We start from the raw sequence: 71585 nt of genomic DNA, 5'->3' as shown, positions 1-71585 counted from the left end.
GGTTTATTTCTTACTCAAGAAGTCGCTGGCAGCTATAGCGTCAGGTCTGCTTCATCGCATTTAACCGCGTGGAAGTCAATACGATGGTTGAAACCAGAGCAGGCGCGTACTTTATTACGGCTGATTGGTTTTTACATGCCAAGACAACACTGTTGGTCACCGGTATAATTTCGTCCCCTTAAATTTCTTTAAAGGGTCATTCCACGCCAGACGCGCCATAGTTCGTGCTCTACCCTCACCGATTTCTTCCAGAAAATTTATGGCTCTTTATTGCACCGTCGAAAGTGAATATTTTTGCGGAAAAAAATTCGGTCACATGACAGCCCTTTGAATTTTCCAGATAAAGGCAAAACCGTAGGTAACATTAAAAAATTAACAAAATAGTTATTTTTCTTTCACAGCTCAAAATTTTCCCGAACGATGTATAAACATTGTACCTCAGTATCAGCTAGCAATAAACTGATAGAAGAAAATTTTTAGGTACGTTTTGTTCATTATTTTAGCACAAAAATTACCATTTTTAGATTTTTTTTTCAAAAAGTAGGCGACATTTGTGCGCAACATAAACCGCTTCTTCGGCTGTAAGGTTGATGCAATATTCTTTTATAATGTTCCAACTCGAATAGACCAAATCTCAGAAAAAAATCTGAATTTGCAACAAAGCGCGTTTTGCCGCATACTCAGCCCGAAAATCTATGCTGAGGTGCCACTGAGGTGGCGCTGAGGTGCCACTGAGGCGAAATGAGGCGCAAATTGCACCTAATTTCACAGTAATATCATTTCAGTTTCGATCAGCGATTGTTATTGCGGTGGTCCTTGTTTTAGGCAGGAAAAAAATTTTGATTTGAACGCCACCTGACTGCACAATACGGCAATGGCACTGCTCGAAATCCTAATCTGCCGCGCACTCACGGTGTGCCGTGTCGTCGTTCGGGCGTTCCTTTTCCCACGCTCTGATCGCAGCAGGCACCTGCGCTCCTCACGTGCTGTTTACACGAGCAGTGGTATGCGCGCCTGGCATCAAGTGACTCGGCATCTGGCGCAGCGCGTCTGGCCTCCGCTCCGCTCTGCTTTCGCTTGCTCTCTCCCTCCTCGATCGTCCGGAGCCGACATGTTTCGTCGGGCTCCCATAATACGCAACAGCAGTTGTTCGCCTATAGCAGAGCAGACGCAGTCCAGCTCTTATCCCAAATATAAAATAAGGCAGTTTGCTGCTGAGGCATGTTGTACTATAGCTAAGTTGCAACTAATAAAATTCCCTCAATGTCACTAGTTCGGTCGTAGTGAAGTAATAAAGTCGCCCCAGCAAATATGAAGAATATCATGCGCCGAACAAGCGGTCGTTGGATGATCGTCCGGAAATTTATTGCGAGTCTTTCATTTCATGAAATAATAAATTTAAAGCCCACTTTTTGAAACAACATACGAGTCGACAGCTAAAGATGTGCACGAAAGTAGCGAAACGGCCGGTTAATGCTGACACTCTCAAATCACACGGACCAATCTTCTTCGATGGTCAAAGTACGCAGCGTATGACAGCCACATTGCTGCCATTATCAGAGGGCCGCTTCAGGGGCACAACTCGCGCTTGGCCCGCGCAGTTTTGGCTCCAATACGCTTACTCCTCTTTACTGCGCCAAGTTTACTCAGTTGATGCGATAAACCGATGCGCCGTGAGTCACGCCTGATTTTTATTTTTTTCCGCTGGCCCACACGTTTGCACGTTTGATTGCCGAAACAGAGCCCGCGAACTTTTCCTCTCTGTTCAGCAATTGCTGCGTGCACTTGCCATGGGATGTGGCGCCCAGAAAAGTAAACTTCTAGCCGTAAGTTACAGAGGCAGAAAGACGCAACCAGGTTTGTTATATAAACGCGCAAACACGCCACCTCTATATCCAAAGTGGCGGAGCTACCACTACTTCTGGGAGCAGCCTATAGGTAGAATCTTGCTTGTTTTCAAACGTCACAACCTCGCGCTTTTTTGTTAATGTTGGCGACCTCCTGTGAGCCAGTCCTCCGTTACTCGCGACGACGGTGCAAAACGACTCAACAGAGATGAAGACGAAATCGCCGCCTGGCACGTAAAAACGGCAGGCGTGATTGCGGAGCCATGGACTTGGACGCGCACTTTGGAAGAAATTTAAAATAATTAACATCGTCATTGGAGACTTGTACAATGGGTGAATGACAAAACTAGAAGCGTATTTTATTTTTATTTTTTGCCTGTAGCACTTCTGGTAAGCAAGACGTACTGAGCTACTGCCATGCGGCTTGCGCAGAAAATAAGGCAGAGACATTCCCATTGTCGCATAAGTTTTAACTGCTAAAACTTCCTCTGCTTCGCGTTTTTTCGTGCTCATAAATTTCAATGACATCGTGATACTTTAGATATGAATACATATTTTTAATCACGTCTACTGTGGAAAGCGAGAACAATATGATCGCCTTCCCCGCGCACTATTTATCTCGGAACAACCACGCCTTGCGCTCTCTATTTGTTCATAAGCAGTGGATGCAAGGCACGTAATTGATAAGGTCACTCTGGTACAATCTTTTCGTGTGACTATATTAGGTTCTTACCATCCACCCGTCCGAGTGCATGCCTCCAGTCACAGCGAATGCATGAGCCAATAACGAAATACAAAAAGAATTACAAAAAGAATCAATATATCATCCCCTTCCCCTTTCTCTCTACGGAAATAACAAATCCTCATACACGCACGCCGCAATAAGGCCTTCCATTACACGGACATTCATGCATAAAACACCTCGCGCTTCCCTTGGTTGCGTGCGCGCAGCGATGGCTGTTTACAAACAGCGCCTCGTATTTACATAGGTCCACGCAAGTCGTCTTTAGAAATAGTAGCTGACGACAACTGCTCTGTCGTATGGTGCTGTAAGCGCTCCACTGCACATTGTGCAAACTTCCTGTCCCCATACTCTCTGCATTGCTGACAAGCAGTGACATCATGCGGACATCCACGTATAGCAGGGCTCCTAAGATATATTTTTGCAGCAATACCCTGACAACAACGTACCAGTGTACCGGCGAACCACTCACGCAACGGAGGAAACAGCCTATTCACCGCCGCCGCGAAGGAGAAATTGAAGTTGGCTTGCGTCAATAGAATGCCAGCTCCTGAACACAAAAAGACCACTCTTACTGAAAACAAAGCTCTCGTAAGGTAGGAAAGGGCAATAACTAACATACAGCTATCGCCGAATCGCCTCCACAGGCGTATCTCGCAAGCACAAGGTACAAACGCGATGGCAAAATAGCCGAAACACAGCACGGATCTCTGAGGCTGACAAACGTGCATGAAGGTTACACGTTTGGATACTGAAGTATACAGGGTGTCCAGGCCAACTTTAGCCAAGAGTTAAAAAAGAAGATATTTTAGATAGGTCAGGGAAACCACTTACATACACCTCGCTCACGCCTTTCACGTATGGAATGCAAAACATTTCCACTTCTGGCGTGTGTTTCTTCCATGCACATGCACATGTGTTCGCCCCGGCTAAACCATTCTTATTTTCTGAGAATTGAAAATTGTCCACCCACCCCTTCCACCAATGCAGACACCTTTGCTGCGTCTTCGAAGCTGATTTCCCGGACTTGGCCGAATCACCTTTGACTAGGGAACAGTAGCACCGTTAGTGCGTGCCTTTCAGTGTCACTTTGTACAGCGCCCAGAAAAAAGCCTAACTAAGCCTGTTCTAGCACAGAAATCCTTCAGTGGTTTTGAAAGCCGCAGTCGTGATAACGTTTGCCGTAAATGAGAGTTTTTTTTTTAGTTTTAAATGTCTTTCATTGTGCCGCAGCCAAATTTGCGTTGGTTTTTGTCTTTTGCTAACCGATAGTATGTCTGTGTATTTTCAAACAACTATATTGACGGGATCATAGCATGCAGCGTGCCCTTGCCATCCGCACTTTCGTACGCGCTGTTTTTGTGAAGATGTTTAGGATCACCAAATAATTCTACACATGCTGGAAATATATCTTCCAGTCCTACAGCATCGCCATCGTGGAGAGACATGCTGCAGCGAAGACTACACCACACACATGCAGCACCAACTTCCTTTTATTACAAGAGTGCCGTATAGACATTAGGCTTTTCCATAAAAATCATGGGAGTCATGGACGATTAACAGAAAATCAACAGCTCAGCAGATACAAATCAACATAAAGACAAACTTTCGGTTAAAGTTATGCACACATGAGAAGACCCGTAACCGTCACAGCTAAGTACACTTAGCCTGTGAATATGCAGCATTAAGAAGACAAAAAGAAATAGTTACGAACAATAAACGACTCAAACAAAGCATGCTCCTAGCAAACGCCCGGGAAGATGCCCGGCGCGCCAAAGAAAAGCGCGGTGATAAAGTAGAAGCTTCAAGGCACAGCCGTGCCATAAAACTAAGAGAAACGCGCAATAACAAATACCAAGCCCAAATAATGCATAAAATAGAACCGAAGCGGAAAATGTAAGAACCAAAAAACGTTACTGGTTACATGTCTTTCTGGTCGGTGCTTACGGTTTAGTATACGCGTACATTCCTACTAAATCTGAAAGCGAAAAACGCTTTCTTTTATTGGTTTCCTTCCCAGTACCCACCTGTGATCAAAACGGTTACTATGAACTATTTCAATATATTTAAATGGCTTGCTTGCTGATGCTAACTGGAGATGTAATTCTTCCCCAAGGGCCTACCACCCGCTCCGAGTCTTCACTCTTACAGATGAAATCATTTCAACTGCAACAGGTAATTTTAGTCGGCTCTTGATCAAATAAAATTCACGTCGTGATAACATAGTTTTCCTTGACTCTCTGAGTCGAAACATTCCTGCAAGAAACTCAAATATACTGAAAGCTCTAATAATTTGTTTTTCCCTTTTTCCGCTGAACACATTCAGGTTGTCAGGGCTCAGATGCAACCACGTCCTAATGAACTACGCTCAGTAATAGGTAAATTATAGAACTTTAAAATAAGAAAAATGTCACCGCTACGTCAGCAGTTCATTTCGATAGCATCATACGTGACGACAACTCATCCGCGAATCGTTCAGCTCGAAAAGAAACTAACTTCGCTTGCTTCGTTTTCAGCCTCGTCAAAACTAGATTTACAAGCCTCGTTACACCTAGCCTCGTTACAACTAGGAATACAGCATATATATCTATCGTTCATAAGGATCAGGGAATTAAGGTACGTTGTTAGGAGAGCGTGAGGGGCGATGGCCGCTCAAACCATCCGCTTCGTCCTTTTCACCACCGCTAGCAGCATGCTCTATCAATGCAGCTCTAATCATTCATGCTATTGATACGTTCTCACCTCAAGTCGTAGCCATGCCCGGTACGCGAATTTCTACAAATGCTTTCTTTGAGCTGTCCTTCGGGCTGTCTAAAATTATTCCATCGACAGCTATAAGTGCGCAAGCACTAATCCGGAGGTTGAGAGCCTAGAAAAATCATCTCTTGCCTATGTATGTCCACTCCGTCCCGAGCATAGAAAAAAAGAGGCAGAAAAGGCAATCACAAATATCCACGAATGGGAGTCGAACCCGCGGAGACGCGAACAAAGGCCACTGCGCGAGACTACTTGGATATCGATCGGCGCATTTTATTTCCATTATGGTGCTTACTGCCCGAGGTTATGTATGCATATAAAGGGGCTATGTACATATTATTTACTAAGCACTCAGCTGGTGGCTGCACAGCAGTAACTTGACAAAAGGCAACACAACTAAAAGCCGGCAAAGATAGACACCGCCTCAAAGAGGAAACCAGTCCGGTGGAAAGTCGCTTCTCTCATAAAAGTCCTAAGTTGTACCCAGTGATGGTACACAAATGAGACTATCGCCGCCCGCGAACACGCCTCGTAATAAACTGCCCCGCACTCTGTACGTTGCAGAGCGTCGTCTTCGTCAACTTCCATCTGCTCCGTACCGCGGCACTGCCCGCTCATCGTTGTCTTCTACATGCATCACAAATCTGTGCTTTCGCAATGATTGGGATGTAAACAATCACTGTAGATTTTTCTTGTCAGCGTAGCGTGGACATCGCCAGGCGTTTCGAATTATCGCTTAGCATAAAATAATTTCCAAACGTTTGCTATCTTTTGCTGACTTTTGAAACGATCTTCATGTCAACATTAAGTTTGGCGGCTTTCTTCATTTTCCGAGTACTTTTTCGATGAATTTCGTTAATCCAACGCTATGTACAATGCTGAGCCAGGTTTATTTTATCGTTTTCTCTGTCGAGCGCAACCGCTTCTATGCCTGTGTTCTGTATTCACATTTTTACAGCTAACCAACCTACAAGATTTCACACACTGCCTCAGACAGAAACAGTAATTTAACTTCGTCTAAACCTAAGCTAATTAAATAGCACTTCGTGCTTGCGAGGCATGCGTCACCGCTTTTTACTTAACCTGGCCAAATGGCGCTTGCTTTAGACTTTTTAAGGGAATCGCTTTGGGATCGGTGGAGTGGCTGGCAATATGCACGGCAGACACCGCTAATGTGGTGGTCTGTCCTGGAAATCCCACTTAGACTTGACGCTGTACAAAATGTCTCGCCTCGATCGACCTCACATGTCATGCTATGTGTAAGGTCGCATGCGACGTGCCACCACACGGGTGATGTGCCGTGTCTGCACGCAGTCACGCCTGATTGGACTGGGCGACACTCTTTCAATGCTAGAGTTCCCATTGAAATAGCTCTAGCTATGCAACAAGTACCTTTTCAAATAAATTTTACCTTTAAATCTGACGTTTTGGAAGTAGTTTCATCGCTCTGTGGCTATAACAACAGACAGCACATGGCGCAGCAGTTGTGATGACCCCCATAATGCGCAGGTCCACACGGGACGGAGAGGCAAAGAGACACCGTATGGCTCAGTTTAAACAAACAGGTATATTCAATAATTACCCATGATTAAGGTTATACATCAGAGGCTGGGGCGTCCGAGCTTACGTGCCGACGACTTCATGGGGGCGATGGAGTGGCTCCGGAGTTGGGCTCGAGCGGTTGCTGGCAGAAGCTGCACGCCGTCGGGCTTCGGCGCTGAAGGCCCTCTTGGCGAACGATGTCGTCCTGAGCGTTCTTCTTCCGTTTTCTTCGAGGATGGTTCACAAACCCTTCCTCTAGTGTCGTTCGGCTTGGAAGATGAACAGGAGGCGAGCTTGTAGATGATGACAGCAGAGCATAATTTTACAACATACATATACAGAGAGTTAAACTGGAAAAAGCAGAACTGAATTTACAAAAGAACAAACTTTGCACTACTTTACTCATCGACCGGGCAGGTTAGTGCCTAAGTAGCATCACATTACATGCTAAGCATGGAGCCCCAGCTCAGACTGGACTGCATCCGTTTACATGTGCTTTTAAGCACTTGATTAACAAAGGACTAAGGGCGGTCATTTCCAGTGGCCCGCCCAAAGCATCAATTCTCCAATCCAAAATAACATGCGAGATGGGGACCACCCCTTGGGTTGGGCTTAGCCTCGACCCCAGAGTCTGTTAACAATACAAACTAAATAAACAACAAAAACGCCACCACTCTCTCTCAAGTGAGAGTATACACAGGCTCTCTCTTCGGAGCTAATTCACTAGCGCCTGTCTTTCCACATTCTTGGCGAGTACTGCCTGTCCGCCATGACAGGTGTCCGTCACGGCCCTTCTGGGAATGCGCTTTTGTTCACGAGGCACGGCGGGAAGCTGTGGGTGCCTTCCCGGCGATAGCCCACGTCGAAAGGGGAAGGAGGGAAAGAATGTTGTCTTCGCGGTAGCGCATAGCGTCGGCTGTGGTACGGCGCGCTCTGGCCCGCTGACAGCTCCCTTGTCCTGGAATGTGCCCAGAAATTGGGGAGGATAAAGCCTGTTTCCCCGCGGCGGCGGCGGCGGGTCCGGTTGTTCTGGTCGTCACTCAAAGAGCATGGCTGGGTAATTGATGATGCCGCTGTCACGGGTCTCCGTCTACGCCGCGCCGTCGAACGTGGATCCTCGTAGCACACACGGAATGTCACACAGTCAATGGATAGATAAGAGGCCAGAGGGAGTGAATACCGGAGGTGATACGGGTGATAGATAGTTGGGAGGGGAGGGAGAAAGAAATAGGGCATATTGGTTGCGAGGCTTGTTTTTTCACTTTTGTCAGAGGCGCGGGGTGGTCAATTATAGTTAGGGGTCGTGTGGAGAAACCCTTTGCCAGGACTGACACATTAGCGGTTGTAAGTTTTTTTTTTGTGACAGCCTGGAGGCAAGAGTGCGTCCATGACCTTTCCGGGCCGTTTTCGCAGAGGCGCCGACTTATGTCGTGCAGCTCGTGCTTCGCACCATAGGGAACAGAAACATAGCGCATCCAAAAAGCAACCATGGACTGCGCTCCACGATTCGAGGAAAAGTAAAAGGAGAAAAAACAAGAAAGGCAGGCAAAGGCAAAGCAGGAGGCCCCTCCCCACTGTCCTTTTCTTCCTCCCTCTTACCACCCTGCTACCGGCTGCCCGTGTAGCTCTTGAAAAAGAATTTCTCCGTACCTATGCACCTGCTCAAATCATCCTTGGCCCTTTCCGTTACCGCCTCTCCACGTTCTTCATCCGTTTGATGCTGCGTGTTGTGCGTCTTGTTCCCGTAGCCTTTTTGGGAGGAACAGTGCTGAAAATTGTGCCCTAAGGGTAGGGTGGAATTCAAGCAAGTTTTGGTTAAGACGATTCCCAATTCTTGCATATTTGTTTTAAAATCAGCGACAACAGCAATGACACATCGCTTTGAGCATGCGGCTCGAGGACGGTGTGTGATTCGTTCCGCAGTGTCGCCGTGTACCCACTGATTTCCAATGGGTAGAAGTTTTCTCGAAGCCTGGCGCTTGGTTTCTTTGAGTTGAAGTGCTCGGAAAATGGTCTTCCACCTAACATTGTGTTGAAGAAAACACTTCAACCCATTGCGCTTGGTGCGAGGTTGCCAGTGCGCCATTAAAACTCATCATCAGCAAAAGAAAACATTTCTAGGCAATGGATACCCAAGATTCTTCACTCGATGTATCATCTAAAACTGAAAAGGATGCAACGAAAACAACTCGATATGCTTATGCTAAGGACACGCTGGTGGCAAAAACGCGTATGCAGTTAGTACGTAAAGGGTGTCTGCGAAACCTTGGCCAGTGTTCTCAGAAAGGAAGGGATGCAAACTACACACAAGCCGGACATCATTATCGGAGGCCTCCTGTGCCACTTCAAAGACAGTCATCCCACCCCAAAAAAGGCCTAGAGGCGCCAACTCGAATGGCCCTTCCTGGGCGTACGCGCTCAGCGTCCGCGCTCTTAGCGTAAGCCGAAACCGGTCTGCGCATGCGCACTGCAGGAGACGCCAGCAAGCCTAGGTGAGGCGTCCGTGCTAGATGTCGGCATCAGCGCGCGGGCGCTCGTGTACGCGTTGGAAGGGGGTCCGGTTTATAACAATGGAAGTATCGCCGGGCTCTCGGTGGCTCTTTTCTTCATGGCTTGAAGCTATTTCAGGTTCCCCGAACTTTTCTTCGCGGTTTAAGTTGTTCTTTCATCGCCCCCCAACCCCTCCTCTCCACGGCTTGAAATTCTCTCCGTCCGCTCGACAGGGGAAGGGAGCCAGCACCAGGAACATGGAGATGCATGGCACATTTAAAAGTCGCTGGATCGTTCCGTGGAAACGGCTCCCTCTTCTGACTCCCGCGGTTTGTGCGCTTAAAAAGCCGCGCTAAAGCCCCAACTCGATGGACGCATCCTACGCGTACCGGCTGAGCGCCTACGCGCACGGGCGTACGCTGGATCCAGTCTGCGCATGCGCAAAGCGAGACGCGCGCGCAGGCGCGCGCGTTGCTAGATATCTGTTCATGTCAGATATTTTCGGCCCTGGCGGCGCGCTGGCGCACGCGCCGGAAGTGGCTCGCTGGTTTGTGGCCAATGAGAGGGCACAGTTCCCGCTATATCCGGAATGAGCCTCCGTGGCGCGCCGACTGATTTTTTTTTTGTCAACGAGCTGCGACAGCCCCCTGCGCAAACATGTCGTACCTAATAAGCAATGAAAAATTAATCGCTGCTGTTGAGAGGTGCCGCTCGCTGTGGCTTGCCAGCCACAAACACCACAAAAATAAGCTCGTTACGGCAGCGTCCTGGAAGGAGGTGGCGGCGGAAATAATGCCGGGAACACCATGCGAAGGTAAGCAGGCACATTGCTCATGACGAGCACTTCATGATTGTAATGTTCTTAAGATTCCTCATGTTTCAATCACGCAGAGAACGTCCACCACATTCAGAAGCGGTGGAAATCTCTCCGCGATAAGCACTGAAATACGTGCCAGTTTGAATGAAAAGCTACTATTAAAACTGCAGTTCAGTTTATATATTACATAACTTCCCTTGCTACTTTCAAAATCTAAAGATTTCAAGTGGCAGTCTAACTGTTTTGGCCAGTTCCAATCTATGAGGTCTAGCAACAACGTGCTAGTGCGCGCACGAGCGCGAGTCAGCGACAGGCTATGGAGGTGCACACCACTTGCGACGCCCGTCGCGACGCGGCGCTGGGCGCACAGGCGCTCTGCGCGTACGCGTAGGATGTGCCCATCGAGTTGGGGCTTAACTCCCCGGGAGTCACACATCCAAGAAGTAGTAGTTTGCCAACAGCTTCAGAGGCAACAACAGCTGACGAGAATACAAAAAGGAAGCTAAAAATGTTGCCGGCCCAGCGATTGCTATCTAATCCCTCAAGCACTGGAACTGCAACCGGTGGAATTAAAAGCAAAGAGAGAGGATAGCGAAAAGTAGATAGGAGAGCGGCAGAAAAAAAAAACGAGGGTAGGTTGGAACTTATGCAAAAAAAAAAATATGTTCGCGCCACTCGTGCGAAAGTGCTTATGGGTATTGTTGCACATATTCGCAACACGGTAAATTCACTGCATATTCAGGGCCGCGAGCATGTAGCGTCCTGTCGCTAATGAATCGCGCTAGAGGCGCATTGCACAAACGGGTTGGGTGGAGCGCCGAGTCACCGTACTGGAGAAAACCAGTAATCTTTTAAACATCGTGTTATCCGACAATAACTTCTGTTCATTTCTTAGCAGATTTAAATTATAATCAAGAACATTTAACTAGAGTTTGACTCTTGATTGCTGCTCTGGGTAACGGCGTAGTTACTGGCTTGCCGAACTGATGGCACACTCTTCAGAATAGTTCCCAGCATGCCACTCTATGAAGTCTTCGTTAGCGGTTCATCCTTCACGTACATCTTTGACAGAATTGCCGAAACTAGCATCGATTACAGCAATGGTAAACCCCTTCTCGACGGCGAACGATCGAATCGTGAGAAGCACTTTACCAACCTAGACAAAAATGTGAACTACCACACTACTAATTGTTACATTGGACAAATAACCTACTGGCATAAAACGCAGCATCAGGTTTGCCGCCTCTTAGGTGCAACACATGCAACATTCACTTCAACGCATCCTTGCTGCACTTGCACCACATCGACAAAAGATTGGAAGAGCTTTCTGCTATTGAGGCTAATAACATGAGTGTTGAAATGTAGACATTAAGACACGATTTTACAATTTTGAATGCACAGTGCAAGAACCATATACAAGTATCGGTGAGTGAGCTCTAAGTATGAGCGTCCGGGAATTACAAATTTCACTGCTTGAACGAAAGTACCTAGAAGCTTCATTGCTTTGCACTGTTATTGCGTACGCAATTCCACTATCACCTATGCCGGTGTGGTCACTGTACGCGCTTAATGAAAAATGTACCTGTCAAGCAAAAGAGTCTTCTTATAATTTCCTCTATATACCTCATAGAAGGCACACGCTTTCTTGTAGCATTTTATGTAGCAGCCCATGGCCATAGCCTCCCTCCGATGGGGGCACTTTTGATAAAACTGCGCATTCGTACGGCAGGCTCAACCTCCCAAAGCAACCTACTAAAGCAGGGACACTGTAGCAGGGCACGGCCGGAATCGAGCCGCCTCCGCTACTCGAGCCCGGCCGCGAGCAGGGACGTGTGCCTTTCCAACGCACCGAGAGAGGGCGCCACACGTTTCATGAAAAAGCTGATGATGCATGATCAATAGTGAAATAGCGCAGGAAGACTTTTACGCCATTGAAATGAAAAATACCTTATACTTCCTTAAAGGTAGGACATTACCCTACGTGAACGTGCTAGAGCTTGTCGATATATTTTAAAATAGGGCTGTAGTGAGCGATAAATTGAAGTCAAGTGGGGTATTTTTCAGGACCTCGCCATAGGCTCCATGCTGTCATAGATCATTGCTCATGGCAAACGCAATATGTAAGCTACATCGATGAAACTCGACTAAATGAAACTTTAAGATGCATTTAACATCTAGGCGAGAGAGCTAATTTCTAACTGTTATGCGCGACGAAATATCAATTTTTATTTTTCGTCGCCATTGAGTTACGCGCCGCCGCGCCGCCGGCTGTCGCGAGATGGCGCGACCGGTTTTTCGAGGCGCATGGTCCTGGGATGATGACGACATCGCATAGTTCTTGTTATGGAGTAGTTCTACTCTTCCCATAGTGAATACGACGGAACCGACTCCATGCAGTCATGCCGCAACTCACTTGCTTGGACCGACGGCAGTCGAATTCTGAAGTGATATAAAAGCGTGTTCGCAAGCTATTTGAATCACAAATTCACAAGGCTTTTCAGACACTCATAGAGACGTTCGAAGACCTTTCGGCGCGCTTGAATTCAAGGCCCCTGCATATTTTCCGACGCCTATGGGAGGGCGCCCGGAAATCACCGCCGAGAACCCGCCTCGCTAATTTAGCTCCTTAAAAGCATTGATAAAAAAATAAACAGTCCTTCGGCAGTACCAGACGGCTTCACCGCTGCTTAGCGCTAGCTCCGGCGTCCCCGTACTAGCCGCAGCAGAATGGCCAGACAGCGTCGAATCAGCAGCACCTCCCTGCATGCTTAACTCAGCAGGCACAGGTACCGGTGCCGGTTGTAGCAAAACACGCTCGGATTCGCCCTGCCCGCAGTTTTCCAACAGCCCACACCGTGATTGCGCCGTAAGTTTCGTGTGAACTCGCACGCACACGGATGGCCTGTCACAATTAACATGGCAGCTACAGCACAAAACACAGAAAGTTGCTGCTCTCGCGTAGGTTTCAGCGCCATTTTCTCGCAGAATGACATCGAACCCGTCGACGGCAGCGAAAACGTCCCTCAATTCATGTTCAATATTTACGAGCTAACATGCGTCGTCTGCTGAAAGCCGTCTGCACGTGCACTTCCCTTTTTGCACCTGCTTGGAGGCTGGTGCCGCGGTTCATTGCACCAAAGCTGCTCCCGAATCAATCGCGGACGGCGGTGCAGAGGGCGCTGGGAATCGAGGCCTTTGGTGCAGTGCACCTTGAACCGGTGCAGGCGGTGCAGTGAACAACAGCTGAATCGAATGCAGCTAATGGCTTTGGCTCTAGGCTGCGCACCCCAATGTCACAGGTCGAATCGCGCCGCGTTTAGATTTGTGCGAAATACGAAAGCGTATTTCGCGATTTCGGTGCGCATTAATGAATCCTATTATGTTGAGCTTTGATAGTGTTAGCATGGGCGTGCGGCTAATGCGACCAATATGGTAACGCTTTGCCGTTCCTACCGGTGTCGCGCTTGCCTAGCCGCTTCTGCCACATGGTCATATTTACAGCAGATGGCGTATTTATCATACGGATATCTAAATATAATATCTGTTATTCCAGAGCCCTTCAAATACGGCACCGCGCACAATCTACGTACAGCCTTAGGACGTTAAACTCACAAACCACTGGCACGACTCATTTCTGATGCGCATCGACGGGGCACGTAACACTATTGCGCTGCCGCCCGTGGTCTACAGTCTGTAATTTGCAGAGCCACACTGCTACGCGTGTGTACGACAGGGACACAAGGTTATTTCACATGTGGAATCATGTCTGCCATCTTCGCCTTCGCAGTTGTATTCGCCGCCAGTTTACATGGTGTCGGCCGAGTAAGTGCACATATATTAAGTGCCTCACCTGTTGCCGCAGGTGATGGATCATGAGTACTATTTTTTAATCAATACTACAGCGCTTGATAATGCACCGGTACTTCGCATTCAACGATCCCTGCCACCTGGGTAATTTCTGTTGACAGCACACACGGCAGTAAACAAATGCGTCATTCCAGGGAAGCCCACAAGTCAAGCTTTCCCGCCTTTATGCAATTACGGGGTGCCGCGTGCCACCTCGATCACCGCGTAAACACTGCCCACCGATGAACATAAACGGCGCCCTCTGCAGTCTTGAGGCTGTGCTCACATCCGCCGCGCCCGCGGAGACGGGCTTCAAGAAGCACGCAAACACGGCCAGTCAGAGCGCCCTAGCTGGCGCCGCCGTGCCCGGCCGACGTTTAAGGGCACAGGGTAAGGTAAAATTAGAAAAAAAATCGTTTTTTTTTCTTTTGGAATTTTAGAAGTTCAATTCTTTCTACACATGTTCCGTGATCGCACTTTCCTCAGAAAGCCATATTTACTGCTGAAAAACGCTTTTTCCGAAACCAAGTAGTGAGCGGCCACGCTTCCTTTCAGGATTAACGTCAATTTTTTCAACCAAAAAGTCCACCACCTGATTTCAAAACTTGTCTAAAATCAGCTACATATAAAAAATTGTCTGGCAACTATTGTACAGCTCCTCTTTTTTAGCCAAGAATATATACCTGAGACGCTTTGCACGTTTTTTCCACGTTTCTGCAACCTTCATGCAGCTGCGTCCGAGTGCTATCCCTTTCGATCAGTATTGTAAATTGTGCCGGTGTTGGTTGCTGCTGATAAGTTGAGATGCCCAGGGCAAAGAAGAGCACGGCGCTGTTGTCGCGCGGAAATTATTAGCCACGGCACATCTGGCAACCCTGGCGAAGCAGAATCGTTCGTCGCCTGCTAGACGGACGATTATTATTATTATTATTGCTAGACGGATATTCCGTGCAGACGGCACTGCACGAAATTGGTTGCCACCGCATTTTCGGAGCGTAGTTCTCGTGCATTCTACTCAAGATGAGGCTAGACTGCGAGGCCCATATCCTTTGTGTACCGAAGCTGTGTCGCAATCATACCAGGAATTGCCTTAAAGGCCCTTTCTCGGTGATCACTCTCTACCTCAAGCCACAAGGAAAGAAGTCCAAGCCCGCCATAGTTTTGCACCTTGGCACCGCAGAAAATCCGAATGGGCCAAAATACAGGGTAAGGCAATGATTATGATGTGGGCGCATCCGTCTCGAATGAGTTCTTGCTTTAATTAGTCATTCTGTGGAAGAAAACTGCGTGAACGTAGAAAGTTATTCTCTCTTTACCTTGGCTGTAATCTTTCATTCGCGTGCATCGATGAACACTGCAAAGCGCTGGCAGACGACGGACGAAGGGAGGACGAGACATACAGTGCGCTGAACTAACAACTTTAGTATCAAAGGAAGGCGATCCGCACGTTTTTATACAGTAACCCACGATTAGCCAGTGATTACAGGGCGCATGCGCCATTCAAAGAAAAAAAAGCGAAAAAGCAGGGGCAGCGCGCAGGAACATTTTGAACCCACAACATGCAGGAAACAAAAGACATGGGTGTCCGACCCACTCCGGTTGGCCAAACATCAGGCACACCCCCATTCACACCGAAACCAAGACGTGGCAGCGAAGGGGAGAGGGGCGGGGGAAGGGACGAAATAAGTCTTGGCAAAAAAAGAAATATCTACCTGTTAGTTCAGCGCACTGTGTCTCGTCCTCCCTTCGTCCGTCGTCTGCCAGCGCTTCAGTCTTCACAATGTTAAACCAACTCGCCCAGCAACATACCCTGCCCTATACAGGTGACCGGCTCTTGCATATAAACCTCTATAAAGTGAGAGAAGAAGCTGCAAAGATATAAAGTTTATCTTGCTTTAGGCACAAAAGTGGTCATGCAGTTCTTCAAAATCGGTTCTTGCATCCAAAGAAAGTTAATCTCGCTTTTAGTGTGACTAAGTGCACAGAAGAAAAGAGATATGTGATGTTTGAATAGAGTTAAAATTTCTAAAATTATGTGCACGACAACTTTTGCCAAGGAGCAGTTGCAACTGCAAAGCGCAGTGAAAAATGGGTTTAATTGAGCAAGAATAATACCTGCGCTATTTCAAACATCGTATGGTTCATTGGTGTCTGGACCATCCACCCATAACCATGTTCAGCACACTTGTCCTGAGCATGCGCTTAGTTATAGGAATTTCTAGTTTTGGTGAAATCAAAACGTACACCTTAAAGTGTCTGTTCTGGCTTCATTTGCTGAATTTTCCAACTTCTAGTTGAGTAGTACAGCAAAACACAGGAAGCACTTGTCTGCTGCTCAAGACACTTAACTGTATTGGTAGGGAGTTGAGACGTGTTAAGGCGCGCTCACACTAGCGGGAAGCTTCCCGCGCCGGCACAGCGTCAACGTCGACGCTGCCTCACAGCTCCTCAGAATGACGCTTACACTGCGCGCGTTTTCTCGCTGCGGTTGTCTTGGAATGTGGAGAGAGGAGGCGCTGAGGGAGGACCCGAACGAGCAGAAAGTGAAGGGGATAGTCACGTGACACTAGAGAAGACTGGAAAGCGCACCCTGCTAGCTCCCCTCCCGTCGCCCTGGCAAAGCAGCCGCCGAGTGCCCGGCCGGCCGGCCGGACGCGCGCAGCCTCCGCCTCCGCCGACGGGGTCACTGAACTGGGACCGACGTCACGGTTCACGGTCGGCGCCCATTGCCTGTTCTGGTCACCGGCACGGGAAAAATAGGTACCGAACCCATCGCTCCGCGGGACGGCAGAGCAGGCTGTCCGCGGGAGAAAAACCGGCTTGCGCGGGAAGCGGCACGCGGAAAACGTCCAGCGTTGCGCGTTTTCCCGCTAATGTGAGCGCGCCTTTATGCTGTCTTCAGTGAAGCAGTTGTTGGCTGCACTCATTTAAGTGGTTCGCCCATTACACCACAAATGTGACTTTAGTAAAGGATTGAGCCATTCAGTCATTGTGTGGTAGACAGTCACATTATAAACAAGGAACACTGCACTGTTTTTCACAAATTTCAGTAGTTGTAAGTTGTGCTAGGCAGTGATAAATGTGATCAGTACTTGCAGCTCTACATTATAATTATTTAGAAATGGTAGTAGACTGCTTTGCTGCATAACAGTTGAGAGCTCTACTTCGTCCCACAAGTGATTTGCAGCACTCTGAAACGTAGACCGCTCTCATTTAATCTGGGTCAAGGAAGACAGCAAATAGCCCCTGAAATATTTCTGCAGTGTTGTGACTGATTTTGAAATAGTTATTGCAGTAACTGAAAATATATTTTATGATAGCGTTTTGAAAGTATGGGGAGCATTTCATTCACTGGTCAAATTATCACTGAAACTCTGCACAAACACAGCACTGAGGAGGCCTGCTGCAAAGTGGTGTGCTGCCATTTGTGAACATGGCGTTTGTAGCTGGTGGACATTGGTGCACTTTCCATCCCAGTGTGGAGCCACCAGTCGCGGGGACCATGGACGAACACGTTTTTGCAGTGCATACCGTTCTGATTGGCTCAGATCGCTGCAGCCTTCACAGCGCTGCAAACGGTTGTGATATAGGCAGAACTGATTCGAGGGGCTAGCACACAATGCTAATGTTTAGCATTATTTATAGGTGCACTGTGCTGCCTTGTCTTCAGATCTTGTACTCATCACTAACCTGGCAGGCATTTTTCTCCTCTTTAGCACAAGCAGGTTAAATTGCATACGCTTTGAATCACATTTTGTGTAGTGCATCATGCTGAGATAGCCAGTTAAATATGAGCTCAAAGACTTACTTTTTAGCTAGTTATTCGGTGAACTTATTAACACGCGATGTAGAACTTTCCAACTAGTGGTGTTAGATTCAAAGTTGTTATGAAGACATAGTGCGTAGATATAAAAGATATATGTTGTAGATGTAAAAAGATGCTTCTACTGTGGTATGATATGGCCACAACGAAAGGACAGCCTTTATGAAAAATATACAGGCCATTAGGTTTTCTTCATAGCCATTCAATGTGGCTAGTTTTGCATTGTTGCCACTCCAAATATCTCTGATTGGGCTAAATTATCATCATTACTCTGCTTAGGCTTAGACACTCCTGACATACCAAAAGAGCACCATTATAAGGCCTAGTAGCCACCTGCTGGCCTGTATGAGTGCACAAGATTGTGTTTTGAACACAGGAGGAAAGAAATTTTGTGAGCAAGAGGTGCGGTGGTGGCCATTGCAGCCGAAAGCTCCCATGTTCACCCGGCAGCCATAAAAAAGGGATCCATGTTGACCTGAGTTACAAGGGCTGCTGGTATCAGAGGGGCTGGGCACTCTCAAAATTTGCCACCTATAGTTATATTATCATGGTAGGCCTAGGAATGTGAAAATGGGTGTACTTGTTGGAGGACAGCATGCAGTAATGGCAATCACTGTCAGTTCTTGTCTTGAGGGAGGAGGAAAGTTTGGGAGCTTTTTTACTTTCTGCTTTATTTACCTTGAACTTTGATTTATTTGCAGGCTGACGGCAATATTGAAAAACTCTTCACAACATTTCTGTACAGAGGACATGCTACTATTCAGATGAGACGGCCAAAGCATGATGTGTTCATTACCGAGGTAGGTAGTAGTGAGAGGTATGACGATAACTTCCATCATACTGTACCTTCACCATCATTATCTCTACCAAGGTAGGTGTATTTCTGCAGGGCATTATGGCACTTTTGTGTTGGCTTTATAATTTGCAGGCTTTATATGAGTGCAGACTTCTCTGGACCACCACAAGTCAGTGCATCTTATGTGGACAAATCTCAGTCTGAAAGCCCAAAGGAGTTGTTAGTTATCCCATCAAATTGTGAATTTTGCTTGAGAAAACATAGTGACAAGGGTGCCTGGGAAAGAAAAGTTGTGTGTTAAAGTGCAAATTTTCATAATATTGGGAGTTATCAAGTTTTTCTGAATAATACTAGGATGCGGTGTTCATGAAGGAGCCCTGCGACATAAATCAAGCTTGAGTTCATCATTCTTTGTATGCAAAGTAAGGGACACTGTGATGCCTGAATGCCCAAAGATATCGCTGAAATCGTAATATTAATATTTAAAATTTTCTCCAGAAATGCTTGTTTCAAATCGGCGGTGTCAAAATGCAGTGGCCATTTTTGGCAGTGGAAATGAGGTGGCATCGAGTTTGAGTGCGGCTTTTTCGGTTGGTTGGGCATCCAGTTTGAACCAGTTGTTCCTTTATACTCATTAATTTGATAAAAATATTATGTCTCTGAGTTCCGTAAGTTTTTTGCATGACACAAAAACTGAAAAGAAGCAGGGAGAGGGAACAAAAACTAATAAGTACGAAGCTAGGTGCAACACTTTCCATTTCACTTAAAACTTTCATGGACACAAGTGCTGTAGTTCAAACCACACTGAGAAGGCAGCAAAATAAAAAAGAAAGCCAGTGTGTCCACGCACCTTGCCCAAAAATGTGAAGAGGAAAGCCAGATAAGAGATAGGAGGCAACGTTGTAGAAAGGGGGTGGAAGGAGCAGTGTTAGCCTTCCAATCCTACCAACAAAGAAACATCAGGGAGCTTCCTCTCTCGAGTTAGTCACCCCGGCCCTGTCTACAGCATGCAAGCTTCTACTGCCTGTGTGCTAGGTGCTGTTCTGATTGGTAGTGCCCAATCTCAGCACTGGGTGAGTAAAATAGGCTAGCGAAATGCATTTTTGCCTGATCTTTTTATTTTAAATTTTCAAAGTGGATTAACTTTCGTTTAAATGCTCCGAATTCAATAATTCTTTTTGTTCTGGTCTCTGGAACACATGAGGAATCCATTTAATCAGATTAATCAGCACTGAGGAAAACATCGCGGTGCCCTTTCAACACATAGTCCCAGGGGGTTTGGACTTTCTAGTTTTTATATAAAAAAATTTGGCAAACATTTTCCAGTGTTTATTTCAGAACACAAGTTTTGGTTTTTTTTTTGGCCGGTATTATTTTCAACAAATGAGTTACTGACTTTTTTTAGTGATCTAATGTGACAATCTTATGTGATCAAAAGTCATTTACAATCTATCTCGGTGCTTTTGTCAGCATGAACAGTTTGTTTACCACTAATTATATTAACTGCAAAGGAGATGAGATTATGAGGTTAAGAATTTTGTGGGGATAAGGTAGCTGCAGCTGTCACAGGAGAGGGTTAACTGGAGAGATGTGGAAGAGGCTTTTGTCCTCCGGTGAGCGTAGTCAGGCTGATGATGATGATGAATCATGCAAATGAGAGTACTTGGAGCTTAGCTTGTAGACGGCATTGCTATCATCATTAAAAAAGGGCCGTAATTTAAATGAGATAGCCGACAGACAAAAACGCAGATGGAAGTCTACATCTAAGAACTGGGTTGACATGTTATCGTTGAGTCATTGTGCTAGGTTGAGCGAGAGAGTGCGGCATCACATGGTCTGCATGTTGATGACGGCAATGGAACTGCTGCTCAATTGTCATTGCAGCCAGAATATGGTATTTTTTTCTGTGATGCCCAAGCACGGTTTAATGTCAGTGTCATACACGCAGTTGATATACTTACTTAACCGACTAACTGCTTTAAGTGGGTGATGATAGCAAGCAAACGGTGCTTAGCTAGCAGGTTGCCAGGAGGTGGGGCTTCCCAGTCTGCAGAGGCATGCAAGCTAATGGAGCAGTACCTCAAATCACACGACTATGCTGCCTATCCAGCAATTCCCTTGTAGCATCACATCCCTGGATTCCCTATGAGTGTAACTGATGATTAACAGTGAGCTTTAGCTTGACTTTGCATGCCAAGAATGCTGATCTCTTTCAGTTAAAACCGAATTTCAGAAAACTGATTTTGCTGTGCTTTTATCCGCTCTTTGTGGTTTATACCAAACAGCCCAAACTCTGTTCATAGGCTTGTCTAGCATAGGTTTTTAAGACATTGGCTCCTGTGTGCATCATTAACACTTATCTGGCTTTTTGTGTCTTGAATGCCCTTCACTTCCCTTAACACCGTCAAAGCTGTTTTTTGCAGTGCTTCATTGCACATATACGCCTCTTTATTTCTAGATAAAACTCACTTTTTTCCAATTTTTGAACCACAGAAAGTTCCATAAAAGTTGGGTTAAATCTAATATCTGCTCATAAATTGCTTCCTTAAAGTGTATTTTTTCTGCTGCAGACTAATAAACTGAGGCACTGTGTAGGTGCCAACAGCCACCCTAATCCCATATGAGAAAGGTCTTCATAGGTAATTACTGGTGAGTTCATGGCTGTGAACTTCATTTTAGATGTCACTCGAGGCAAGGCTTTTCCTGCAGATGAATCTTAACGGTGCTTGTTAATTGATAGCTCCTGAAACACAGGTTGGTGTCATTGTATTCAGTGCTACCTATATGCCAATGTTGCCTTTAAGGGGTCCTGAAACACAACAGAGAGTTATTGCACTGTGGCGATGTACTAGCATAGCCATATACCAAACTAGCCAGGTGTCTGGTGCATATGTGCAGTGGTCAGGTTGGCCACTGCACATGATATCTGCCACTGCATATGTGCAGTAGGTGCCTCACTAGTCTGGTATGTCTCCACTGATGCTAAAACCCTTTAGTTTACTAAATTTGCTGAATATGTGGGGTACGATTGAGGGCTACCACTTGTGGAATAAATTACCACAAGAGTTCTTCGAAGTCCATTTGTTATCCATAACTAAAAATTTCCTAGGCTTCCCCTCTGCTCTCTCCCTTCCTACTGTAGTGTAGCATACATGCCATCACTGACACTGTGAGGTGCTTGTGGCATTCCACCTGGTGGCTGCTTTTTTGTGCTTTTTTTTGTATGTACAATGTGATTTTTACAGGCTGAGCTGGACAACTTAGCGGGAATGCTTGGCGTGCTTTTCTGCCCCTCTGATACTATTAGCAGCTGCTATTAGTAATGCGGAATGAACCCTTCTAGCTAACAGTAGTCACCTCCTAGCTGTTACTGAAAAGTAGGGGTGCGCGAATATTGAAATTTTCGAATACGAATCGAATACGAATATGAAGAAAAAATGGCTTCGAATATCGAATATCTGGTCAGCACTAAAAATAAATTCAGAAAAGATAAACAAGCAAACATTGTTGTTCATATTTTTTTCAAAATAGTGTATGGCCTTTGCAACTGAAATAAACAAAACTAGACTGCCTGAGCATCGTATAAAAAAAACATGATGTGCGCAGAAATGTATACTGCTTAATTGAACAGCATAACAGCATCCAACCTGTAATGTGGTCAGGCCAAATGAAATCCATAACATGACAAGACTGGAAACAAAAATAACATGATGGCTAGTAAAACCTCATTAATTAGGAGTTCAAAGAACTGACAGAAATGCCCGTGTTTTCAAAGGTCGATTTATAAAATGCCCCGCAGCCTCGAAAAAAAAAAAAACCGACAATGCGGTAGTCTTATGAGGCGGCTCTATTGTGCAAACACCTGTAAGCCCTAGACGAGTCGCCCATTTTAGTGTGCTAGAAGAACAACACAAATGTAAGCAAGGGGCCGGGGAACACATACTGGCGTCGGAATGGCGAGACTGCCTCTAAAAAGGAAAAAAACATGACCAGCGATGCGTCAGTCAGCGTCTGAAAGCGGCACGGTGCTGAGATTGGACTACTGGCGAATGCACGGGCCGACAGTTACCATTGCCACGGGCGAGAAACCAAAACTACACGGCCAGGTTATTTTTTTTTACCTAGTGACAGGGGCCATCCGAACGTTGTCACGCCTGCCGTTACGCCCACTTAAGAGGTGCATGGGTTACAGTGCACCATGGAAAAGGTGGGGTTTTTACAGGATCGCTTGCCCTGTTGTGACACCTCAACTCGCCTCGGGAGCCTCACGCGAAATTCCGCAAGTAGGCTTTCCCGCATAGCGTAGTTGACCAAAATAACATGGCGGTGGTCACGCTCAGAGAGTTAAGATGACAGAACGAATGCCATTGGTGTGGGCATTAATTAAATAACATATTACGGAAGGATAACGCGCTTTCGCGTTAAAATTGTTAGAAGCGAGTCGTCCCCCATGTTGTTCGCAGCACGTGTGGTATGTGGGAAAGCCCACTTGCGGAATTGCGCACAAGGTCAAGCCTAGCGGCATCGGAATGCGATCGCTCCACGCGATAAAGGATGGAGAAGAGAGAGAACAGGGCCTTTATATTGCTTTACTGGAACTTTAAACTCTATATTCAGATAATTTTTTTGCCCAGACATTGCGCTTTTGCCACAAACAAATTAACGAAAGTCGGCGCGGTATACGATCGCTGCCGAGCATTCGGGAATTTTCGAATATTCGGAAATTCACTAATATCATTTCTCGAATACGAATATGAACCGAATATGAAACATATTCCTTTCGTATTCGAAATTTCGAATATTCGCACACCCCTACTGAAAAGCAATGGATATGAAAAGCACCTTATTGGTGAAAAAACAATGGTATAATGTGAAATGGCAAGGGAAAGGTAAGACTATTTTCTGCGCAGAAAAGTATAAGTTTTCATCTATACATAAGATAGCTGTGTTTTGCCAAGATGGTGATCGGTGCGGGATGTAACGATAAGTACAGATCGCTTACAGTGTGCAAAAAAATGTTTCAAGGCCCCTTGAACAGTGGGCATTCTCAATTTGGACATTGGCATTGAAAGGTTGGTCTCATCATTAAGAGTATAGGTAGCAGCTATATGAAAGAGAACACTTATTTGCATTCAGTCAGTAGTTAACACTTGTATGAGCGACAAGCACACTCACTTTTTTTCTGGATAGTTTTCTTCAACACAAATAAAAACCATACACCATACGACAGGGTATTGTAGTTGGTGAAGTCCAGAAGGGTGTCATCATCATCATCATTGGCCTTACTACACCCACTGCAGGGCAAAGGCCTCTCCCATGTCTCTCCAATTAACCCTGTCTTTTGCCAGCTGCATCCACACTTTGCCTGCAAACTTCTTAATCCCATCCGCACACCTAACCTTCTGCCGCCCCTGCTGCGCTTACTTTCTCTTGGAATCCTCTACGTTACTCTTAAGGACCAGTGGTTATCTTGCCTTCGCATTACATGCCCTGCCCAAGCCCATTTCTTCCTCTTTATTTCTTGATTTGACTAGGATGTCATTAACCTGCGTTTGTTCTCTCCCCCACTCTGCCCGCTTCCGGTCTCTAACGTTACACGAATCATTTTTATTTCCATGCCTCGCTGCGTTGTTCTTAAGCTGAACTCTTTTTGTTAGCCTCCACGTTTCTGCCCTGTAGGTGAGTTCCGGTAAGATACAGCTGTTGTACACTTTTCTCTTGAGGAAAATTGGTAAACTGCCACTCATGATCTGAGAGAACCTACCATATGCACTCCACCCCATTCTTATCCTTCTAGTTATTTCTCTCTCATGATCCGGATCAGCTGTAGCTACCTGCCTTAAGTAGACTAAGTACAACTTCCAGGCTCTTGCTGCCAACTGTGAACTGCTGTTCCCTTGCTAGACTGTTGAACATTACCTTGGTTTTCCAAATATAAATTTTTAGATCTAGCATTCTGCTCTGCCTGTCTAACTCATTGATCATGATTTCTGGTTCACCTCCTGAGTGACTCAGCAAGGCAATGTCATCAGCGAATCGCAGATTATTTAGGTATTCTCCATTTACTCTTATTTCCAACTGTTCCCAATTCATGCCTCGTAATACCTCCCGTAAACAGGTGGTGAATAGCATTGGCGAGATCGGGTCTCCCTGCCTGACGCCCTTCCTTTTTGGAATTTTATGGCTGACTTTATGGAGGACTATAGTAGCTGTGCAGTTGCTATATATGTCTTCCAGTATTTTGACATATGGCTCTTCTACCCCCTGATTACGCAATGCCTGTATGACTGCTGAGGTTTCCATTGAGTCGAATGCTTTCTCGTAATCAATGAAGGCTTTATATAGAGGTTGGTTATATTCTGCGCATTTCTCTATAACGTGACTGATAGTGTGAATATGATCTATTGTGGAATATGCTTTATGAAAGCCTGCGTGATCATTTGGTTGATTAAAGTCTATTAAAGTCTAAGGTTGCCCTGACTCTATTAGCGATTACCTTAGTAAATACTTTGTATGGAATGGATAGTAAGCTGATCGGTCTGTAATTTTTCAAGTAATTGGTGTCTCCCTTCTTATGAATTAAGATAATGTTTGCATTCTTCCAAGCTTCTGGTACGGTCGAGGTCATAAGGCATTGCGTATACAGGGTGGCTAGTTTTTATAGCACAATGTCCCCTCCATCCTTCAACAGATCTGCTGTTACCTGATCCTTCCCAGCTGCTTTTCCCCTTTCCATTGCTCCTAAGGCTTTCTTTACTTCCTCTTTTGCTACTGGCAGGATGACGCATTGCTGTGCACTACTGTCTTTCTCATTAACACTGATTACATTGGCTACTGTACAGATTTGTGTAGAACTCTTTGGCTACGTTAACTATCTTATCCATATTGCTAATGACATTGCCTTCCTTGTCTCTTAATGCATACATCTGGTTTTTACCTATGCCTAGTTTCCTCTTCACTGCTTTTAGGCTACTTTTGTTCTTTAGAGCACGCTCGATTCTCTCCATATTAAACTTCCTTATGTTGCCTACCTTGCGCTTAATTATTAACTTCGATAGCTCTGTCAGTTCTATTCTGTCGGTAAGGTTAGACGCCCTCATGCTTTGGCGTTTCTCAATCAGATCTTTCGTCACCTGAGATAGCTTTCCGGTATCCTGTCACACTGTCCTACCGCCTACTTCTCCTGCGCACTCCGTAATGATGGCTGTCAGATTATCGTTCATTGTATGAACATTGAGATCGTCTTCCTAAGTTAAAGCTCAATATCAGAAGAGTGTAATGAGCCAAATTATGGATTACGAGCCCCATCATCTATGAAACAGCATACCTCTCACCATGCCTTTGAGCACTTCAATTTTTCTGCCACCTCGGATGTAGTGAATATAGAACATTGACTCACAACCTGTGATATGTGAAGGTAGGAAGTTACAACTCCTGGTCTTGCACACAGAATTTCTAGCCGCTGACTTACAGGTCAACAACAGTGAGCAACTGGCCAGCTTAAAACCATGAGCAGCAGTAGGGAGTTGCAACATGGATGGAGAAGAAACAAATGTGTTACTGGCAAGGTGCCTCCAGCACCCCAGTGCCAGGCACCTCTACGGTCAGCGAGCTGCATGCTTGAGACCCCTGTTAGCAGGTCATAGAACAGTCATGGGAGTGCTACGAATGCAGATTTATAATGAAATCTTATGGTAAAAAATGAATCTAAGAGAATGAAGAAATGAAGGCTTTCTGTAAAAGCCTTACTTACCTTAAAGCAGCAGTACTGCTTGTGTTCCTTGAAGATCTCCAGTAGGTGACATGTTTTGAGGAATTCCAATGCTTTTAAAACTCCATGAACATGAAACACATGCACAGTTCAGGTGCACATGGATCAGGTGCAAAAGAGCACACAACAACGATGATGTACGTGAATAGCATCTCATCAGCCTCGAGTGCATGAGACTCACCTGGTCACCAGAAGCATGGCTTTCTAAATATGCCTGCTCCATGACTGGCATGGAGCATTAATGTCATCTGTTACTCTCTTCATGAGATTAAAAATTGTATCCGTCAGATATGGTTTCAAAGCTCCCAACTCCTTGTCATATATCATCCTGTTGTCTGGCAGTATATCTGATGCTGCTATGCTGTACTACTTACGTGTGTGGCTTCTGAGAAATCCTGGTTCTTCAGATCAGTACCTTACCTATGTTACGAGCAATTTTTTTTGTCTCTTTTACCCCATGTGCTTGATCTTTGTAGGACATTACTCATAAGTAAAATAATTAGTTTTCTGGCAGATTTCACTTTTTCGTATTCAGTCATACTTGCAAGCATATCTGTTTAATCAGAAGTTGTAACATTTCTTGTTGAGAGTTCATTTGCTAAACTGATTATGATTCCACTGCTAGCATCACGCCTGGCCTCAGGTTTGTCCAGAACAAGATTAAACTGGAGAAGTGAGCAAGAGTGAGGCAACTAGATCTATTTTTGAACTAGTTTTTGGTGACCCATGTATAAACTGATAATGAAGTGGCTAGTACACTTTCATGCCTGTACTCTGGAACATTTCAGAGCAGGAGCTGCATGAAGCTGCTGTTTGTCAGTTTTGGCCAGCCATAGCTGTACAAGAAATTGCAAGTGTGTTCCATGTACAAATGTTAGCACAAAATAAGAGACAATGACAAGACAAGCGCGTTGTCTTGTCCACCTTTCTTGTGATTGTCTCTTATTTTGTGCTAATGTTTGTACATAGAACTATGCACCAACTAGCCCAGCAACAAGTGTTACTTGTGTTTCATGTTCCCTGCCTCCATGCACTTTTCTGCAAGCATTAAATGTTGCCTTTGAAACAGTCCCTGAAGCGCTTATGTGGGTCCATCGCTGTGATTCTTTCTATCACTTGCCACTTTCCATGAAGAGTGTGGAGCAAGTTTTGCGTCCTGATATCTTTTTTTTTTTAAATTGAAAGTTTTTAGGCTGAAATGGAGGCTTGAAGCAACCTCTTATGCACTCTATGCACTTTACCTCTATGCATACCATTGTAAGAGTGTGGGCAGCTGTTGGTGACACCAGTGGCACAGTGCATTGGTGACCTCTTCGTAGAGCACTGTGTGTGTACTCTTCAGGTGTTCATTCATCTTGGGAAAGAAAAAGAATTTGTATGGCGCACTGTCTGGGCTGTAAGGTGGATGAGCCAAAGCAGCTACCCTTATTGTTCTATGACATCATTTGGAGATTGGTGTACTGGGCACGGAAGTGCATCACTGCTGGTGGGCACAATATCAAAAAATGATGCTCTCTTGGGATAGTGATCATTTTAGACTATAATATAAATGTAACATCTTTCAGTTCTATCACCTACTAAAGAACCTACAGCCTGGAAGGCAATACAAAACTTATTGAGCACTCTTTGTATTATGCCAGGTGGTTTTCTTCTTATTTCTGCAAATTAAATGCCAGCATTGGCCAGGTTTCTTGTGTAGGTGGAGAGGAGTGCATCCTTCATAAGCACATTATCAGGAAAGGATGTATGAAAAGTCACACAGCAATGGCTGTTGGTCGGCTGAGGAGGCTATGCGTCACACGTGCTATGCTCCTTCTTTAGCACCGAAGGGAAAAGACAGAGAAAAGGCAAGTGTAGCCAAGGATGTTTCAGTGCCGTTTTTATTTGAACGTTGACTCAACAGGCATTAGAATCAGTGGTTCTCTCTTTCCTTTACACAGGCTGACATTTCAGAGCTACGCCAGTTCCTTTGCTTGCTACGTCAGGTGCAACGTGGGGACATTCTTGACCAGTGTGTGTTCTCGAGGCCCCCTTCAAAGGTCACTCGGACCCAAGAGGCATTAGTTGTGAACAGCCAGCACAAATATCCACCTCAAGGATTCCCAAGTACACTGAAGAGTTTGAGGATTGAGGCAAGTTGAGTCTACTGCTGCATTTTTATTTTGTGTTGCAGTCATGCCCTCTGGGAAGCTAGGCTATGCTTTTTTCTTTTCTACTACTGATGTGATGAGGGCAACAAATTTAACTGTCATTTTAGTTGACACTTGGCACACGACATGTTCACCGTGTGGGCCCACACTGGCTCCCAAGAATGTCACTTGTGTGTATATGCAAGTGCCTTTGAATAGATAACGCTCCCGAGTCAAAGCAAGATAGCAAGCTGGGCAAGTTTTGTCTCAATGTCTCAACCCCAGAAGTGCAACGTCAGACGGTGCGGTGATGCAGTTTCATCTGATTCTGGCCGCCTGTCGCATGCCCCGGCTTATTTTGCCGCCGGTTGTTCATGAAATAACTGGTGAAGCTTGTATTAATTATTTACATGCTTAAAAATGAAAGCTGGTTAGACAATTAACTCATTTCGTTCTCAATGATGTTTTGTTTTGTGAAAATGTACCTTCAGTAATTTTTTTATGGAATTCAAGCAGATATCAGAATAAGTTGCGCTGCTCACGCTGTGGCCACCTAGCCCAACTTCCTCTTTCTTGTCCGTCACCGCGTGCCATGGCCTGCAAGCCAAGCGCGGCGCAAGGCGCGCTACAGGGCTCCCCCCCCCCCCCCCTAGAGCGGAAGTCACAGGATGCGCCCAGCGGATATGCTTGGAGGAAGTTGCGCACAATGGTGGCACAGTCAAAGCGAGAGCGAGTGGACAGCCGACGGGTAGAGGAGTGGCAATGTAGGCTGGTTTGCGGCGGTCAGCAGCCACAACGTCTTCACGGACGTTGGCGTCTAACGTGAAGGTCTTCTGCGCACGATGGAGGGCACGGAACGGTCCATCGTAGGCCAGCGTGAGGGGAGGATGGATGTGGTCACGGCAGATGAAGGCATGGGTGCAGGAGGCCAGGTCCTGGCTGACGAATACGAACTGAGGATGACGGGTGGCAGAGATGACAGGAGTAATGTGGCAAAATGTGTTGCACAGGTCTCGGATGTAGGTGGAAGCATCATCGATTAACAAAGGGGAGGAAGGGAAGAAGAATTCCCCAGTGAGATGCAGAAGAGCTGCCGAGGTCAGCCTTCAGTGCTGAGCGAATGCCCAAGAGGATGAAAGGAAGGTGGTCAGATTGGCGTTCCCTTGGCTGCTAAGTGGTAAGGGCAGCCCTCAGTTGTCGATGCACACGTTCCACCGTGCCATTGTTCAAAGGGTGGTAGGCGGGTGTATGGATGTGGCGGACGCCCAGAATATTGACAATGGCAGTAAGCAGGGCCGATTGAAATTGGCGGCCACAGTCAGTGGTGATGACAGGCGGACAGCCGAAGCGCGAGAGCCCCAGCAGGCCATGAAGGCTGAAGCAACGGTCTCAGCCGTAGTGCCAGTAATGGGCAATGCCTCGGGCCAGCGGGTGAAACGATCCACACATGTGAGTAGAGAAGAGGCTCCACGTGATATCGGGAAAGGTCCAACAGTGTCTATGTGAACATGGGAAAACCGCGCGTCGGGCGGCCAGAAAGGAGAGGCAGGCGTCACAATATGCCGGTGAACTTTGACGCGCTGGCAGTAAAGACAGACAAGTTCGTGCCCAGTGGCAGAGGTCGACATCGATGCTTGGCTAAAGGAAGTGAGATGTGATCAGCTTCTGTGTTGCACAAATACCAGGGTGGCTCATGCGGTGTGGTTTTTTGAAAATGGTGCGACGGAAAGCCAAAGGTACGTAGGGGCGCGAGAAGCCAGTGGATGTCTCGCACGTAATGAACTGGGAGGAAAACGGCAGTGGACATTCGACGAACTACAGCAACGTAGATGAGGAGTGAAGACAACCGTTGCACTGTGCAGTGCTTCATGTCCAGTGGTGATTCGAACGCCATGGCACTAACACAGGAAAGCGCGTCAGCAGCAGCATGACGGAGATCCACCATAAAATTGGAGATAAAATAGAGTTGGCGGATCTTGAGTGCAGTGTAGGTGCTGTGGTTCCTTTGGAAGGCAAACATCAGGGGCTTATGGTGCGTGATGATGTGAAAGTCCTGGACCTCCAGGAAGTGGCAAAACTGCTTGATGGCGAGGTACACAGCGAGCAGTTCTCAGCCGAAGGTGCTGTATTTATTCTCAGGTGGCTTCAGCTTTTGTGAGAAAAAACCAAGAGGCTGCCAACTAGAGACGTGCTGCTCGAGAACTGTGCTGACGGCATTGCTTGAAGCGTCGGTGACGAGGCACAGTGGAGCACCAGGAACTGGATATATGAGCAAAGTGGCGTCGGCGAGCGTCTTCTTGGCAGCAGCAAATGTAGCTGCAGTGTCTTCAGTCCACTCAGGAGGTGCAGCAAAATCATTTTTGGTAGCCAAAAGAACGGTCAGAGGCTTCAGGAAAGAGGCACACTTTGGGAGAAAGCGGCGTTGAAAGCTCAGCAGGCCCAAGAATTCTCTGAGCTTTTTAAATGACGTGGAGCTGGAAAATCTTGAATGGCTTTCACTTTGCTGTCGAGAGGCCGAATACCTTGTGGAGTGACAAGGTGGCCTAGGAACTCTATTGTAGCTACGCCAAAGAGGAACTTGTTGAGGTTCATGACGAGCCCATATTCATCAAGCCGGTGGAAGAGGGTGCGCAGAATAACTTCATGCTCAGAACCAGATGAACTTGCGACGAGATCATCGATGTAAGCAAACACGAAGTCGAGACCTCGCGTAAACTCGTTGATAGTTCGCTGAAAAGTCTGTGCCGCGTTGCATAAGCCAAAAGGCATCCGCACATACTCAGAGGCCGAACAGTGTGGTAATGGCAGTCTCTGAATATCAGTTATCAAACTGATGAATCAGAGCTACAAAAGCTATCAACAACAGTACAAAATTGCTTGATGGTTGCTTTCCTTCTTGTAGCTGTCTTTTCTAAACTACTCAAGTGTAGCTATTTACATGCTGCCGTGGGACCCTTTGCACAACCTGCTTGTCCTATTGTTTATGTTTTATAACTCTATAAGTGTGTTTTGATATGACAGCCTTGACTGATATTAAACCATTATGTTGTCATGTTGTCACCTTTTGTAAGGCTAGCTTTGTGGGACTTGTAAGCCATCTTGAAGGTGTGGCATTCATACCAAGACGCACACGGGTCATTTCTTTCAGGGCTGCATCATGGTCCAACCTGGCAGCGACGTACTGGCACTTGCCAACCTTTCTGTCTTGAACTTGAAGGCAGACGGGATATATGCATTGCCGACCGAAATGAGCAACCTGCCTTTAAGGTTCTTAACAGTATCAGAGAACCGTATCACGGAGCTGCAGCCTGAACTTTTTGAAAACAGACTAAGCAGCTGCCTGCTGTGCCTTGATGTTTCCAACAACCAGGTGAAGTTATTTTCAAGAATTTTGGTTTCTTAATGATGGAATTGGGTTGAATAGCAGCAAAGAACTGCCTTTGGCGAGAGAGAAAATGAAATTGCTGGGGGCTGGGTTCACTGAAGAGTTTTGGGAAAGGCGTATGTGCAGAATTGTTGCATGACTTACAATTTTCTCAGTTCAGGAAGTTATGACTTCAAGCATATCATCTGTTCCTATAGTTAGTTTTCTTGCACTGCACTGGGCTTCGCTAAGACAAATCTAGCTCGCATCGGTTTAGCTCATTAATTTTTTATGATGTAAAGATATTTAACAAGTGAATATCACTAATAGGTAGCACACAAGCCTTACTTACTCTGTGCCATCTGTACATGTTAGTTTGTCTTCTGGATTCCAACCAAACTGTTGGTCATGATTCTGTACATGTGTGCATGGAAAAGTCGCTGCTTGGATTACATTGATGCTAAGGCAAGCGACTTCGGGGCAGTCCTGTGATGGCCCATATGTTAAACACCTCTGGTTCATCAAGTCATATCCCCCCCCCCTTTTTTGTTGTGTTCCTGCAGGTTAGGTGAATGAAATAGGCCATCAGTCATGAAAAGAAATGTTGTAGTCAGACCTCATTATCCCTAGCTCAGGTAGACATGAAAGAGCAGTCCAAAATATGGCTCAGTTACATTAAATTAAAATACTGTATGGTATTAAATGAACATGGTTGTGTAAATTAGAGTAGTTTATTTAACAAGTTAAGATCTTTAGTAAATGTAATCAGCAAAGTAATCGCTGACCTTGTTTTGCTTCATTCACACATTAGTGCATCGTTTGGTAGCATTCCCTGACACCAAGAAGGTGTGGTTGGTTTCCTTGATCATGCAGTAGTTCTGTACTATGTCTGGAACGGCTAGTTTACTGAGGCAAAAAGCAGAGGTTCAGCCAAGTTATGTTTTTTTCTTTAGTGGCTCGCTGACTGCAATAATAAAGCATTTACGATAACTTTACTGTTAACACGATCTCTGGGAAATCATTTAGATCTAGTGCCATTCAATGTGGCAATAGAAAGATTCAACAAATGGCTCAATCTTCAGTCATGCCACGTGGCAGTGTTACTGCCTTGCAAACTGGAAAGCCACAATCTTTGGTAACCAAATGCAATGTGTGTATTCAGGAAAAGCCAACTTCTAAAGCAGGTTGAAGAAGCATCGAAGGGATATAGACACGGAATTTCAAGGACCGACAAGGGATGGACTGGTTGTTTCCTCAGCATATAGGGACACCACCCAGCAAGTCTCAATCACTAGCATTCAGTGGAATGTAATTTAATATGATTTTCATTATTGGCTGATGAGCAGCTTGAACATTTCCTTCTGCACAGAAATTGACATCAACTGTCAATTTTACTGAAATATAATCTGATTACTGATCATTACTGAAATTTCAGATTACTGAAATGTAATCTGAACAGAACAAAAATCATGATGTGGAATCTGACAGGCTGCTTGCATGGTGGATGCATGAGCAGATGAAGTTCTTATATTATATATTTTTGAGCCCACACGTTCATCAATGCTGCAGCAGGCTGAATGTGATGTCACACAAGTGTTGCACACTGGCACTGACCTTAACTCAAACTTGTTGTAAAAATTGGCTCGCAGTTAATTTGCTTAGCATGATTACTGTGGTTGTAGGGATCTTTCAAAGGAAAAACTCCATCCCGTAAAAAGTTCCTGTCTATATCCCTTTAAATGTGCCCTCTTGCACAGGGCAGATATTTCTGTGCGTGCTTCCATGCACGCATAATAGTATATGTGTGCGCATATATGTGTTGCATAGGATGTGCCATACGTGTTATGTCACTTGAATGCATTGCAGGAAAAAAATTTATGTATGTCAATTGTAAAATGTATTTCATTCTAAGATATAGTATGTGTATTCAGCTTTGGATCAAAAAGCCTTTAGGAAATGAAATGCATAAATGAAATCTATAAAGCTTATAGATGCCTATCATGGTACTGCTTCCACAATCGCCTCTTTACTTTGGAGTGTAGTGTAATTTTTTCTGGACTAGGAGTTACAGTGTGCCTAGTGTAACACTGTGGAGTTGATTATTGAAGCCCCTTATGTGTTATGCCTTACTTGTCGTGTTTAAAATGCTTTTAGACTTTTGAACTATAATTGTGTCACAGCATAACACAGGACCCTTAAACTTCATCTGTGCAGCTTACAGTTCTACCAGAAACACTGTGCAATGCACGCAAGCTGATGTCCCTGGCAGCTGGACGCAATCGTCTTCACAAGCTACCAGATGGCCTTGGTGATTTGCCCGACTTATGGATGCTTGATCTAACCAGCAATGCTCTCACGGTAAGTTCTTTGCTGATGTGCCTGCTGCAGGCAGGGTATACCATCTAAGGGTGAGTGCAACAACAAGAGACAGAAAGCATGGGCTGGACAGGCATTGGCTAACAGCTAGACATTTCATTTAGAAGCTATAGACCTTTTCATAAACAGGTCGAGGAGTGCTGCCATATTGTACACTGGACGGTGCTTGTAGTACAGAAAGAGTTGAGGATTAAGCTCCCCCACAGTCTCGGCTGTCGTGAAAAGGTCTCTACAGTGTTCACACGCATGCAGTGGTAACATCAGTGCAGCGTAGCAGCGAAACAAAATGTAAGTGTGTAACCACGTGCACAAATCATTACACTTTTATGCTTAAAATGAAATTGCACCTTTGGCGGATTTTGTCAGAATGGTGCCTCTGTTTCAGACACACACTCACTGGTACATACAATTCTTTTTTATTTTGTACATGATAGGCTTTGATGGTGTTGTGTATGCAGTAGAACTTCACTGATATGATCCCGGTTAAGATAATTTCGTAGTTCATATGCTCAAAATTGCAAGTAATATAAATGCCTCATAGGGTTACACTAGCTGTTTTTATTCTGGTTAATATGTTTCCAGATAATGTGATTTCCCGGTAAGTATCTTAAAAATTTTTCCAATTCTGATCGTATGGTACATTCAACCAACCATACAAACGTGCACAAACAGACGAGCGGGCTGACCCTGCGGACACACAGCATCAGCAAAAGCCCAGTTGTAGTTGGCCACCAGAGCGGCGTCTCCGTAATGTGCCAATGCAATGGGGACGAAGCATCCGAAAACGGCAGTGCGCAAGAGCTAGCTGACCCTGGAGGTGCGCCACACGAACAGCAAAAGAGTAGCAGCAAACAGCTGCCACTGTGGCTTCTTCCTAGTGCATCTTAAAAGGACCATGAAATGATGTTTACTGAGGCTAGGAAAAGTGCACTAGCGATCAGTATTTCATCACTCATCACTGCACCAGAAAAATTTTTAAGCTAAGGGACCGAACACCGACAAGAAAGTGTCATGAGATTATGGTGGAAATCAAAAGTTCTTGCCTCATATTGTAAGGATTGAGCACTGCAGTAGCAAAGAAGCAAGGATTTATAATTTTAATTTGGCAGTGAAAATCACAAAACTAACTTAAGTGCCATTGTGCAATGAAACCCTGCCATTATTAGCGTACTCCACCACGTGACCACATTTCGGTAAAATATCACTGATTTGTTTTATGTGCACAGCGTTTTTTTTTTTCTTTCAGGAATGTTCCTCATGTTGTGTATACTGCATGCTCTCTTCAGTGCCCCATTTGATGAAAAGCAATGCTCCCTTCGCATCGCCGATGATGTGTCGCACTGCTTTTCATTTATTAGATGAAGCGGCAACCACGCTTCCCTAAAACCTTCGTCAACAACGCGTATGTCCCTGTTTCTTTGCAACTATGGGATTGGAAATTAAAATGGACCCTTGGGCCACCATGGTCACTTAGTGGTTATGGCGCTTTGCTGCTGTCTCGAAAAACGCGGGTTCGATCCCGGCCACGGCAGTCACATTTGGATGGAGCCGAAATGCTAGAGGCCCGTGTACTATGGAGTGTCAGTGCACGTTAATGAACCCCAGGTGGTCGAAATTATCCGGAGCCCTCCACTGTGGCACCGAGTCACTTTGAGACGTTAAACCCCCATAAACCAAGCATTAGAATATGACCATCAAAATCATTTAAGGTTCTCTTTAAGATGGGTGAAGCATTCAAAAATGACGGCCATGACAGTGAAAAGCGTGCTTACTTCTATCAACGTCAAAAAAACAGGGCATCTTTTTCAGTGACTGCTGATCGCTCTTTTTGCAAAGGAATACATTGGATATGCAGTTTTTATGCTGCACTGTTTCAATCAGTTGACTGCACAAATGACCACAAATGCAATAATCACATAGAAAGAAAAGGAACTACCACTGTCCCTTCTCAATGTTGAATTGTAAAAAAGACAAACTAGCAATAAGAAGGTATGCTAGCTAATCTTTCTCATCTCTAAGCTTGTTACAGTCCAATTTGCCAACCTTTTCTGTCGAACATAAGGAATCTCAAGCAATTTTTATTTCAAAATGTTTGAGCATCATTATCATGAGTTTTGCATCTGCATCGTAGTGAAAAAAAATTACCATTTAACTGTCCATATTACCTTTAGTATAGTGCTTATTTTCTGACTGGCAAAATTTCTGGGCCTGAATAAGCTCACTGCATTGGTGTTTGTTGTAGTATATTTCTTTTTGTTCCACTGCCCTTCTCTGTGACCATTTTTTTTTTTGCAGTTTTAAAAGCAGCCCCCTGCATTTAAAGATGTGCTTCATTGAAATCCTTTAGCCTGTGATGAGTGATACCTATATGTAAACTTTGCAGTTGCTACCAGCCAGCCTGCTGAAGCTGAGCTGGATCTCTATCTGGGGTAACCCTTTGAGTTCTACTGCTGGACAGCCCATGGAGCACACTGCAGCTTCATGGCAGGTACCCTTGCCTCTGACTGAGCTGGCGGCCCGAGCTGTTGTGGCTGTAGGGTAAGAATTTTTTCTTTTCTTACAAATCCTGACTTACCGCATGAAGAAGCTCCACTGAAAGTTTCACAACTCACTTTAGATTAGCACTGCAAGAGTGTTTCTCTCTGTTCAATAAACTGGGCTACAGTTAAAAAAAATGAAAATTGGTTTTGTGGAAAGGATTGGGTGTAGTTACTGTCTTACTTTTTATTTGACGCCCATACTAGGCTGTGAGGAAGGGACATAAGACGGAAGGACAGAAGGAAGAGAGAAAAGAGAGAGGCATCATAGTGGTGGACTTCAGAGTGATGTAAACCACCTAAGGTTCCCTAAAGTTGCACTGACATCACATAGCACACGGGCACCTCTTGTGTTTTGCGTCTATTGAAACATGGTGGCTGTGGGCGGGATTGAACCCACGTCCTCGAGCTCAGCAGCCAAGTACCATTGGAGCCACTGTGAAAGGCCTGCAGTGAAGTCTATGAAGCTCACCCCCAAACTTAATGGACTAAAAAAAATAGAAAAAATTATTTGGAGGATGACAGTGCAAACGGAACTTAGTGGATTCTACGGGGACCACTGCGACTTTTACGAGGCAGTGTAATTGCTTTAGCAACCTGTAATTAGTGCATGCTGTTCAATAAATTTTGCAAATGACAGGAAGCAAGAACCGCACATGCTTTTTTTGTAAAGGTTTATGCTTAAACTGTTCTCATATTCAGCAGAACATTGAATACCAGAAAACGATGTCATGAAAGTTGTTGGCACTCTGCCTGAGGCCCCGCAGGGGGGCGTCTGCAGCTTGCAGGCGTTAGTGAGTGGCGACACCACGGGTTCCCGAGCATCCGCAGGGACATCCCCGCAAGGGAATGATAACAGTGCATCACCATGGACCCGAGCACCCGTGCTTAGCCGTGCGTGGCATCGCCGTGGCTGGGGAAAAGGGGATCCTGGTGGTTCAGCCGAGGCCGAGCGTTTGGATCTTTAACGCCCGTCAGCGGAGGCAACACACCACTTTGGCCCCAGCTTCCTGTAGACGGCACCTCCGGCCTGACCCGCTCGGGGGAAGTTGGCAGTCGCCTTTTCCTATCCTCCCCTCCATCTTTCACTTTCCTATCTCTTTCTCACAGCTCTCCTTTCTCCTACTCACTTCTTGGTTTTTCCTTATTTTCCTGGCGGCGAGGGTTAACCTTGTGTGACTAACTACCTTGAGTTGCATCATATTTGGTTATAGTTAGGGTGTACAGCTGGCGTGGACAGGACTTGCTTGCAAGTTCCTGTCTCGTCCCCAAGTTGGGCTTGATGGTGGGTGGCTGGCACCGTAGCCCAAAATCACACTTATTCTATGGCTAACCTTCTTTCAGCAACTGATCGCCCTCACAAGAGAGGGTGGACCGAGGTAACTCAGAATTTCATGAAAAAAAAGAAACAAAATTTCCCTAAGTTTCAGGTGATTCATAGTGAGCAAACTGATAAATCTGCTAGAATAATCTCCCCATTCATTGTAGAAAAATGTTTGACAGGTGCCTTGGGCTTTGGCTACAAGGTTACAAAAATGGCCAGTGGAGACCTCTTACTGGAACTCCGAGATAGCGTCCAACACTCAAAACTTTCCAACACTCTGTCCATGGGTGACATCCCTGTATCCATATCTGCCCACCGATCCCTCAGTACAGTCCGTGGTGTAATTTCAGAGAATGATTTCCTCCACCTCACTGAACAAGAAATCAGAGAAGGGCTTGCTGAACAAAACGTCGTTGATGTCCACAGGATAAAAATAAGAAAAGAGGGCAAAGAAATCCCAACAAAGCACATAGTCTTGACATCTGCACATAGTACTCTCCCATAGTCTTGACATTTGCACACAGTACTCTCCCAGACTCAATTGAAGTGGGTTATCTAAAAATAAGTGTGAAACCCTACATTCCTAACCTTTGATGATGCTTTAACTGCCAAAGGTTCGGCCACGGTTCAGTGAGTTGCCGCGGTCGTAAAACTTGCGCAAAATGTGCTTCAAAAGATCAGTCTTCTGATGACTGCGACCGCGCCCCACGCTGCGCAAACTGTGAGGGAGACCATGCTGCATATTCCAGGGCGTGTCCGTCCTGAAAGAAAGAAAAAACAATAATCACACTCAAAACTACTGAAAACATTTCTTTCAAAAAGGCAAGAAGGTGATGCACACACACAAGCACATTCTCCTTCACAGCAAAAACAAACTTCCCAGATGTGGTGCGTGGGCGCGGCGCACCACAACAGGCTTCGGCACCTGTCTAGGCCACTCGCAGTGAGCCTGTAGCAGGGCCATCCGTGCCCCCCGGTGAAGTAGGTAACACTATCCCACCAACCCAAAAAGAGGCCTCGCAGACCCCCATGTCTATGGCCCCCAAGACCTCCTCCCACAGGTGGAGGTCCAACTCTAACGTCCACGTGCCCTCTGCACGGTCGTCCAGCGCCTCTGCAGAGGCGATGGACACGACCTAGGGCAGCCCCGTGCCATCCACGTCGGGTGGTCGGCGGAGCTCTCTGGATCGGTCAAATAAAGACAGGCCCCGAATCAAGGGGCCATAAAGAACTTGATCTAGTTTTTAACTACATAGAAAAACAAAATTAAGATGGCTTTCATAATGCAATGAAACTGTAGAGGACTTACGAATAACTACAGTGACATAAAAGATATCCTAGGAGCACACACTCCTGTGGTGTTATGTCTACAAGAGACAAATTTAGGGCCTCAAAACAATAATTTTCTTAAGAATTATACTGTTTTCCGCTGCGACGGAGAACAGGCGAGCAGGCTGTCAGGAGGTGTGGCAATTATAGTGAAAAACAGTATCCCGGCTAGTGAGCTTAAACTAAGAACAAGACTTGAGGCTGTAGCAGCCACTCTGCTTGCACATAAAACCATTACAGTGTGCTCTGTATATATTGAGCCAGAGCTGAAAATAACGCTCCTTGACTTCGAGGGTCTTTTAAAGCGGCTACCAGAGTCATACCTGGTAGTTGGCGACTTTAATGCACATTCTCGTTTTTGGGGAAGCGAGAAAACTGACGCTAGAGGGCAGCTCATCAGGGATTTTATTCTGTCCACTAATGTCTGTTTGCTGAACTCGGGTAAACCCATATACTGTTCCCCATCCTCGGGGAAAATGAGTGTTTTAGATGTCTTTTAGTTCACCGTCTGTTTTTAGCGATTTTAACTGGAGTGTTTTAAACAGTCCATATGGAAGCGATCATCTCCCTGTTATAATAGGTCTGTCATCCTCGCCAACAGTTATTCCAACAAAACCGTGGTGTTGGAAATACATTTAGCTGATTGGGCATTGTTTAGAAAAAAAGCCAGTTTACAGGATATAATCTTAGAAAACCACAGCATAGATGAGATAAATGAAATGTTCACGACATGCATTCTTTCTGCTGCACATGTATCGATTCCAAAATCCACAGGAGTGGTGTGCCAGAACCACAAAGTTTGGTACATACGAGAATGTAAGGAGGCAAAAAAACTGCAGAATAAAGCTTGGGAAGTCTTTCGCGGATACCCAACTCATGAGAACCTTATTTTTTTCAAAAAGGCGAGAGCACATGCGAGGGGTATCCGGCGCAAGGCTGAGAAAACATCATGGCAAACTTATGTCTCTTCTATAAACAGCTCAACCACATCAAAAAAATGTGGGAGTAAGTTCGAAAATTAAATGGCCGCTACTCACCTTTCACAATTCCTCTTTTCACAACACCTGGTACACAAACGAATTTAGGGAACAGGCAGACATATGGGGGGAGCACTTCGCTGTAGTTTCCAGTTCATCAGACTATACGCAGTCATTTCTAAAACACAGAAATATAGCCGAAAAACAAAGGCTCCCAACAAGTGGAGGTGCTAATGAAAAATACAATGGTCTTATTAAACTCCAAGAAATCAACACTGTACTGTCTGCCGGTAAGAAAACTGCTCCAGGACCCAACCAAATACACTATGAAATGCTTGCCCATCTTTCCAAGCCTGCTGTTGAGGCACTTTTAAGATTCTTTAACAAAGTATGGGTTTCGGGGGAAAATACCTGAAGCCTGGAAAAAAGCTATCACTGTACCGTTCCTTAAACCTGAAAAACCCCCAGCCTCTTCTAGCAGTTATAGACCGATAGCCCTGACTAGTTGCCCCTCAAAATCCTTTGAAAGTGTCCTTAATATAAGATTAACGTTTGTCCTTCAATCCTGTGAACATCTTGATGCCCATCAGTGTGGTTTTAAAAAGGAATGCTGCACAACAGATCACCTAGTCCGTCTTGAAAATACTGTTCGAGAAACTCGTTCATAAGCAACACTGTCTCGCTGTATTTTTCGTTTTAGAAAGGGCATATGATATGGCCTGGCGGTTCGGGATTCTTCAAGGCCTTGCCAAGCTTGGCATCCGAGGAAGATGTTGAACTGCCTAAAAGACTTCTTATCTAACCGTTCATTTCATGTCCGCCTGGGTACAACCCTTTCGAGAAATTTCATTCAGGTTAACAGAGTACCTCAGGGATGTATTTTAAGCACAACTCTCTTCGCTGTGAAAATGAACTCTCTTACGAAAATAATCCTAAGGTCCGTTATGTACTCGGTCTCTGTGGACGACCTTCAAACAGCTTGTACATCCTCCAATGTATCAGCATGTGAAAGACAAATACAAATAACAATAAATAAACTGGCCACATGGGCGGACAGAAATGGTTTCCGGTTTTTCCCACAGTTTTTCCCACAGTTTCCTGCTGTCTTTCTGGTTTTTACCCTGCCTTGAAATGTGGGTGTGCAGCAAATAGTTTTGTTCTTCTGCTGTCTCTTAACATTTGTGCTGTCATTGTTCTTTAATAGGTGACTGTGCTATCCTTAAATTGGGGGTTTGTGCAGGAGGTAAGAAGAACACAGCATGGCACAGGCTAGAAATAAGTATTCTCTGTAACAAGCATACATGCGGGGAGCAGTGTTACTTTTTCTGTATCAACTGAATATAAGCATCAATTGCAAGTCACTGTTTAGCACATGAATCATATCTTTTCTTAGAAAGTTAAAGCAAATGACAGCAATGTAATAAAAATAATTTATTCCTGCACGTGAATAGTACACGAGTTCGCTGCATCACCCAAGCTGCAACATCTCAGCAGGGTACAGTACCTGGCAGTCAGCACAAGTGGTGTAACACAAATCAGTTACATGAAAGATGCACAAATCATACCACAAATATGTAGATAGGTTTTCAGTGAACTTTTTCAGTATGCAGAGAAAATCCCAGTGAGGTGCTGCATCCGCATTTGTGGATGCGACTTTGAGCCATTGTATATAGAATGCAGTTTCTACAAACACCGACGAAATAAAATGTGCTGGAATCTGAAAAGTCATGTAAAAACATCAAGCCGGGCATGCATAATGAACAAAAATAATCGCTTTCAAAATTGATGCCTCCATGTTGAACACTAGCCCTGGTATGGCTTCAGTAAGTTTGTCTTGGTTTGCTTGTTTTGCAAATGTTAACACATCAGAATGCATAAACTGCTCATTCTGTTACATAGCGACTTCATATGCTAGGAAAAAGAACTATATCATTCAGACCTTCTGACCCTCAATTTGCACATACAAGGTTGTAGCGCGGTATAGTGGTCCGGCTGCCAAAGACAACGACATGCCAGAGCACACCTTCCAAGTGCGAGCAGATCCGATTTTTCGTGGCTGCACAGTGGAATGGCGGCGGTATGCTGTCCCGCTCCCATCTGACTGAGCAGGTCCTGTCAGATATATTTTGTGGGGACCCGACGACGACTTGTGTCAATACTTCTCCACAAATTTGGTGACCTCGCTTCTTCACTCTCTGCTCCTGACCGGCGCTTGCCTCAACCACTTTGCTAGGCCTACCGCCGCCTGGAGCTCGAGACCCCGGCTGCCTTTCATCGTGCAAGCCATGGCCATGGATTCCTCCGCTCGTATACAGACTCCGCTGCCTCTTACGCCACCTAATCGTGAGCTCGCAGTCTCCGCCCTCAAGCTCCCAAACTATTGGTCATTAGACTCAGAACTTTGGCTCCTGACCATCAAGGCCTTGTTCCGTCAGCACCACGTCACTTCGCAGATGACCATGTTCGGCCACGTCATTGGTGCACTCACGCCTACAACTGCTGCGGTTGTTCGCGACATCCTATGTTCTCCTGCCAATTATCCTTATGATCATCTTAAGGCAACGCTCATCCAGTGCACTTCTGAAACGGAGCCACGTCATCTGCAGTAGCTCCTTACCTCGGAGATTGCAAGCCTACCGAGCAGCTGCGTCGTACGAGCACCCTGGCTGCAAATGTGGCTACTTCACACGACAGCGCACTCCTGCAGGACCTCTTCCTGCAGTTCGTGCCTCCGCAGGTGCGCATGATCCTGAGCGCGTGTTTGTCTCAGACCCTAGAATCCCTGGCTGAGCTGGCCGATAAGATCGATGCCAATAAGAAGAGAATCGGGTAGCGTTCAGGGACTGTGGCCTCATTAAGTGCACGGTCACCAGTCGCCGCTCTTCTTGAACACCATGTGGAGGGGCAATGCCCAAGGACTGGAGGAGGGAGAGACACATGAAGCCAAGGTCCAGCATGTGCCCAATGTCACGCTTGGCGACAGCAAGGCGATACAGTGCGAGGCGACGAGTGCGAGCAAACACGGGAGGCCCAGTTGTCACAAGGTTGCGAGAGAGCATAATGGATCACTGGAGAAGATAGAAATTTTTTCTGTGGACTCTGGCATGCCCCTTATAAGAGTCTGAAAATTTTCGTCCCTTTGGTTTATGGGGGTTTAACGTCCCAAAGCGACTCGAGCTGTGAGGGACGCCGGAAATTTCAACCACGTGGGGTTCTTTAACATGCACTAACATCGCACAGTAGATGGGCCTCTAGAATTTTGCCTCAATCGAAATTCGACCGCCGCGTCTGGGATCGAACCCACGGTAAGGTGGCTAGAATGGAAAGGTGTGAAAAGCGGCCGGGGAAGCATGGCCCCACAGCGCGCCGATGCCCTGTGGCGGCGCTGAGGGCAGAGGCGCAGTAAAGCGCGCAGCCGAAATGAGCGCATCGCGTTGGCTAAATTTTTACCACTGAGGCGAGAATGAGCCCGTTTCACTTATCGCGCGTTTACTGTGGGTGCCAAAAAATGAATCTTTACCATAAAATAATGTTTACTCAGCTCGCATCATTATTCCCTTGAAAATATGCTGCTTCACAAGCCCAGTTTGCATTGCGCAGCTGGACTGAAGCGCGTTTTGTGCATGCACATTTCGACACGCTGCCCAGTACCAGGATGTGAGGGACGCCGTAGTGAAAGGTTTCGGAATAATTTCAACCACCTGGGTTTCTTTAATGTGCACTGACTTTCTGCATTGCGCCGCCATCGAAACGCAGCCACTACGGCGAGAAGGAGAACAGGTTGTATTGTGTGCCAAAGGACTTCAAAACGGCAGTCGCCATTGGCTGAAGGCGCCCCAACCACAAAAACCAACATACAAACCAGTTTTTGATGGCGCTTGCGAACCTGTAGCATGTATGCCATCTTTACGCTCATGTAGGCAGGGACCCTGAAACGGGTGGGGGGGGTCCCAACATTTTTCCAGAGGGGGCAGCGCCTCCCGTCTCCAGTTGCTGGCACTTGGATCAGATTGCTGACAATTGAAACACTTCAGTTCTAAGACTCTTAATGCAAAGCACAGTGGGGCTGAGCTACCTGGCTTCGTAGCCAGTTGTAAAGTATTTCGTATATGAGTAACCTAAACCAGTCATGTCCCAACAGAAGTCAACTGTCTGGCCCGTGCACATGATCATGATTAGCAGAATTTAAATAAACTGTGCACAAACTTTTTTATTGCAATTGATCACTCCTCGTGCGTATAAAGCTTCCCATTTCAAATCGTTTTATTTTGCCGTGAATATTTTCACTGTTCGTTCGAACTCACAACCACTGGCACGCGGCTTTATCATTTTGTCTTGTAATGAGAGATGCGACCAGACTTATTTCCATTGATCGTGGCCAGTGCAAATGCTTCCACATTTTTCCAGATTGTTATAGTTGCTTTTGTTCCTTAACTTTTGTTCCTTGCAGCTTTAAATTGAGCGCGGCTAAGTACTGCAGGCATTCAGTTCGATGACCGCCGAGCACGCTTGTGGCTATCACCGCCGCCGAGTCATTCAGTTTTTAGTGGGCGCGAGTGAGCCCCTTAAACAGTTTCATTTGGATGTTTTTTTCGTTGTCTTCCTGACTGCTGGAGCGTCGTCAGCACAACTTCCGTGACAGTTTGCATTATCCTTTGGTAAATAAATAATAAAAATAAAATTTATTGTGTAAATGAGCATTAAATAATAACAAAATAAGCTCGAAGTCTTGCCCCCTGTATGTAAGCAATCTCCGAGGATTCTAGACAATGAAGCAACACATCTGATAATGAAATCGTTTATTTAAAAGTGAGGGGGAAAACTTTTGCAGAATTTGACCAACACACAGGTACGTTTCAGTGTTTTCCTTTTTTCACACTATTCTCCTCACTTATACCGTTAAGCAAAAAGCGAATCCTTGTCAGGCAATAAAGACGCACAACTCATGCCGTCAGCGCAACAGTATGCTCAGAAGAACCAATTTTTGGCACATCACCAACTGACTGTAGCATCTCTGCCGCAGCTTCGGCATGCAAGCGCATTCAGCTGAACGCATGTGTTTATAAGTTTGTTTTCAAGGACGTTGACAAGACTGTAAAATGATACTGACGGCTATAAAATGCCCCCAAGGTCCCACTCAGTAGTTCCCTCAGGTGGAAGTTCTTTGGGAATGTTGCCTTTATCACAGAGACATGCTGCTCCGCAAGCTTCACAATGAGTTGTCCAAGCACGCTTCCCAGCCACATAGCCTGCAATGTAATAAGTGGCGCATCGCTGTGTCGCACTGCATAGCTGTGATGGTCTACAGCCACTTTCGCTGTTGAAGGCACCTCGACCTCGCATGAGAAAACGTTGCTACAGACACTCCAAAACAGGTGACGAAACGAACTAAACTGCTATGGCGTATGCAAGGCCAGCAAGGCCAACGCGGCTGAGCCATAGAGAAACATACATGCGTAAAGAGCGGACACTCCAATAGGGCCCTCCGGCCTAGCTACTACACAGCCGCCAGCGCCCCGAGCGGGTGGTCAGACCGCTAATTTCATCCTCGGAGATTTTAGGCATGTGCCTCAGCTCTGTTTCAGTTTCGGTTTAGATAGCAATGCTTTCGATTCTGATTTACCTTTGACTATTAAAGTATTCAACTACATCGTCTAAGTGGAGCACAAGTGCTTTTATATTTCATTTCTAAGCATGCCATACATAAGACGTAATACACTCACGGATTGCTGACCTTTACTGGAAATATCACCACGCTTCTCAAAGAACCTGCGCAAGCTGAATTAGTTCATGCAGGTTGGAACAATGCAATCAGAGCTGTTCTTACTTTAATTTTGTGCCGTCATTGAGCCGCCTCTTTCAGTTGCAGACAGAGAAGGGAGTGGTTTTCACACAGAGTTTATTTTTGCTTGTTTGCAATTTGAACTGTACAGAAAATAATACTGGATCACACACAATTATAAAATGCATCATAATACAAAAAGCAATAAGAAAGAAGTTATGGTAAAGCCGTTGGCACCATGTCACGAACAAAAATATTGCACATATGCTCTGCGGATTTGTCATCCAAAACATCACCCGTGCGAAGAACACAACAGGAGTTGTCAATATAGCTAGACACAAGTAAGGGGTTAAAAAGGCACATATAGCGTGCTCGATTCCTGCACATCAGCAGCTTTGAGCGATATGTTCATAGACTCTTCAGAAATACAAGCACAACATATTCAATACATCATAGTAACGCAATAGTAAGCTTGCACTGTTCGTAAACTGGGATTAGTGCGATTTTTTGGTCAAGGTGTAGACACCACGCAAAAAAATCCACATTCGTGCGGCACGCTCTTGTTCTAAAACATGTCAAATATGGACAAATGGCAAACAACAACAACGTAAATCGTCTCTTCGAAAAAGGCTGCAGTCGCCTTCGAGAACAATAAATAAGTAAAACTTTCTACAAGCATTGTCCTACATGTACAGAATTAAGTCCATATCTTTACTAATTATCGAACCTAGCAAAGGGAAGGAAAGATGTAATGAATGATCAGCGCAATACTGAACTTAGCGACGGATATATGTAAGTGAACCCTGTGTTCTATTGGCAACAATTAGAAACAATGAGACATCAGGCTTTAAATTTGTCCAGCTGTCTGCCAGACACTGATTTCTTGAAGCGAATGCCAAGTTTCTATTGATGAAACGTACATGCCAGAAAAGGCGAATTCTATATATTTTATTGAGAAATGTACGTTTCAGTCGCTGGGATTATATCGAGTGGGTCCTGTGGTAATCATAAATCTTAGCTGATAAATACAATTCAAGGCTTCATTGGCCGGGCGATTTTGTCAAGCGTTTAAATATATGAGAAGCGCACACTGAAAATTACCTTCAGCTAGCTGACAATCCGAGTATCCTGTAGACTGAGCAGTAGGAATAGCCATCTTCTTCAGCGAAGTCATCCCGGGGTCCATGAAGTCATCTGCGGTGAAATGGTCCCCGCAGGTGCGGTACGTGGCGTATACAGCTGGGTCGGCGACTTTTCCAATAGGTCGCCCCTCTTGGCACACTCGATCCAAGCCTTCGACCTGAAATAATTATGGCGCAGTATAAACTGTAATTATTCGCTTCACTGGCTGACTAAAAAAAACGCGCATAGTAGCCGGTTCTAACAAGAGATTGGCAGCACTGTTTTATATTTTCTTTAAAGTACACAGAGCAGGCGTCAATCACCTGCTGTCATGAGGAATGCATAAGAGCTTCGTCCCCGGCTTCCTTTGTCTTTGCCCGTTGTTCCCACACCATGAAACGCAGCAGTAGCACCCGTAATTTAATCCGCTCCGTGGCATATTATTGTGGGCTTGTGTACAGACTAAAGATTGTTGCAGTCATCAAACGGCAAAGAGAAATATATCGCAGCAAAAACAGACAGAAAAGAAAAATAAACTCGCTGATGACAGTTATTTATAATGATTGCAGGCAAGCATATCGTTTATGAAAAATTCTAACTAGCTTCAATCCCTTGCGGAAGCGAGCTGACGTAAACTGATTTTTTGTCTATAAAGCAATGACTGTTGTCGATGGTTGTCTCTGGTTTTCTTCCAGACCGTACCTATATGCGGTACGGACCAGAGATAAACTTTCATTCTACAGTGATCGCACACTGTGGTAAAGATTGCGTAGATCGCAGTATCCGCAACGATTTTCTTATACCCCTTCCCGTGGGCACTTTCGATTGTGATCGAGTCCTCGACCGGGATCCGACTTTCAATCGCGATGGAAAATGATCGCTGTTATAGCGGACCAAGGATCGGGAGTAGAACAGCCCTAGCGCAAAAGATGTCACTAAGTAGGTCCGAAACACCCAACAAAATTTGCAAAGTTGGCAGAAAAGAGTCCTTGTATAGTACTTTTTCCAGAAAAAAAAAATATTCAATTTGGTATTATGGCTAAGAAACATACCTATCAATGCCGATCACCTGGAATTCTCTGAAACACATCATGTCGGCGGTATTGACACATATGAGAAATTATGCCTGAATAAAACGCATTATCATTTCTTGTACTGCAGTCTAAAACAAGCATTTCTGTTTACGTTTTAGGCTTCTCTCTCTTGCTGTTCGTTTCCTAGCACTCTGACACCTAAAAAGCACGTAGTAGGTTTCGAACGCAATCGGGCAGCTCGATTCCGATGCTCCGATGGCAGTCAACTATTCCTAAACGCGGCTGAAACGCGATCGGGGCATATTGAGGCCCGATTAGGATCTGATCGATCACGATCAAAACTGCCCGCTTCCCATGTGACAATGGTATTTTCACGTGGTCGATTTAAAATGTGCATTACACTGTTCGACCCATGTCATATAAAAGGCTTGTGTTACGATACGGGTGAGCCATCGATAAATTTTGTTTTAAACCGAACGTGTTGCGAGTGTCTTTTGGAAAATTACGCTTTCGAAGTAATTCACATGCAGTTCCGGAAAAGAACAAACGGATGGCTCACGGCTCATATTATATGCTACACGTGCATAATGCGTACACGCAGCATAACAAACGACTTGCTACAATGTTCTGAGCTCAAGAAACATCAAAATTAGTCCTGCAGGGAAAAGGAAACAACTTGCCGGAAAAACGAGGCGACGCGTTGAAAAGCGCGGTGAGGTGGGCGTAACCGGCGGCACATGACCGGCGCAACGCTTGGATGGAACCCGGTGGACATGTGATAAGCTATCGACCTTTGAAGTAGAGTGAAAGTGAACAAGCCACCTGGCGGGTGGTCAGACCTTTTTTTTGCTCGGTTGCAAAAACGGCTTGAGTGTCCGCTCTTTACGTAAGTATAGTTAGAGGGGCTTACTATTATAGTGCCTAGAATATACTGGCTAGTGTGCCGAGCGCCAGCACTGCGCAATGGGAGATGGTGGCTGGAAATTGGGCAACGGGGAGTAGGGAGGTTAGCTTTGGGAGCACATGGCAATACACCAAATCAGGGGGTACAGGGGGATATGGGATGGGCGTCTTTCGAGAGCAGAGAGGCTAGCAGTAAGATAGCATTTGAGGAACGATTGAGAAGGATGGAGGAAAAGCGGTGGGCTAGGAAAGTTTTCAGATACCTGTATATAAAGAATGTTGACACGAAATGGAGAAAGCGAACTAGAAAATTGACAAGCAAATATCTGGACAGCAGTAAGGCGGCAAATCAGCATTTATCGGTTAAGAAAAAGGTTAAAGGAACAGAGAGAGCTTTGTGTAAAACAGGGATGCTGACGAAATCGGCACTGGAAACATACCGGACCTTTAAACAGGAAATTGTCAAAGAAAATATCTATGATAATTGTAGGGGAAGTTCTTTGTTGTTTGAGGCTAGGACTGGAGTTTTGCGGACTAAGACGTATAGAGTCAGGTACCAGGAGATAGACACTTTGTGCATTGCGTGCGGAGAGGAGGAGGAAACGGCTGAACACTTGATACTCTTCTGTAAAGGGCTTCACCCTACAGTGGAAGGCAGCGGGGCTGACTTACCCAAGGCATTGGGGTTTAGGGATAGTGAAGGGAAAGTGGATTTTAAGAGGTTACAAGTAACCAAGCGAAGGTTATCTGATTGGTGGCTAAAAGCAAGACAGGAGTAAAATTTCACAAGACATGGCTAGGTGGCTTGAGCCACCGCCCGATGTAAAGGGTTCAGCCGTATCCATCCATCCATCCATCAATGGCGGCAGAGGGCGCTGCTTGTCGGGAGGGTACACGAAATGGAGAAAGCGAACTAGAAAATTGACAAGCAAATATCTGGACAGCAGTAAGGGGGCAAATCAGCATTTATCGGTTAAGAAAAAGGTTAAAGGAACAGAGAGAGCTTTGTGGAAAACAGGGATGCTGACGAAATCGGCACTGGAAACATACCGGACCTTTAAGCAGGAAATTGTCAAAGAAAATATCTATGATAATTGTAGGGGAAGTTCTTTGTTGTTTGAGGCCAGGACTGGAGTTTTGCGGACTAAGACGTATAGAGTCAGGTACCAGGAGATAGACACTTTGTGCATTGCGTGCGGAGAGGAGGAGGAAACGGCTGAACACTTGATACTTTTCTGTAAAGGGCTTCACCCTACAGTGGAAGGCAGCGGGGCTGACTTACCCAAGGCATTGGGGTTTAGGGATAGTGAAGGGAAAGTGGATTTTAAGAGGTTAGAAGTAACCAAGCGAAGGTTATCTTATTGGTGGTTAAAAGCAAGACAGGAGTAAAATTTCAGATTCCGGAGCCCTCCACTACTGCACCTCCTCTTCCTTTCTTCTTTCACTCCCTGCTTTATGCATTCCCTTACGGCGCGGTTCGGGTGTCCAACGATGTATGAGACAGATACTGCGCCATTTCCTTTCCCCAAAAACCAATTATTATTATTATTAAATTTCACAAGACATGGCTAGGTGGCTTGAGCCACCGCCCGATGTAAAGGGTTCAGCCGTATCCATCCATCCATCCATCGTACTGCCGCAGCAGACGACGTGGTTTTCTCGCGTCGGAAGGCAGCAATTAACCTGGTCTTGTGAGTGCGCGATTAACCTGCTTGTGCACGTACTTTTGTTGACCGAGGTGCAGTTTTTGTTGTCCTGTGCGGGTGCTTACACATGCAAGTCATCGCATCCGCTGCTCCCTGCAGTTCTACGGTGATCGCATCTGTTATGGGCGAGCGTGTATCCGTGGCGCGTGTTTTCAGCGTGCCGTAAAATCGTGGACTGAATTTCCGAATGTTCTTTCCCGTACCCATCACTTAAGGAGCTACATGTGACAGCAAAAAAAGATGCCAAAGCTACAGTGCAAAGAGAAGGCTTGCTTTGTGCCACTGTGTAAAAGCGGTTACCGCTCGAACAAGGAACGTGTTTCCATGTTTGCTGCACCATCTGATGCTACGCGGCTTGCAGAATGGGAAAGAAACATCAAAAGAGAGGACACAAGGCTGACGCCAGCTGGTGTGGTTTGCGAGAAACATTTTGAGAGCAGTTATCGAGCGCATGTTCAGTTACCGTAAATGGTGTTACCAGCGAGCTTCCCCGCGATAAACCGCGTCTGAAACCCGACGCCGTGCCTTCGATATTCACGCATTACCCAGAACACATTCTGCCTAAAGTGTCAGCAAAGAGAAAAACAAGAAATCTGCGCCAACAAGAGCCTCCAGCAAAGCGTCACAGGCGTGCTACGTCGGAATGCCTCCGAGTTGTGCTCAGCCGTTGAGAATGCTGAATCGGTGAGCATGGAAGCATCTGGCGCCAATAGCGGAGCTGCAGTAACTGAAGTGCACCACCCCACGCTGTGTTTCTGCAGAAGGAAGCGCTGCTGGCGAAGTGCAAAATGTTGGTGAACGGCCGCGAACCACCAACGATCGTCCGCATCCGTTCTTCAACGTCGCTATTCCATGCAGTGGCATGGATGAAAGTGCCATCCGTGCCAGTCGATTCATTAGCGTACGTCCATTGTGAGGCTGAATAACTTCGCTAACCTCTTCATTGAAAAGATAGTAGCATTTGCGAAGCCTTTACTTGATGGACAATCAGTGGCAGCCACGGTTTACCTCAGTGGAAGGGAAAAGTCAAAACACATCGTCACAATTAACTTGCGAAGAGGCCGAAACCTTGATCAAAGAAGTTGCCTTGACAAATCTTTGTGGTGCATGCGGCATAAAGCCGGCCTCGGGAGAGCATATCTCCTACAAAGGCATGATTTTGCTGAGAAGTGTTTATTATCTGTGAGGTCCGAAGGTGAGTCCTGCGCTTTCTGCAAGTACCAAAAGATTCTGGCTCAAAACCAAGCGTGCAGAAAAAAGAAAAGCACAAGTGAAATTGCCAGGAAATCTGATGAAAAGAAACAGTCCAAGAACATTTCTCGAAGCCTGTCAAGAACTAAGAAACTATTGGCAAATACAAGGATACAGGTGGCTCACATGAAAGAGCGAAATGAGGCTCTTAGTGAAGAGACATTTAACAGCAAATTTACATCTCTTCCCTCAAAGCAGCAGCTGGCTGTAGAGTTACATGTTTCCTTGCTGCAAGATGAAAATCACACAAGGGGACGCGATACGATGATGAGTGGATTTTGGAATGTATGCTAGCTGATGAGGATGCGAAGCCCGAAGTTGTATGAACATCTCCGCGGACAATCTATTATGGTTCTGCCAGGGCGAACTTGCCTGAAAAAGTACCTCCAGCACTTCAAGGGTGGCTTTAACTGGCCTCAGTACAAAGGTCTTCAATGCCCAAAATGAAAAAAACAAAGACCATGGATGCTTACAGTCGTCACTGTGGCTAGTCATTGACTAAATTTAATAATGCTTTTGGAGCACCTAAGTGTGAAATCAGCTGTTGAGTATAGCTGCACGGAATTCTTGGACCGTTCTGTGTATACGGTAAAAGCTCTTTGATTCGAACTCCGTAATTCGAAAATCCGCTTAATTTTAATTCTGCCGGTGCGGTCCCGGCCAACGCTATGGAAGTCTATGGCGTTATTCACATTGCATGTGTTTACTCGTTCGCATATATATATATATGTTGTTTTTTATGCTGCTTTATAAGTAATTTTCTTAAAAAAAAAACTAATTGATTGGCACTAGATATTAAAAAAAAAGAAACATTCCCCTATGCACCTTGATTTCGGTGACGAGTGCTAAATGTGCAGCTTCTAGTTCAGAGACTCAAAACAAACCCTGAAACCTGTAGTTAGCTGCCTCCATGCCTTTTTACTATTATCTTAATAAAAAACCACTACCACCACGCTGGCAAGACGCCGATGCAAACGTAAACGAAGTGACGGTACCGACCCCCGATTACAGTGCCCAAGGTTCTAGACATGGAGGTTCCATGGTTCTAGAGCACTGTACCCCGATAGATGCCTTCAACGTGCGGCGGCGATAGCTTTCATTTCGGCAGCTGCTAGAACGCACCGATAGCCAGTCAGAAATCACGGAGTCTGCTTTTACGTCACATTTCACGTCACTCCGTCCTATGACGTCATAAGAGTTCTTGAGTCTGAATCGGAGCGGCGGGAAAAACTTTTTCAACTTCGAATCCAATTTCTTTGAAATAAATGCATCTTTCGCTCCCGGACAAGCAGCCACAAAGCCATGAAATGCCGAAATATCAGATTCTGCTAACAAAAAAAATTTGATAGAGTTCTCCTCACTGTCCCTTTAAAGCAATGAGAAATCCTGCGTTTAGCTGTCATGGAGACTATGTGGCTTCTAACCTGGATACAGATATGAATGGCTACCTCTGTAAAGATCTTTTGAGGCCAACAATTTTCAGTCTACTGTGGCTGACATGACTGAAACACTTGGAGTAGCACAGATCTTCCGTAACAGCATGACCACCTTTGTGTTTAGATGTGGCGTTCCTGTGGAATTTATTCAGGCAGATATGATCCCAAGAGAGAGATGACTCACGGCAACAGCACGGCTGTGTAAAGTGTTGGTTAATACCATGGCCACTTGCATGTAGCTTGCAGCCAATCCTACTTCCTCTGGAGTCGTGTGGGTGGCACTTGCAAGAACTAGGTTGCCACTCTAAATGTGACATTAAAAATTCCACCCAAGTGAACATTAACTATTATGCTTTATTCCAGATAGAAAAGGTGAGTTGCAGCTAACTCTTAATTCAGTGCTGAAGTACATTTGTGTGTGTGCCTCATTTCTTGCTAACTTTAGTAACCCAAAAAACTATTCTGCTCTCAAGGTTTCTGTCATGGTAGCCAATGCTGACATTGTCTGGTTGGTCCCTTGCAGCAATTTGGAGTCGATAGCCAAGAATGTGCCACGAAGGATGTTACAGGTGCTACGCAAGGCCACTCCGTGCTATGGCTGCCAGCGGCCTGTGTTTCCAGCCACTGCAGCTAGCGTGACTTTCAGAATGGAGCTACGTGGGACAGTTTTACCTGGCGGTGGTCAGCTAGTGTGGGTCCCCACACATGATGGCCGGGTGCCAGTGCGAGCACTCATCTGCTCAACCAGGTGCCTCCCTCACTAAGAGCTTGTAGCAGCAGCAGCGGCCTTGCGCACCAGTCGTCGAAGTGCGGCCGAACTGAGCTCACTTCTCGTGCCAGTGTCACGTGCCTCTCGGCTACATGCCATCAGACGTTCTAGCATTACAGCCATTAAAAGCAATCATTTTTCCTTCATCATGCCGGCCTCATGCTGATGGGCGCAACAAACTGGTGACCCGGTGAGCTCACTTTTGCAGCTATCCGGTACACCCCGTCGCCCGTTTCGACTACTACCTAACAAGGCAGCACATGCCTCACCCCGCAGACCTCATGCTCAGTGCCATCCGCCGTTGTTTCGCCATTGCCCGTGGCCGAGGCATCGGCTCCACTTCTATGTCCACTTTTATGCAATAGTCTTATGGAATTCCTTACCCGATAACATAGCCGAATGCACAGACAGAAAACAATTCCGCAATAAACTAAAACTTCAGCCATCCTGAATAGACTGTACCCTTTGTACTCTTTTGTTACTTAGTTTGGTTCCATTTCTGCGCCTTGGTGTAATTTTCTTTTGCGCTTGCTTGTTTGCTGTTATTTGACTTAGATGTATGTCTGCATTTTTTACTGTATTTTTTCCTTGCTTTTGTTTTTGCTTGCCTTCATTGTATTTTGTATTTTGCTCTTCACATTTTTCCACGTTCAAGATTTTGTACATCATGTTAATTTGCCCCCCCTTATGTAATGCCCTCGGGCCCTTAAGGAGAAAATAAATGAAATGAAATGTCTTCCCCATGCCATATCTTCGCCCGCACCAACTGAGCCAGCGCAAAACTACCCCCCAACCGCCGGCCCCACCCGTAGGCTGTCCAACTGAAGAACGCCTAGCTCGCCTCCCATTCCTCGATGACTTTTCCTGCCTTGTGCTTCCGTCATCCTCATCTTTTGGCTCCCCTCGCCCTTTGCGAGGCAGCCAGGCTCGACCGCCAGAGCTCTTCCGCCCAACAGCCTTCCCCAGCTCTGACCCAGCCTTCACAAAGCTAACTGTGTCCTGGACTTGAGAACCTGTACAAACTTTTACATACTGTTTTTTCTTTTATCGTGCATCGCGCTAGGGGGGAGCGCTGATGAAGAAGATCTGCCTCGTGCAACAGAGAACGCGCTGGGCAACCGACCTTTCTAACAACGTCAACAGCCTGCTCCGCCGGCTCACCAGCCGCGGCTACCGGGACGTCCAATAAATGTGGTTCGTCCACCACAAGCTGTCTTCCTGTGTGCGGTCATCTTTTTATGCCTCAACATGGCTGCACATGGAATGTCGAAGTTGAACATTCTACTCTGCTGAAGGGGCATTCCATTGTGCCACACATCACCAAGACTACTGGTGCAACATTGAACTGCATGATGTCAGTGTTTAATAGTAGCAGAATTAAGATGGCACCCGAAGTAGGGGCTGTTTGCCATTGTTGAAATATACCGATATGAGCCTTCAGCTTCGCTTATTAATAAAGCACTCGTACTCATGTGCAAGACTTGCACTCCAAATGCGAACACTGCATGATGCAGGTTTTACTTCAAAACAAATTTTGGCACTTTTATATGTTCGACAAGGTAAGTTGTTGGGCGAGGTGGTTTCGATATTCCGTGACTACAGTGCAACGAACGGGACGTAGAAGGACACAGGCAAGGACACAATACAGCGCTAACTCACAACTGTTATCTTTATTAACTGCCAGTCAGAATAAGTACCCGACTGGCGTCCAGAAATGGAAAGCAATGGATACAAGTCACAAATAAAAAAAACTATATATTAAGCACATGCGTGTCAGCATTCGCAGTCGAGGTATCGTTTTTTCTTTTTCTGACAGCAATACGGAGGGTGTGCGTATACATTCTTCCGGGAGCCTTGCTATGGTGTGCTCCTATAATTTCTCTTGTCAGTGAGTTGCGGTTCCTACCTATCTCAACACACTCGTTGTACAATGGCTTGCAGGCATTGATGCCATCTTCGTCATCATCATCATCACTTTTGCAGTCTCTACAGTGTATGGCTACATGGCCTACTATGGGGCCACGTGAGAGATTATAATCATGCTCCTTTATTCTTTCGTTGATACATCGGCCGTATTGCTTCCCACAAGATAGCGGCAAAGAGTAGATGACTCCCTCCGGGCAGGGGACAAATTGTTTTGCATGCCTTTTCATGCAGCCGCGTGGTTCACTGTTGGCCGAATTAACTTAACCAGACTGGACAATCGAATAGGTGCCGAAAACACAACATAAACCCCCCCATGCTTTCTAATTCTCTCCAGGGTGTGCGAGACCTGATGTAGATATGGCACAATGGCAACTTCTTTTCCTTTTATCCTTTTTAATTTTACTATTGACATCAGACCAACTTTTTCTGCAGTTTTTCTGCAACTGAAACCAAAACTTCTGAAGGGTAACCGGCCTGTGTCAAGCGATCTACTTGGTTGTGGAAACTTTGCTCCAGCCTGTGCTGACATGATTTCTTTAGAACATTTATAAAACTGAATGCACAATTTCTCTTTTCACGAGTTTCGAATGGGCTGATCAATATGGCAGGATGGGTTTTTGACCACGGGGCTCAAAAGCCCAACATACATGGGATGAAGTGAATTGAAGTGAGAGATCTCCTGATAAAATCATTAAGTGGTACTTCATGTGTTAAAATCATATATATGTGAATTTCTTCCAGCATCAAATATTAGTTACTAGTCAGAGTTGTGCACTTTCTGTCTTGTACATATCCTTTTGTTCCACTGACATCTTCAAAAAATGTCCACCTTCTAGCTCAGATTAAAGCATTTCAACATTATCATTACTTTTATTGTTCGATGTTTTCTTTTGCTTAGAAGTGTGCCATCGAGAGTGGGTGTGTGTGGCTGTGGCTACCGTCCTAAATCGGAATGCGAGAAAGTACTTTCTGCTGCTTGATATGCAGCTGTATTCTCAGCTGGTACCAATACATCTTCATTTCACAAGTAGTATTTGTGCACATTCTTTGCACCAACAACCTTACAGGCTCTTTTGCAAGTACCACTAGTTTCTTTGCATGCAAATCACAACACAGAAATTGTGTGTTGCGGTTTGTTTTGTTAAATTACTGAGGCTTCAAAACTTGTCAGATTTGGCTAAGCCCAATAGAAAAACTGCTACTGCATATTGAACTCTGGAAACTGGGCTAAGCCATGCTTGGAAAAGTGAGCCCAGCTACTGTTTGATGACTTGAGTTGACATTTACTGAGATAACCGGCTCTTGCGGGTTGCGTGTGTTGATAAAGAAAAAACAGCAGATTTCTACGGCGGACGAAAAGAAAATGTCGACGTGCATTGATGAGAGGAGGTGGCCGGTGCGTCTTCCCATTTGGAATGAACTGCGATAAAATATGTGGAGGCATAGAACTTAATGCGGTGCTGTTCACTGGCTCTGGCTTCTTTAAAAAAAAATTTGCGTTCTGATCCGTGCTATACCTACATTAGCCCACTGTAGGAATGTATGCATGCTGTTCAATGTTTCCGTGTTATGCATTGGTTATGCATGCACAAGGAACACCCAAAAGAAGGTCGTCACTGATGAAACATGTACGCACTTATTTCGTTGCGTCGCTTGTAAGCATCCAGTGATTACGTAGCGTGTATGACATGTCTGCTTAGAATCATCGCCTGTTATCGCCGTCTCGGAGAAAGCGTCTGTTTTCATTTTCATTTATGTCAAGCAAGCGGCGAGCCAACCAAACATGCAGAACTATCGCACTTGAAGAGAGAAGTCGGACACTAAACCACGTGAGAGCGCGGACAAGAGCACGTGCGATGGAGGCTACGAACTTGGGCTCGAAAGCAACACAGAGATAAGTTGCAATGGTCAGTTCTGAGACTGCTGTGCAGTGTACTAGTACTTCCGTCATTTCCGACTGGCAGATGTCAACACCACTTCAGTCACATAGTCCGAGGTTATGCTCATCTTGTCAGCTGACCGGACTTCATTTTTCAGAGCCTAGTTTGTATGGGTGTAAAGCTTCTGGTTGATATCCAACTAGTCAAGTTTTAATCCTGAATGACTAATGCAATGAAATATACTGCAAAACACAATGTTTGTGCTAAACTTCAGTTCTTGCAAACCATGGTTATACGTGGTTTTGGACAAGTTAGTATCTTAACAAAAAATACATTAATGAGATTAATTTAGAATTATATTGTTGCTGGTTTATATTCAACTTTCACAAAAAATTGCAGTATCTCTACCAGCCATATATTTGTTTTCGTAAAGTTGGCCTGATTGTAAGCAGTGCACACTGAGCATTGCCCTGCGAAATTTTGAGTGCTTTGAACCAGAGCTTTGTAGTTTCAGCTCCAGGGTTGTTGAAATGTATTGCATCATCCTGTGCAGAAAGCACATTCTTATGTGCAGTCTCTGGCACACTTGCTGCAGTGAATGGACAGCAATCAACACACTTAAGGTGGCAGCTCCACTGCCGCCATCTTCTGAGTAGTTCAGATTCTGCTACCAGGCTACCAGAAAGTGTCTTCCCATCTTGCCCCCTGGTTTTGGTTGAGATGTTGAGATATGTGTCAGGTCCTTTCTTGACCCGTGCTGCATGAAGCCTGCTTTGTCGCCATGCCTGCCTTCAAAGGGTTATAAACAAACCATGGCAAACCCGGCTGCTTGTCCCCGTCGTGCGTGGGGGGAGATGTTGGCTGGGGTAGTTCGGCATGCTTCCTTCTCTGCCTGCCCCTTGCTCGGTTTTCCACAACCACAGGAAGTTGAACTTCGGCTCGCTAGCTTGCCTAATGCGTGTGACACAAATAAAGGACGTGGATCACCAACTATAGTCGGGTACAACTCAAGAACGAAGCAGTATATTCCCCTCAAAAGCAGCCCTCCAGCCAAGCGCGTCGACCGAACAGCTTTCTGCGGCTATGGAGCCAAGGATAAGCTATAAAGGGAAGAAAGCCTTTTTGTACTTGTCGTTGCGAGTGGGGTTTCCTTTATTTGGGCTATGGTTGTGGAAGGGTGAAGGAAAAAAGAGCCGGGACAAAGAGGGTACGGTCTTGGTCAAATGGCATCAGAGGTCGGGTATCTTTGTTCGGGATAAGGATGCGCGGCACGGGAACAAAGGACCGTTTCCCTCCCTCTCTTGTTTAGCCTTGGCTGCACAGCCACACAAAGTTGTACGGTCGACGTTACTGTCTGGAGGGCCTCCTTTGAAAATATGTGCCCCTTTGTTCTTGAGTTGTACATATAATAGTGTGGGCAAAGAAAAAGAAAGAAAAACAATGCTGCCCAGCCCGCACCGCCTAAGGCACAACGTCGACACAGTGGAAACCTGGGAGAGTTAGTGATACATTGTCGACATAATTGCACAGCGCAAATTACTACGCAAGCGAAAAAAGAAAGTGGACACCAAAAATAGGTAAGATGTGATATCATGCAAATTATTTATGTTTTGTTTATGTCCCATGTATATATTTCTCGCGTTTTTTTTCCCATGAACCTTATAGTTGACGTCGGTGCCTTTCTTGTGTCCTTTGTACTGTCCTCGTTTTTTGCGCGTACAATCACTTCGTCACTGTTGATGCATAGTAATATTGATAATAGTCAGAACATTCCTGGTCTAGAGTGTAACCTGCCAAATACAGCACTAAAAAAAATTTTTTTTATCAAATGATATTACATCTATGATAATACAACTATAACAAAGACCGCTGGACAACTTTAGTCAACGCTCGACGGATGCCTGTCCAACCTTAGAAACTAGGGTTGGTAAAGAACCAGATATAGAGAAGTGGGCAATTGTCAATTTCTCTCTACCCTTGAGATGAATCAACATTGCGCAAGAGACAGGGAAATTGCTGTCGAGAGGGTTGGCACCGCAGAGTGTCGAAATGTGTTCACCTGAGAAAAAAATATTCGTCGTACATGCGGCGGCATTTGCAACCAATTCCGATCAACCTAGATAGAATTTTGCCAAGGTTCACAAAAATGCAGCATAGATGCATATCATTTATGAGGCAGACTCGGACTAAACATTGTACGAAAGGGGGGGGGGGAGTGCAGGAACGTTGCCAAAAAAGGGGTCAGCTACAAAGGGACAGTTCTGTAGGCACTTAGGGCATCCCCGTCCCCTCTCCCGCTTGGACCCTCAACTGTGTGCTCTTATTTATGTTAGATGAACGTCTTTCTTGCATCCAGTTTACATCATCAGGTTGCTTATTGCCTCTAGAATTTTCCATCGCGTGCTGAAATGTATATCTTATTCGCCTTGCATCGATTTGCCCCGATTTGGGCTGGATCAAAGGTGGAAAAAGCGCGCGCGCATATGTGCATGTGTGTGCGTCTTCGTGCGTGCGTACCTGCAAATTGAAGGAACAGCTGTTATTTTCACACCGTCTGTTGCCAGGCAACTATAACATGCTCGTAATCATTTTCCGAGATTTTGTTTTCCCGGCGGTATTTTATTCGACATTGAAATGCGATGTCAAGAGTGGCCCACTATGGAAGAGCGTTAGCAGCTGCTGCCCCGACTTGCTTCAGCTTCCCGTGATAATGTACGTGCGAAAAGCAGAGTGCATGCCTTCGTAGTTTTTGAACCAATATATTGGGTGGACTACTGTTCATTATTTGAATGTAACCAGAATGTATTGTCGTAATTATTGCTCAGGGAACACGCAAGAAACGTGTGTACTTTGTTGAGCCCGCCCTTTAGTTTCATGGTTTGGTAGCAAATCATTTTGAGATGGGGCAGTTGCCATGCATTCACACATTCGCAGCCAAATAATTGGCTCCCAATTTTTATTCCATACAACACCATCCATTGCTTGCGAAGCAATTTTTTTTCTGTAAATACTAACTAATTAGACGCATCGACCAGTTCGCATTCTGTCGGATCTGGAGTGTGCCGGTTTTTCAATGAATTTGTCCACACATATGCAGTACAGCGGCTATGCATGCCGTATGCGGACAAACAGACAAACAAACATCCACCTAAGCTCTCGATCGCATGTCAAGCCTTGCTAGTATGGTTACACGACACCTTTCAGAACACAGCTAGGCGACACGCTAGAGCAAGCTTCAAATGAAAGCGGAACAAAATGGGCGCTGACACGACGGATGGGTCTGGCACCCGGATCACACGAAACCATCCTTGGTTGAGATATGGCCCGATTCATTCTCGATACGCACTGCCTGATGACCTCTTCGGTCGCTACACGATAGAGATGAAACAGGTGTGAAGAAGCAAGATGTTTCCAATCTGTGCCTTTTGTACCTGGCGCTACCAGTCTACCCCGCCTGCAGGAGGGGCGCGCAGATCTTGGCTAAGCTGGAAAGGAAAGGAGGCGGTCCTTTGTGCCAGTTACGGGGGAGGGGACTTCTCAGCACTATAGTCGGTTACAGCTAAAGAACCAAGCGGCACATGCAACTCAGAGGGAGCCCTCCAGCCAATCATGTCGATTTCTGTGGCTATGCATGCAGCCAAGTCTGTAAAAAATTGGGAAGGAGACAGCACTTTGTCCCGTGTCGTCGAGAGTGGAATGTTCTTTGTTCGGGATAAGTCTGTGCGTAGTCTTAGCTGCATAGCCAGTAGTAGTTTATTAAAAGAACCATAACACAAAAAGAAAGGAAAAATTTTGCTGCCCCTGCGTCTGCCATCGTCTCTAGGAGCACCTAAGCTTGGATAGCGTAGTGTTCCTGCTTCCTGTATATGCTCCCGCAGGGAGCAGAGGAAATGCCGCGACAGCACCAGTGAAGACCGAACAGAAAACTGTTCGGTCGACGCGCTTGGCTGGGCGGCCTCCTTTGATGGGCATGTGCTGCTACATTCTTCAGTTGTACCCGACCTATATAGGTCCGTTTGATTCACCTGCACCACATGAACTGGTTCTCGCGGCGCTGCGCCTCACATGGATTCATTTCAAGGGTGGAACATGGCGCCCTCTGAACCACGGCATTCGTTTGAAAGAAGTGCGAGTCTAGTTCAGGAAAACTGCGTACCTTCTTGGTGGTTAGTGCTGAAATTGTGCAGGTGTAGCTGCCATGGAGGCAGATAATGCTGTGCGCGTTGTGATAAATGGTGGAGACTGAAGTAATTCTACTCGTCAACAAGCTAAAACGCTGCTCGAGTTTTCCAAAGAAACGGCTACGCGTAATTGACACCACTGTAAAAAGCAAAGACGTCACGAGGTGCACATGCCATGTGTACATTTTATTGTGATGTGCTGCTTGAACATTTCTTCATGAGATGTTGGCAGCCGCTGTCGGCTGTAAACAGCGGCTGCAATTCATTGGCGTCGCCAAGGCTAGCAGACGACCAGGCCTAGACTCGACCATTCGTTTTGGAAGCAGACAGTGCCAAACTGCGCTAAAACTGCTGGAACTAGTGCTACACACTCGTGGCACCGCTGCAGAACTTTGCCGAACTGGTGCAGCGAGTGCAGGCAAATCGAGCGCTCTCCAACTTCCCCTCTACACCACTAGCCGGAACAACGAACAACCGACGGCACGAAGCAAAAGCCTCTCTCCTTCCCTTTTCTGTCTCTTTAGCAATGCCAAAGCTGTCCTCGAAAAATAAGACAACGCCCAGAATGCGTTCCGTAGCGTCAAGTGAAAAAAACAATCCAGCAATGCAATATGGCGGAAATCTGCTTGGAAGTTCAACACATGTTCAACACAGTACAGAGGGCAAAATGAAGAGCAAAGTGCAAACATCGAAGAGACATCCGACGTTTTGAGCATACCGGAGACATGTACCTGTAACCGGACGCCGGCTTCACACACGCAGTAGCTTCGCCTCACCTCAACAATGCCACTGCTCATGCGCAAGAGGGGTCTGATAAACCGGTATACTTCTCCGGTAGTACGTCTCGGGTATGCTTGTGAACACCTCCCGATTTTAGCTAATTTTAGCTGCTTGGCAGTGCCACACTCGTCATTTTTCTGAACTGTGACCATTTAGTACATGCGCACTAATGTAGATGACACTACTTACATTTATCTACAGTTATCGCATGCTGCTGCGTTGTTGCTATTGTTTGTATTTTGTGGACTTAGTAGTTGATAATTGTTGCAAGTTGATTAAAAGAATGAGAGCCCGATATTTTAAGAGTGTATTTTCCAGAAAAAAAGAAGCCGCGGAACGTTTCAAGAGCTTGTGCCCTTCATGAGCACAACGAAAAAGGTAGCTAAAGTCAACTAGACAGTGCACATTCCCCAAAAGCCATAGACTAAAAGCGATGCTTAGCCATATAGAGCGAAGTATTAAGTTTCTTCACGCAAAATCTCAGAATGGCCAAGTGCTGGTTACCTGTACAGTATAGCATTTCGTTTTCAACTATTCCGAAAAACGCTAACCTTGATCAGGAATAACTTTTAAATTAAATGAGGCAGATGAATGATATTTTCAGAAAGAAAGGATGATTACACGGTCTCAAGCTGTTCAAAAAGTTGCCGCAGGACAATGCATATCCCAAGTTAGTGCAGATTACATTGCTCCGTTTTTCTACGTTTTTCAAACATGCGTGGCTAATAAATTAACCTATACACATATTTCTAAATGCTTAAACATGCTCATTAGCATCATACCTCAAAGCAACTTGAAAGATTTTTCTCTGGGTGCAATAGCTTTTTCATAACTTTGCATTTCCTGAGACAAGTTGAGCTGAGCTGCCATTTTTCACCTTTGCGTTTTCTTTTACAGTTGAAACAAATTTGCAGCTATCGTTAAACCACCTGCATCTTTTGAAAGAAGAGGAAATTAGCTTTATGGAAATACCTGAACCATATTTATGAAGCTCATGAGCGAGGTGCAGACGACGTACAAATATCACCAAAAATGTATTCCGTTCACCGTCAGAGTGGGATTGCCACCTTGAGAGAGGTCTGAGAAAATTTCCCGAATGGCAGCTGCGTTAACAGGGGCAATGGAATCTCATCAATAACCTAAGATGCCGAACAGGTTCTATTGGGACTTAAGCCCACAGCAAAAGGGGATCCCAAGAATAATTAACAAGAGAGGATATATTACCCTCCTTTGGGTTTTTGGAAAATATGACGAATGTGTACAAGAATGGACTCGCCTGTGTGAGCGGTACACAGCAGTGATGAGCTATTCCTTGCGAAAAAAAAAAAATAAAGACGGACCTTATTTCCACTTTCAGCAATAAGGCCCCGCCGCAGTCCCACGGGAACTGTAAGCGAGAAGGCCGCTAGGTATCTGGATGGATGGATGGATGGATGGATACGGCTGAACCCTTTACATCGGGCGGTGGCTCAAGCCACCTAGGCATGTCTTGTGAAATTTTACTCCTGTCTTGCTTTTAGCCACCAATCAGATAACCTTCGCTTGGTTACTTCGAACCTCTTAAAATCCACTTTCCCTAAACCCCAATGCCTTGGGTAAGTCAGCCCCGCTGCCTTCCACTGTAGGGTGAAGCCCTTTACAGAAAAGTATCAAGTGTTCAGCCGTTTCCTCCTCCTCTCCGCACGCAATGCACAAAGTGTCTATCTCCTGGTACCTGACTCTATACTTCTTAGTCCGCAAAACTCCAGTCCTGGAAGCCAGCGCCCTCTGCAGAGCTTTCGCTGGAGAAGTTCCAGACTGGGTTTTTACATACAGCTGCATGAGAGGAGGCCGAGACCGGAGGAGACGCCCAAGGAACATGCCACGAGCATCTTCCAGCCTTGCACTCGACACGAGTGCAACAGTGAAAGTCAAGTGTGTTGCACTTTGCGGGAACTGCAGCGCGAAATGGTGCAGAAGGTGGCACATCACATCATATCCCAATGTCCCCAGAGAATTCCTCCAGCACCTACAACAGCTGACATCCGTAGGTGCCATGGCGCCACGCATCATGACGGCTATGCCAACACATGCCCTCACTGATTTCGCAGCGGCTTCGCTCTTCCTTCCCAATTCCCACAACTGAACGAGGGACGTCAGCAGCATGCATAGGCTCAGCCGGAGGACAGAGTTAAGGCATGAGGCCTCGGCAATAATAGCAGTTATTTCAGAAATATTCCATACTGTCCTACAGAAGGCTTTGAGAGATGACGCTGAGAGACTATAGCTCAACAGACACCATGCAGGCTTCTGGGTCGCTAGCATCGCAAAACCAGTCGAGTCAAATGCAATACTTTCAATGCAGCCCATCAGGACACATAATGCAGCAATGCAATGTGACTTCGCGACAAATGAGGCACGATAATGGCCTGAGTCAGCGGAAAACTAGGAACACGGGGCCCAAATTTTCTCCCCAGAAAACCAAAGGCAACTGCATGCCCGTACACAAGCTATGCCTGCCAGTCTCACCTCATTGCCGTTCCGGCTTCAGTAAAGAGCTAGAAGGCCACGATGATAACAAAGGCGTACCCGTTAACATCGCCGTGCAAAGCTTTATAATCTGGATTGGCGCAAAAATGGATAAAACTATGCGACCATTCTCAAGAATGTCAATGAAAAGCTTGTTGGCGCAGCAAGCGAAATCATGCCCGGCGTGTGTAACGGCCCAGTGGGGCTGCAAAAATCATTCCTAGTACTGAACACTTTGCCATACATTCATAGCTGGATGGACTGCCTCTACATGGGAAGTCAAAAGAGGTACATTGCAAGCTTTACCAAGCAGACAGCCACGATGAGAGGGAAGCTGCAAGCTGCAGACACATTGCCCGAAGCTCCAGCTGAACAACCCACGGGACATGTAGGCGCGGGGGTTGTATACTGCCAACAGTAAATGCAGGTTCCGCTATTCACAGAGGTCACGCTATCAGTCACAATCGAAAAGAAAGGAAATGAGCCTCGTACTAAATAGGTCCTACCCAAGCTCTGACTGATGTCCAGAATGACACAACTTACACCCAATATAGAGGACCCCTAAATTGCTCATTACAAGGGAGCGGCACTTGGACTGACACGTCTCACAAACGTAGAGGTCTGCGTAAAGCCCCCAAGTTGATACACGAGGATGGAATAGACAATATCTAATATGGTGCATAGCTACACCAATTCTTCAGAGGTTCCGATCGCCGACAGAAGAATGCGAATACCTCTACGTCAATCACGGCACGAGCCTCAGCGGCTCGGCCTCACATGCAATCATAAGATTGGAACCAGAGCGACGCGAAACCAGTCCAACGAAATCCATATCTCAACCCACCAACGAAATGCCAAAGAATTACACAGCATATTACACATTTCAGAACATTTAGACAAGCATAATGGGTTGACTAAATTTCAACACGGATTTAGGAGAGGCTATTCAGAGTACACACAATTAGTCCAAACAGTGCACGATTTTGCTACGTCAATAAATAACGGTAATCAAACAGATGCTGTTTTCATGCATTCTCCAAAGCATTCGACAAGGTTTCTCACAAAAAACTATTGTTAAAATTATATATATTGCTCAGAAATTTTCAGCTCATGCAATAGATATCTGCCTACATTCATGATCGCCATCAATGCGTTGTATTCAATGACGAACACTAATGCACTTTCGGTTTACTCAGGTGTTCCCCAGCGCTCGGTGCTTGGACCTCTTTTATCTCCATCATAGGTATATTAACGGTATCGTGCAAGAAATTCCTGTTAAAATTAAATTGTATGCTGATGACTGTGTTCTTTATGAAGTTAAAAGTGCTGCTGACCACACGGTTTTAAATGATGTATCCAGTAAAGCTATCACTTGGTGTGACACTTCGTAAATGCCTGTAAGTTAAAAAAAAACGTGTATATGAAACCTACTCGCAAAAAAAAATGCCTTCAGAATTCCAGTACTCCTGCATCCAAAACATACTAAAAGAGATGTACTAATATAAGTATTTAGGGCTTTGGATTACGAATAATCTTACCTGGAATAAACATGTACATTATGTGATAGCTAATGCTAATACGAATTTTTTTCTTCGAAGGGCACTTCAACTTTTCACTCCTAGCGTTCGTCTACTTGCATACAAGTCCATTGTACTTCCAATACTAGATTATCCTGCCATCATTTGGGACCCGTACACGTAAACCAATATGGGGGTTTAACATCCTAAAACGACTCAGGCTATGAGGGACACCGTAGTGCAGGGCTCTGGAAATTTCGACAACCTGGGGTTCTTTAACGTGCACTTACATCGCACAGTACACGGGCCTCTAGAATTTCGCCTCCATCAAAATTTGACACCATCGGCCAGGATCGAACCCGCGTCTCTCGGTTGCTGACCCGAAACACGCGGGTTCGATCCCGGCCGCGGTGGTCGAATTTCAATGGAGGTGAAATTATAGAGGCCCATGTATTGTCCTCGTTTAATTTGTACTCGATGTTGACCCACCTCAGTGCACCACCACCGTGGTGCAAAGCGCACCACTCTGGTTTTGGGGCAACCGCGGCGTGAGGTGATCGAGGACGCTATGTGAATGCAATTGAGAGTCATGACGTAATCAACAACACGTGACCACCAGTAGACCAATTAAGGAGGGAGGTGGGGATCGGAGCCAATTTCCTTATTTTTTGTAGTAGAGCAATGAAATTTGGCATGGTTATTGGAAAGTGTGCAGAATGACTAAATACAAAGTTTCATTGATATATCTTGAGTAGTTTTGATATTACAAATTTTTATTTGCACTCAACTTGCAGAAAGCCTGGCATGACAAAAAAACATGGTAGAAGCCCACAGTTGCTTTTATATTTTAGCAAAATGAATAGTTCATGCAGTGACATTCTCCAAATAATTTTATCACTTAATTTTTTTTACATAGGACAACATATCCATGTCTGAAAAATGAGGTCGTTATCAACGCGCTAATTTAGCTAAGCAGTAAAAAAATGAGATAGTTATTAAAAAATATAGGAATGTCACTGCACAGAGAATTTACTAAGAAATACAACACAATAAACCTCATGCAAATCCGACAAGGCATAGTTGTTCTATGCTTTCTGCAAGCAGGACAGTCGGCTCAAAACTCACTTCTGAGAAAACTGGCTCTAAAGTTGCACAGCCGCCACATGTTCTTCAGAATGCCCCAGGGCTGTAATACTTGGTGTCTTTGCTTGCAGGGGTCTTCTTATGCCTTTGCTCTTTCGTTTTTTCTGCACTGCATGCTTTTCTTTTTCTTTGTTTGTCCTTCTCCTGAGCTCTCTCAAGGGCAAGGCTACCGGGTTTGATGCCCACAGACTTGCATACTTCAGTGTAGGCACGCAAGTTACCAAAGTTGTAGCGTGCAACTGCTTCATGGACTGCAGTCTCCACTGCAAACAATGAAGCATGCTGATCTTTTGAAATCATTGACCAGATGACAGAATGTAAGCTTTCTGCAGCATTCTGCGTCTTGTTGCCCTTGCAACGCTCCAGCAGTTGCGGGTCAGACAGGCGTTGGTAGACAGGTAGCAATGCCTCTGCTACACGTCTTGGTAGCTTGTACTTATGAGGCGGTGGTGGCTCCATTTTGGCCTGTGCTGACCTATGTCTGCACCAACTGTCAGGGCCAGGTGGGCACAGCTCATGATGAGGCTCGTCATCTGTAGATGTCACATGGTACAATGTGGCCATCACGGCCCTTTGCATGTCACTGACTTCGGTGTTTCTGCGCAAGGCTAAGCCATAGTAATTGGTCAGTTTTTTAATTAGGTCCTGCGTGAGTCCACCTTTCCCACCCAATGGCTCCCCTTTCTTTGCTCTTGCAACCAGTGTGCGGAGTGCAGTGCCCATCCTCTTCTGCACATGGTTTATGCAGTCCTCCTTAGTCAGGGGTATGAAGCCGTATACCTCATCTTTGCAGAGTGCAAGATATGTTCGGCTGTCACCATCCCATATGACATTCGTGTAGCGAAGGCCATAGCTGCTGAAAGAACGCCTGAAAAGTATTAGTGCAGCTTCCACCTCCATCTGACCTGAGGCAACATCTGTGTTTTTCTGGCACTGATGCTGCTCAATCCAAGTGCCATAGCTAGGGTCACTCTCCGCTGGTTGCTGACAGCACCCTAGGCAGAAATTTGACAGTACGGTGCAATCCAGCACAAGCCCGGTATAAAATTCGATAATACATCCTACACCAATGTGAGAGCTGTGGCCTCGTGTAAGCCAAGTGCCATCATACACAACTGTTATGTTACTTGGGCTGGATGGTTGCATCTTGCTGTAGACGTCTTTTACAGCAAGTACAGCATCTGCAAAAATGTTTTGTGCAGCTTCCTCTGCTCCAGGTTTAAACAATTTTTTTAGGTGGCCCTGATAGGTTTTTTGATGCAGCCCACGATGTGAGACGTTCATTGTGGCCCAGAAGTCGTTCAGGGCAGTGGGCCCTTTTCCAATGGTCTTGATGGCTTGCATAGCTCTTATATTGACCTCAAAAGTCCTTCCTTCAGACTTCCTTTTTGATGACCAATGTGAAGCAATAGGGCCGCAAGCACCACAGGAAAGCACTAATTTTACTGCTAGGCCCAGTTTAGTCTCGTGCTTCACTGACAACCTCTTCTTAGAGCACTTTGGGCACAGTAAAGACCCTATTATCGAATTCATTACACTAGCTTGAATTAATGTGAATTCATCTTCATCTGGGGCCGATTCTTCCTCTGTCTGCCGCGCGAACCCGAACTTGCGCTCCGTTGACGACACCGCGCGAAGTGTAGCACGGACGCTGCACGCTTGCTCCTCAGCTGCTTCCAAGGTCACAAAACGTGGTTCCAGGTGCACCTGAACGGTGCGTTTCTGTTTTGGAAAAAGCTCGCTGTCATCCCGTTCAGCTGGCATCGCATCGTCACTCGCCGCCGCAAAAACGGAACTTTGCCCGGGCCGGTGCTGCACTGCGATGTCACGGCTTGTGGACGGCGCCGGGTCCCCAGATTCACTGCCGGTCATTGATTCCGAGGGCAGGTGCACCTGAACGGTGCGCTTCTGCTTAGGGAAAACTTCACCGTCATCCCGTTGAACCGGCACCGCACCGGCACTCGCCGCCGCAAAAACGGAACTGTGCCCGGGTCGGTACTGCACTGCGATGTCACGGCTTGTGGACGGCGCCGGGCCCACAGATTCACTGCCGGTTATTGATTCCGAGGGCAGGTGCACCTGAACGGTGTGCTTCTGCTTAGGCAAAACTTCGCCGTCATCCCGTTGAACCGGCACCGCACCGCCACTCGCCGCCGCAAAAACGGAACTGTGTCCGGGTCGGTACTGCACTGCGATGTCATGGCTAGCGGACGGCGCCAGGCCCCCAGATTCACTGCTGGTCGCTGATTCCAAGGGCAGGCTTGCTTCCGACGACACATCGGCGTGACTGGATATCGGAGCGGACCTCCGTTCGTGCGGTTCAGTTGCTGCTGGCCGCTTCTGTTTTGGAATAGGAGGCTTGCGCTTACGCTTCCCGTAAGCATACTTCGTCCTGTGCTTCTGGCCCGTGCGACGCTCCATCGCGGGCTCGCATACGAAACCACACGCAGCAGATGAGTTGACGAAAATGCAGAACGGACAGCACGAGTTGAATCGCAAACTATCGTTTTCGCGAAGCGCGCGCGCAGCAGACAACCGGAGAAGCGGCATGCCTTTCGGCAGCCAATCGCAGGGCGCGCTGAGCACCACGTGACTGGCGCGGCCAATCGGCGCCTAGCTGCGACTTCGCGGGTGCCCTCGTATTTTTCACGTCTGTGCATTTATTTTTTATTGTAGACACGTGGTTCCACTGGGAGAAGAACCGCGGTGAAGCAAACTTTCCAGTGACACCAAACTTGCCGTAGGCGGCGGTGAAGGTCCGGCGGTATCGCGCTCTGAAATCGGCCGTTTTTGAGCGGATTTTGGCCAGTTTTTTGCGACCCGCGGTCAAAAAAATATTTTTTAGGTACGCTTAGAGACTGTTTTCGGCGGAAATTTTTTCAGCTGTGATAGAAAAGGTAATGCAGAATCCGAATCTGCCGTTTTCCAAAAATCGATTTTTTTCCGCGATTTTCGCGATCTGATCCCTGCATCCCCCCTTAAAGGGCGCCACCAAATTTGAAAATCTGAGGACCCTGAAAATGTTAGAAGTAGGCACACCCCAGAAAATGGATTAAGGTGTATTAGTGGGTAGGATTAGTACAATACCACAGAATAATTTAATGCACGGCATGCGAACATTCCAGAATGACTAGACTCATGCATATCATAAGAGCACAATGAAACTGGTTCGAACTGAAA

The 71585-nt window shown here is 45.8% G+C and overlaps 3 protein-coding genes and 2 long non-coding RNA genes across 5 annotated transcripts; 2 read left to right on the top strand and 3 right to left on the bottom strand.

Moving 5' to 3' along the window:
- Positions 1-30670: 30670 nt before the first annotated feature.
- LOC144124193 (uncharacterized) lies at positions 30671-31329 on the bottom strand. Its single transcript, XM_077656846.1, has 2 exons — positions 31126-31329; positions 30671-30964 (listed from the first exon to the last, which is right to left on the bottom strand). Exons 1-2 carry the CDS (start codon positions 31327-31329, stop codon positions 30671-30673), a joined length of 498 nt encoding a protein of 165 aa, XP_077512972.1.
- LOC144115770 (leucine-rich repeats and immunoglobulin-like domains protein 3) lies at positions 30725-39992 on the top strand. The gene is made up of 3 exons (XM_077650275.1): positions 30725-31930; positions 34139-34282; positions 36684-39992. Exons 1-3 carry the CDS (start codon positions 31718-31720, stop codon positions 36840-36842), a joined length of 516 nt encoding a protein of 171 aa, XP_077506401.1. The 5' UTR covers positions 30725-31717; the 3' UTR covers positions 36843-39992.
- Positions 39993-45257: 5265 nt separating this feature from the next.
- LOC144115771 (uncharacterized) lies at positions 45258-49243 on the bottom strand. The gene is made up of 3 exons (XR_013311536.1): positions 49086-49243; positions 47351-47549; positions 45258-45716 (listed from the first exon to the last, which is right to left on the bottom strand). It is a non-coding gene; the product is annotated as an uncharacterized LOC144115771 (long non-coding RNA).
- A 1557-nt stretch (positions 49244-50800) lies between these two features.
- Positions 50801-54617, top strand: LOC144115772 (uncharacterized). The gene is made up of 2 exons (XR_013311537.1): positions 50801-52853; positions 54225-54617. It is a non-coding gene; the product is annotated as an uncharacterized LOC144115772 (long non-coding RNA).
- A 13172-nt stretch (positions 54618-67789) lies between these two features.
- Positions 67790-71151, bottom strand: LOC144115769 (uncharacterized). Its single transcript, XM_077650274.1, has one exon. The coding sequence runs from the start codon at positions 70953-70955 to the stop codon at positions 68433-68435; it is 2523 nt and encodes an 840-aa protein (XP_077506400.1). The 5' UTR covers positions 70956-71151; the 3' UTR covers positions 67790-68432.
- Positions 71152-71585: the final 434 nt, after the last annotated feature.

The sequence above is a fragment of the Amblyomma americanum genome, chromosome 1, assembly GCF_052857255.1.
Source record: "Amblyomma americanum isolate KBUSLIRL-KWMA chromosome 1, ASM5285725v1, whole genome shotgun sequence".
NCBI lineage: Eukaryota > Metazoa > Arthropoda > Arachnida > Ixodida > Ixodidae > Amblyomma > Amblyomma americanum.
The sequence above is the reverse complement of the archived record's forward strand: the minus strand, read 5'-3'. Positions and strand labels throughout refer to the sequence as shown.

What these genes read in the sequence shown, in the direction of transcription:
- LOC144124193 (XM_077656846.1), bottom strand. Translation starts at nt 31,329, where the DNA reads ATGCCTTTTGGCTTATGCAACGCGGCACAGACTTTTCAGCGAACTATC. An exon ending in TCAACAAGTTCCTCTTTGGC is followed by an intron (nt 30,965 to 31,125) that starts GTAGCTACAATA and finishes TTTCTCCCAAAG; the next exon opens with TGTGCCTCTTTCCTGAAGCC.
- LOC144115770 (XM_077650275.1), top strand. Translation starts at nt 31,718, where the DNA reads ATGGTCCAACCTGGCAGCGACGTACTGGCACTTGCCAACCTTTCTGTC. An exon ending in TTGATGTTTCCAACAACCAG is followed by an intron (nt 31,931 to 34,138) that starts GTGAAGTTATTT and finishes TCATCTGTGCAG; the next exon opens with CTTACAGTTCTACCAGAAAC. An exon ending in TAACCAGCAATGCTCTCACG is followed by an intron (nt 34,283 to 36,683) that starts GTAAGTTCTTTG and finishes TAAACTTTGCAG; the next exon opens with TTGCTACCAGCCAGCCTGCT.
- LOC144115769 (XM_077650274.1), bottom strand. Translation starts at nt 70,955, where the DNA reads ATGCCGCTTCTCCGGTTGTCTGCTGCGCGCGCGCTTCGCGAAAACGAT.